We start from the raw sequence: 72,089 nt of genomic DNA, 5'->3' as shown, positions 1-72,089 counted from the left end.
GGCCCTTCACTGGCTGCCAATACGGGAGAGGATTAACTTCAAGTCCCTGTGTAACGCCCATAAATCTTTACAGGGTAAGGGGCCCCCTATTCTAGGGAGTCTTGTTCACCCTTACAAAGCTGCCAGGTCCCTGCGCTTGGACTACGGAAATCAGGCCATAGTCCAGAGAGTCAAGAAGGCCCGGACAAGGGGGCGCCGATTCTCAGTCAACACGGCAACCTTATGGAATGCCCTCCCTGTCAGGATTCGAACTGAACCAAGCTACCTGAGGTTTCAAAACCTCCTCAAAACGTTTCTGTTTCCCCAGCACTCCTAAAGACTAGGGCCCTTCTCAGATGTCTTTTGTTCTATAGCGCTGGGACGCTTCCGGGCAGCCATGCGCTTTATAAATCTAATTTCATTTAATTTCATTCCCCACCACCATGTCTGCTGCACCAACACCTGCACAGCAGACGCCTGCAGTCATGGCCAGCGCCTCCACCGCTGCCACCTCGGACACCACCACCACCACCACCACCACCCTCCGTGTCCAAGGAGATGACCAGGACACACCACCAACTGTGGAGGGCAGGGAGAGTGTGCAAGGAGACACCGTGGTGAGGCAACAGGTCCGTGGCAGCAGGGCAAGTGGGAGGGCCAGGGTCCCCCCCAGACATCAGGAGGTTGGCACACCATCCCTGGACCACTTCACCAGAGTCATCGGTGCATATGAACAGGTCTAGGGACAAAGTGGCCGGTCGGACGAACTTTTAAGTGAGCTCATCCTGCTGATGAGGTCCATCGACAGACGTGTAGGTCAAATGGTGGACCTCATGGCCCAGTAAGTGGCGTTGCAGACAATGTTCCCTCTAATTTTTTTCCTCTGTGTGCGGCAGTGGAGGGTCTCTGTGTGCTGCAACCATGGCTATGTGCACCAGGAACCAAACCGCGCGTGTATGCGGCACCAAATGGCACTCAAAACGTTTACTTTAAAAAGTGAAAAGATGGTGCATTTTCACACATATGGAGCCACAATAAGGGTCTAAAGGGCAGTTTGCAAAATTATTGTATTCCCTGTATTTTCATTGTTTTGTCTCTGACTGCTGTTGTCTGTCTTCCCCGCTGCCTGTACGTGGTCCATGCCCCGTTTTCTTCCCTCTGTTCCCCTCGCTGTCCCCGTGCTCTCTCTGCCCGGTCTTTCCTTCTTTACTCCTCGCTGCCCGTGTCTCTGCCCAGTTTTCCCTTTTGTTCCCCTCGCTGCCCCGGTGCCTCTCTGCCCGTTCTGCCTTCTGTTCTTAGCTGCTCCTTTATTTCTGTATTCTGTATTTTGCCTCTGTGCCATTAGTTTTTTGTGCCTTTCTGCCCTCTGTGCCACTCATTTTTGTGCCCTTCGGCCCTCTGTGCCATTCATCTTTTGTGCCTTTTAGCCCTCTGTTCCACTTTGTTTCCCCCTCGTTTTTTGTGCCCTTCTGCCCTCTGTTCCACTCGTTTTTTTGTGCCTTTCTGCCCTCTGTCCCACTCGTTTTTTGTGCCCTTCTGCCCTCTTTTCCACTTGTTTTTGTGCCTTTTTGCCCTCTGTTCCACTTTGTTTTCCCCTCCTTTTTTGTGCCCTTCTGCCCTCTTCCTCTTGTTTTTTTGTGCCTTTCTGCCCTCTGTCCCACTCGTTTTTGTGCCCTTCTGCCCTCTGTTCCATTTGTTTTTTTGTGCCTTTCTGCCTTCTGTCCCACTCATTTTTTTTGCCCTTCTGCCCTCTGTTCCACTCGTTTTTTGTGCCTTTTGGCCCTCTGTTCCACTTCGTGTACTGGGTATTCTTTTGGTAAGTCCAATTTTACTGTTACCGAGTTTACTATGGCAGTTATACTAAAGGGTCCAATGAAACGTGGTTGCAGCTTTCAGGATCCCTCTATATTTAGGTTCTTTGTGGAGAGCCATACTTTGTCACCGATTTTATACATTGGGGCCTCAGATCTGTGTTTGTCTGCTTGTCTTTTCATGCTTCCTTTGTACTTTAATAAATGTTTCCTGGCCTTGTCTTGTATGTCACCTAATCTCGTTAGTCTATCTGTTACTGTAGGCAACAGGGAATTTTCTAATAAAATGGGTATAGCTCTCGGATGATACCCCTGCATGAAAAAGAATGGTGAGCAAAGCAGAGCTGCATGCTCAGTATTATTATAAACAAACTCCGCTATAGGGAGAGCTTCCAACCATTCACTAGAATAATCAGCCAATAAACAACGTAGCGTTTGAAGTAAGGTTTGGTTCAGTTGTTCAGTTTGCCCATCTGTTTCTGGATGGAAAGCAGTGGATAATGCCACATCTATTTTCAGTTTTTCGCATAATTGTTTCCAAAATCTAGAGTTGAACTGGCTACCTCGGTCTGACACCACTTCACTTGGCAAACCATGTAAACGCACAATTTCTCTTATAAAAATATCAGCAAATTCTGCTGCAGTTGGCAATTTCCGTAATGGTACAAAATGTGCCATTTTAGACAGAAAATCCACTATCAATAATACTGTTGTGAAGGATTTTGCTGGTGGTAAACCTACTATAAAGTCTACACTCACAGCGTGCCAAGGTTGTTTGGGTGATGGCATTGGTATTAACAAACTGTCAGGGGCCTTATGGGAAGATTTATGTCTTGCACAAACTGGACAGGTAGTGACAAATTGCTTAATGTCCTTACTCATATTGTCCCACCAAAAGTGTTTTTGCAAATTTTCCAGGGTTTTTACCCAGGCAGGATGACCTGCCAACGGTGAGGCGTGATGCCAAATTATCACCTGTTTTTGTAATTCTGTGGTGGGCACTAACAGCATGTTATCGTGATACAATGAACCTCGTTGTATTGAGTTATAGGAATCCTTTAACTAATCTTGAGGTGCCATTTGCATGTGTGCATTATATACATCTGTGAATAAATCCTTCTGTTGTACTGGTGCCAAACGTTTTTGGGGAGGAATAATGAGTTCTCCTATTTTGCCTTATTTCATGTCTGAGGTATGTCCGTATCTAGATAACACATCAGATTGAATTTGTTGTGCACCTGGTCTATAGGTTATAACAAAGTCAAATGTACTAAAAGAATTTAACCAGCGCATCTGACGTGGAGTTAATGCTTTTAGTGATCCAAAGAACTGTAGGTTCTTATGGTCAGAAAAGATGGTAACAGGGTACTTGGCTCCCATTAAATGGTGCTTCCATTCATAAAAGGCTACTTTGATAGCTAATAGTTCTCTTTCAGCCACAGTGTAATTTTGTTCAGCTGGTAATAACTTTTTGGAATAGAAGGCTATAGGATGTAATTGGCCATCTACTGCATCTCGTTGAGAGAGAACTCCTCCTAAAGCTACTTGTGAAGCATCCGCTTCGACAGAAAATGGCAAGTCAGGATCACGATGTTTCAGAATTGGGGCTGAAGTGAACTTTTGTTTCAGGAGTTGAAAGGCGTGAGCCGCCTCATCAGACCAAAGGAATCGTTGCCCTTTCTGCAACAAGGTGGTTATTGGGGCCGCAATGTCTGCAAAATGGGAAATAAACCTCCTATAAAAATTGGCAAAACCCAGAAATTTCTGAACATCCTTCACAGATGATGGTTCTGGCCAATCAGTAATAGCACTAATTTTCTTTTCATCCATAATTATTCCTTGAGGCGACAGGCAGTATCCTAAAAAGTCCACTTTGCTGACATTAAAAGTAAATGTTTCTAATTTAGCAAAGAGATGATTTTCTTTTAACTTTGATAATACTGCACGAAAGTGTTGGGTATGTTCTTCCGGGTTCTTGAAGTAAATGAGGATGTCGTCTATGTATACTATGACACAAACGTCCAGGAATTTGTGTAGGACCTCATTTATAAAGATTTGAAAGGCCGCAGAGGCATTACACAACACAAAGGGCATTACTGTGTACTCAAATAGACAAAACTTTGACTTGAAAGCTGTCTTCCACTCATCCCCCTCTTTTATTCAGACCAGGTGGTAAGCTCCCCGCAGATCTAGTTTAGTGTATACAATAGAATGTCTTAATTGATCCAACAACACAGGGATTAGAGGAAGAGGATATTTATTTTTTATTGTAGCCTTATTTAGTCCTCTATAGTCGATACACGCGAGCAGAGATTTGTCCGGCTTCGGGATAAAAAAAAGTGGAGATGACACCGGAGATGTGGAATGTCGGATGAACCCAGACTGTAGTAGGTCGTCTAGGTAGGTTCTTAAATATTTGGTCTCTTCGTCAGTCAAAGCATATACTCTGTTATTAGGTAAAAGGGCCCCTGGGATGAGATCTATATGGCAGTCATATGACCGATGTGGGTAACACACTAGCCTTCACTGGATCAAAAACGTCTTTAAAGTCAGAATATTCAGGAGGGAGACTTGGTTTGTCTTGTATAACACTAGCACAGTGTATTACTGAGCTCTGTTCTGTACCTGCTTCTTGATAGCAATTGGTTCTACAGAATGAGGAATCAAAAGTAACTGTTCTGTTCACCAAATCAATTTTTGGGTTATGAGTTAGGGGTATCTATCAGATCAAAGCTAATCATCTCTGTGTGCCCGTTTTGACAGACCATGACAAGGGGACTTGTTTGTTTTGTGATTAATCCAGAGGTCAATTCTGACCCATCCACTGCACATACTGCTTCTGGACAAGGCTTTAGGCAAATAGGAAGACCTAATGTGTTAGCTAACTTATTATCCACAAATTGTCCTGTTGCTCCTGAGTCCAGTAGGAAAGGGAGAGAATGTCTAACAATTAAAAAGGTCTGAATTATGAAATGTCTAGGTATGTGCGGTACCATGAAGGCTGCAGAATTAGAGGTATGATTAAGATTTTTTTTCGAACAAGTAACCTCCCCCCTTGTCAAGCTTAATCGTTTCCTGACTCAGTTGAGGAGATAGAGGAAACAGTGCCCTTTCGTGAAGTTTTAGGTTTTACTGGACATTCTCTGGCAAAATGTCCTGCCTTGCCACAATATAAACATAATTGAAGGTTTCTCCTTCTTTCTTTTTCCTCTGACGTGAGTGGACCTCAGAGTGTCCCTATTTGCATAGGCTCAGGCTCAGGGAGTTTATTATCTGTGTCTTTCTTCTCATGTCTAATAAAAGTTAAGCGCGATTCCAGTTCGATTTATCTCCCTTTCTTTCTCCTAGTCTGTGTTCCAATTTTACGACTAAATTTAAAAAAACAGAATAGTCTTCTGGCAAATCAACGATATGAGCCAGCGCGTCTTTTAACTCGTCTCCCAAACCTTTATAAAAAAAGGAGACACGCTTTTCTTCTGGCCAACGTGTCTCGGTGAGTAAACGATTAAAACTAGTGAGATAGGTCAATAAATTGCTTGCCTCCATAAAAGTGTGTTTTGCAAAAAGGCTGGTCATGGTACATTTAAATTGATTCCAATTATGGAGGATGGGATCATCTCTATTCACGAAAGGAATTGACCAATTGGCTGCTCTACCGCCCAAATAAGACAAGACAAATGCCACTTTCGTAGCATCAGTAGGGAACTGTTGTGGTTTACAAGCGAAGTGTAATTGACATTGATTGATAAAAACATGGAATTTGTTACTATCTCCATGAAAACGTTCAGGTGCTGCTAAAAAGGCACAGCATTAGGAACATTAACAGTAACCTCAACTGGGGGGGGGGGGGAGTTGCATATTTTGCTCGCGCCCCTGTCTCTGAGGAGGTTTTAAACAAAGGCGTAAAAGCTGTGTTCCACTGAGATTCCCTAGGTTTATACCTGCTTAAATCTTGTTTTAAAAAGTTGTTTTCCAACTTTAACTTTTCCTATTTCCTCTTGCATATGTTGCAAGATGCCAGACACTGATGCATTATGGGCCAAGTCCTCGTTTAGGGCCTGCGCCATATCTGTGGTGTCAATGCCCTCTGTTTCTTCCCCGGCATTCAACGTCCAACAGAACTGAATATTTTAAACGCTTGTGCTTCTGTCAAAGCCCAGCTCACCTGAGTTTCTGTTCAGTTCTGATGAAGGTTGAAGACACCATCCTGAAACTGCTTGTTCTAGCACGCTAGTTTTAAAATAATGCACTATGAAACAGAAGCTCAAGGGAAGGGGGGAAGTGGATAAAATAAAAAAAGAGAGACAACAACGTTCTTGCCTTTTCACTGTAGAAGAGCTGCTAAAATCTGCGGCCCTCTCTGACTTCTGTAGAAACTGGTGCCTAATGAAACATAAACAAAGAACAGATAAGTGCAACCTATCCCTAAATGTGTTCCTGACTAAACCTTAATCTTATTAGAAATTCTCTTCTAAAAGTACCTCTTGGATCCTGGTCTCAAGCTTCCAGGTTTGGAATGTGTTACTGTTCTGGGATGTGCGTTCTATTACTGTAAAACTTCTGTAAAATCAAACGAATATCATTATCAGAATTACCAACGGATCGGAGGCAAGGGCACTTAAAGATCTTGAGATTAAAATAGGACAGTTGGAGCAGGAAAGGTTGAATATACAAATCAATGAGCAGGGAAAACTCCTCCAGATCGAATCGGATCTAGAATTGGCTAAACAAACTTATAGAGGACATCTAGACATTAAGTGTAAAGCTCAGTGGGATTCCAATAGGATGGATAATTTTGAATATGGGGAAAGGGCAGGAGCATTACTAGCGTGGAAAGCTAGAACTGACCGTGCAAGGAGTTAATAATTAATAACAATAATGGAGAAACATCAAGAAATATCGAGGACATGCAGAACTGTCTTCTTTCCTTGTTTTCAAGCCTATATAGATAAGAGGTGAATCCGCCTACTGAAGCCATATATACATGGTTGAGCAACAAGAATTTGCCTAGGCTATCTGAGGAGGGGAGGAACACTCTGGATGCCCCTATCACAATAGAAGAAATTTCAGTACAGATTAAGAAATTAAAGAACAAAAAAGCTGCGGGCACAGACGCATTACCCTTTTAGCTATATAAACATCTAACCGAGGAGTTATGTCCGATTCTAGAAATCATATTTAATTCAATTTATTCTCCAAAGGGTAGGCTCCCAAACTCCTGGAGGGAAGCTTTATTAGTTTTAATTCTGAAGCCCGGAAAGGATCCTCAGAGAGCAGACTCATACAGACCAATCTCCCTGCTAAATGTAGATTATAAAATCTTTGTGGGCATTTTGGCAGGGAGATTGGCCAAATTGATACCCATGTTGATCCATGAGGACCAGAAGGGCTTTGTGGCGGGTAGGCACATTGAGGATCAAACGCACCTCCTACTGGGAAACATCGATCTAGCAGCACGGAAGTCAGAACCGTTGGCAGTGATAGCCCTCGACGCTGCCAAGGCATTCGATAAAGTCTGTTGGAAATACCTCTGGGTAGTCCTTGAAACAATGGGGTTTGGGCCACTTTTTATCAGTACACTACAGAATTGTTACAGGGGAGCCTCAGCTAGGATCATTTTAAATGGAACACTAACATCAGTCTTTAATATCAAGCAGGGAACCAGGCAGGGCTGCCCTATCTCGCCGTTATTGTTCAATTTATACATTGAACCTTTGGCGCAGGCAATAAGGCTTGACCCTATTATAGCACCCTTTCAATCTGGACAGTATATTTCCAAACTGGCTCTCTACGCGAACGACTTGATCCTATATACAAGAGACCCAGCTATAGCCATACCCCGGATAGAGGAATTGACAGCAGAGTTTGGAGCACTGTCCGGCTATAAGGTGAATAGATCTAAGACGGAGGTTATGTGTTGGAATCTAGATCATTGGGCAGGAGTGGAGAGCTCGGAGTTCAGATATTTGGGGATTTATATAGTGAAGGAATTAGATAGGATCCCTAAAATAAACTTAGACAGAACTACTAAGGAAATAGACCGTTTGTTCAGTAGGTGGAAAAATCTCCCATTGACAATATACGGGAAAGTGAACTTGGTTAAAATGGTGGTTCTCCCAAAGCTTACATATCTTTTCTCTACTATACCGCTACTATTCCCCAAAAAAGATGTAAAAAGGATACAGGGCAAGATTGGGAGTTTTGTGTGGGGGAATAAAGGGACACGCTTATCCTGGAAAAAACTCAGAAGAAGATTATTAAAAGGTGGTTTAGCCCTCCCCGATATCAGCCTTTATGTTGTTGCTTTTCAGTTTAAGAGTCTCCGCACGTTACTTACTAGGCCAGATGATTCACCCTGGGGCAAATTATTGCAGGAAATGATTAGAATCGAAGGGAGGAATGACGAATTTATGTATAAGTTCGGTTCCCCAAGATACTTCAAGAGGGTTCGTTTAAAGATTCTAAAAACAGCCCTGGAGACATGGTACAGGATAAGGGTAGGATGTGGAATTGGGTATTATTCAGCCTCATCTCCAATCTGGGACTCACCTGGTACCCCGGACTGCTTAAAAGATGCCCTGGCTGTACCCATCCAAAGAGCTGGGATAATGAAGTGGGAGGAGTTAATGGATGAGGATGGGATACACTCATGGGAGTATTTGAGGGCCAAGGTTGGGGTAGATATGTCAAGGTTTAAATATCTTCAACTAGTGTCCTGGCATACAGCAGAAGTGGAAGAGATGGGGAACAATGAGGTAGTAGAAAGGCTTATTCGATCATCTACACCAATCTCTAAAGAAATCTCAGTTTGGTATCAGCAATTAATAAAAGGAGATGATACAGGGATACCAGCGGCAGAAGGGGTTTGGAACAACTCCGAATTGGCTATGCAGGCAGAGGATATGTTAAAACCATCTTTGAAGATCTTGTACAAACATATAAAGCCTGCATGTTTAAAAAAAACCATTTCTTTGTAGTGAATAGACTTTACTACACCCCCCATAAAATCGGGAAATTTGCCCCTATACCCCCACCGAAATGTCCAAGATGTCAGGAATTGTTGGCCAACGATATACATATGTTTTTTGATTGCAAAGAGCTAGATCAATTCTGGACTGAGATAGGACAGGCTCTTTCAGGACTTTTTAGCTCTGTGATTAAAGTCAATCCCTCCCTAGTGTTTTTTGGGGATGATGGCCTGTCTTTTCAGTCAGCCACAAGTTTGGAAAAAGGGCTCCTCCTATATTTGATACTGCTGGCTAGGAGAGAGATCTGTAGGAGGTGGAAGGACCACATACCCCCGAGTAGTGAGGAGTGGTTAAGATCAGCATTTAGTATGGCCCGGTTGGAATACGAAAGGGTGGAGGAGAAGCTGCTTAACATCTGGCATCCTCTTATAAGATGGGGAAGGGACTTAAGACTGATTCGGACACTCCTATGATTACACCATGTCCCCGATACTAAAGGGGAGGAGGTCTGGTGACCCAAGTAAAGGTGGTCAGCCTGGTGGCCCCTAGAGATGGATTATGGCTGTAAAGGTTCCACAGAAACTTGACACGGTGAGATGAGGAGTAAAAAAAAAAAAAAAAAAAAGAATTACCAACGTCTAACATTCACCTTAATATAACTAAAGCCTAAATTCTTAATAGCAAACTCACTTTTCACACATTTCCAGACTTTTTTTTAAAACAAAAACTATACTTTTACATCAAAATACAGCAGGTAATTTGTGCAAGTCCTTGATTTACTGTTTGCCTTGCTGTCAATGGTTTCCTCTGTTCGATTCTTAAAAAAGTTCCATGTAAAACAATGTTTATTTCACAAAGTTCCACACCTGCCCCCCTGACTGTCCACTGTGGCCTTTTGTTTAAATATTGCTGTTAATCAGAGCCCCTTCACGGGCTCCGATTAACAGCAATACTTAAACAAAAGGGCACAGTCTGCCCCGTGCTTTACTAACAAAAGCATAGAGACAGTTTCCAAACACAGCGTGTGCTAAAGTACGCGCTGTATTTGGAAACTGACTATGCTTTTGTTAGTAAACGCAGGGCAGACTGTGGCCTTTTGTTTAAGTATTGCTGTTAATCGGAGCCCGTAAAGGGGCTCTGATTAACAGCAATACTTAAACAAAAGGCCACAGTCTGCCCACGCTCCCACATTATAGCCAACAGCCCCCCCCGCCTCCTTAGCTGCACTCGTCATGAATCAGTGCCTCATGTTCGCGCTGCTAGCTTCTTTAAAGCGGCCGGCGGCACGACTCTCTCACCCGGCGTCCTGTGTGCGTGCTCCACGAGAGGCTGTGTGCGCTATTGTAAGGGGAGGTGCACCCGCGCGCACCCTAGAGGGAACAGTGGTTGCAGAGGTACAGGCCTGTGTCCCAACCAACACCCTCCTGTTGTGCTGCAGGATGACAGTGCATCATCCTCCCCTGCGCCAACAGAGAGGGGCGAGTCCTCTGACCCCGCTGGCCATTCCGCAGGCCCCCCACGGCCAAAAAGATCAACGGTGCATCCAAAGAAGAACCTGGGAGTCTCCGGAGGTAAAGCACTTGCTACACACCAGTCACGGAGCCAGCCCCGATGGCAACCCTCTTCCCCACTGCATTGACTGTTTGGACTGTCCTTCCCCACATTTCCTTGGCAATGGCACTTGTCTGTTGGACTGGGTCACAACATCCATGTGGTGTCTACTCTTGCATCTCATCTACCATGACTGTCAAATCACTGCCCATTCACCACTTTCATGTAAATATTCCAGCACCCCTCACATGTCCACTTTGCAAATAAAAAACCAGACGCACCAGATCTTTTGCTGTATCGTTTTTAGTGCAATATTTACAGTGTTGACAATGTCCATGATGTGTCCAAAAGATGTACAGTATGTAGGGCAGGATCATTCTGAAGCACCTAGGGAGACACAACAGAACAACAGTCACTGGTGTCATTGTGGCATCACAGACAGAACACTACACAAAACATACACAAGAGACTACTGGCATACAAGACAATGGGCTGCAGGTGTGTCCAAATAGAGTCAAGCATATGTCCCCATATGGAACGTCAATGGCACATTTACCACACACAGGTGACTGAACGTGTGTCTGTGTCTACCATCCGCAGATAGCCCTGCACAATAACAACCACCACAACAGATAATGTACAAGTTCAATATCTGTAGACACCTTCAAGTGAAGTAGCGGTTGATAAGCTGTTGACGAATGTCAACTCCTTCCTCCTCTCCACTGTCCTCATCACTGAACTCAGGACCTTGGGCAAGTGTGGGCCTTGGTTCCTCTCCATCATCCAGGAGCAGGGGAATCCTCTTGTGAATGGCCAAATTGTGCAGCATACAGCATGCCACAACGATCTTGCAGACCTTCCAAAGCGAGTATGCCAGTGCTCCTACAATCCGGTCAAGGCAGGCTACTTGAGTAGCCCAAAAGTCCGCTCAATGACACGTTGGGTCCTGCCATGTGCCACATTGTACCTGACGTCAGCCAGGCTCCTGGGATTTTCACTGGACTCAGAAGCCAGGGTTGACTGAGATATGCTGAGTCACCTAGGAAATAAAAACACACATTGCAATGTCGCACATGCTGAGTGCATCATGTCACAAACACACCTCACGCCATATCACAGGTCATACTTACCTACAATGCAAGCATGATCGGGATGCAGGTTAGCCATCATACGGGGTACCATGCTATTCCTCATGACGTAGGAATCATGGGCAGAGCCGGGGAATTTTGCACACAGCTGCGAAATGGTCATGTCGGCAAGTCACACCACCTCCACATTTATAGAATGATAATGTTTCCGATTCCTACAAATATGCTCAATGGCCTGTGGCGCCACCAGACCTACATGGGTGCAATTGATGGCACCTACTACATGTGGTATGTGCCCAAGGGCATAGAAGTCACCCTTCACTCCTGGCAATTCAGCTCCCCTGGGGAAATGTATGTATTGATTTTAAAATAACATTGTGGCTGTAAGAACATCCCACAGCACCAGGCTGAACATGGGCTGCAACATCCCTGCAGCGGCAGCCACAGTCTCCTGAAATGAACCAGTAGCAAAAAAGTGGAGGGCTGCCATCACCTTGTATGTGGGTGTGAAGGCAGTTGGGTAGTGCCAACGAGGCTGCAGGTGGGGCTCCAAATGGTCACAAAGGGTCTTGAGGCTCGCCCTGTCGAGGCTAAATTTACGTATTATAGCAACATCCCCCATGTCCCCCAGCACTATCAGGTGGCGTATGAGATTTGGCCTCCTCCTAGGTGTGATGTACATGGACACATGTCAATGACAACCATCAAGAAGTTGACCCAGCAAATACCGAGGATCATGTTACGCAATACATTATAAATTCCTTGTGAGATGCCTGAAACACAAGGTTACATATTTTGGAATTGGGGACACACCAATCCATTTACCTGAAACATGTCCCACAGACATAACAGAATATCAATGTTAAAAGCATAGTTCCTGAACTGGACATTCCACATGTGCATGACTCATCCGGTAACATCCACAAATGTGTGTGAGATGACCCTGAATGCCTCACACACATCTGCTTTACGTGTCACACCTCAATGCATCATGTGAAACTGGCGCACATCAAGAGCACAATAATCACAGTAGATGTCAAACTTGTGTGCATGGGCTGATATGGTTGCACAAGTATGGAACAACACCATACAGTGAGACATGCCTTGCCAAGGCCAGCACAGACACACAGCACAGTGCTGGTTACACATAATTAAGACCTGCCCAACACTGTCAGCCATCATCAACCATCAAATGCAACAGTGGCAATGCAGGCACACAGAGCAATGTGCGTCACACATAGCATGCAACCACTTGTGCCTGATACCAAGAGATGCAATTGTGTGTACAATGATGTGCCACTAAACCTGTTGCTGCTGTGTACTGATGCAGAGTTCACGGTTCAAGTTCCCATTGCATGTGACTAAATTTGCGGAAACTCCCGCCTGTCCACGGCGGTGTGACGCCAGCACCACCCCCGTCCACAAGTGCGGTGGCTAATGGCATGGGTTGCTGGCGGTGGGCATGCTGAGCCACTCATATGGCGGTTCATACCTCCTGTCCGCGGCGGTGCATCACCGCCATGGGGCATTGCCTACAGCCAATGGGAGCGACGAATGCGGTGGCATGATGCAGGTTTGAAAATCCCGGTAAGGTTTGAATGAGGCAGACCTGGACAACCAATAATTGCAGCTTTGCACCTCACAAACGAGCCCATGGGCTATAAATCTGTGGGAGTGAGCCCAACATTTCCACTGCTCACAGTGCCTGTTGCCTGGGGCCCTCTCCTGCTGCTGCCTGAAGTGCCTGCTGCCTGGGACTTTCTCCTGCTCCTGCCTGAAGTGCCTGCTGCCTGGGACCCTCTCCTGCTGCTGCCTGGGACTCTCTCCTGCTTCTGCCTGGGACCCTCTCCTGCTGCGCCTGGGACCCTCTCCTGCTGCTGCCTGAGGTGCCTTCTGTCTGGGACTCTTTACTGCTGCTGCCTGAAGTGCCTGCTGCCTGGGACTCTCTCCTGCTGCTGCCTGGGACCCTCTCCTGCTGCTGCCTGAAGTGCCTGCCGCCTGGGACTCATCAACACTCACTTCAACCACAGGTGTCACATGTCCACAGGGATGGCAAGAACAGAGAAGATCCGTGCCAGCCCATTCACAAGTGAGGAGCTGGAGGTGCTAGTGGATGAGGTGCTGGCACAGTACACGAGGCTGTATGGTGGCCCCAATGTAGTGGTAAGTTATCATTGAATGTGCAGTTGGGCAGGGGGGGGTCATACATGCATGGGACTGGTGATGGGTGCGACACACAGAGGGCTTTCATGGCACTCATCCTGCATGTGTGTGTGTTTGGCTAGTAGCCTGTACGCCCTCATGTTTGCATGCTATGATGTCAATTTGGCCCATGCAGAGTGCCCTTGTGTGGTGTCCCCAAGTTTGGGTATTTGTTGGATTCCAATCGGTCATGACTCTGTATAATGCTACTGTAGCAATAGATGTGGGAGCATGACACTGTGCAAATGGTAACTTACCCTACTTTTCTCCCATACCTGCAGCTCAAAGTACACCAGCGTAAGGCCATGTGGAGGGCCATTGCTGCCAAGGTACGAGCCCTGGGGGTATCCAACAGACAACGCACACACTTCCACAAAAGGTGGGACGACATCAGCCAGCTGGCAAAAAACGTGGCTGAGATGACCTTGGGGCTGCTACCACGCACTGGGCATCTGGCACGGCAAAACTTAACTCCACTGATGTACCGCACATTGGCAGTGACTAATCCGGAGTTGGATGCACGTCTGAAGGAGCATAGGCAGCAAGGCAGGGGTGAGTATTTTGTGAGGGTGACTTTGCCTGTGTGCCAATGCATGTGTACAGAGCCAGTTGCAGCGGAGTGCCATTGAATGTTTGCGGTGTCGTGCAGTGATGTGTCATGTGAGTGACTGCAGGGATGTGTGATAGTGTCAGCCATTGTGCCTAACAGCTCATGTAAAGGTGGATCATCCATGCTGTGCTTTATCATATTTAAACAACAAAAGAGTGGTCAGGGGTGTGCATCCAAAACAAGTTAAAGGTTACACTCCCCAAAAGAGAGCGACAAAGGTGGGAGCGGGTTAGTGGGGGGACAATTTCTTGTTTAGTATGAAGAACCCTCCATGCTTCATCATAGGGTTCCCACCGGGTAGACCAAATGTCTGCCCGGTGTGCTTCAATGCCTCATGTTACAGCGGAGCTGGTTTTTGTGTTGTGAATAGTGCAAAAAAAAGTGATGTTAAAAGAAAGCAGTCTGTGTCTCAAAAAGACTTTTTATTAAGAGACCAGCTTGCGTTCGTTAAAAACAGGTGAAACAGACGCCAAAAGGTCACAAGTTTGAACCAATAGTGTCCTTAGTGTAAAAAATGTTTGGTCGACATGTTTCTGCTCAAATTGGCTTGCTCAGCCGAGCTTTCATCAGGATCAGAAAATACCCTGGGTGGTATACACACGCTAAGGTGTATCCTGGCCTCAGGGTTGAATTTGCTAATGAACCACACTTACGTTTTCGTGGACAGTCCTGGATTTTCCCAACATCCAATACCATGTAGACGTGTTATGTCTCGCTTCTGTGGGCTCACGGCGGGGGTAGTCTTCCGCCAGATAATATTTAAAATCCAACGGCTTCTCTCCTGCAAACTTATCTGCAGCACGTCCGTAGCCCGAATGAACATTGGACATGGAATTGGGAAAATCCAGGACTGTCCACGAAACCGTGAGTTCGGTTCATTAGCAAATTCAACCCTGAGGCCAGGATACACCTTAGCGAGTGAATACCGCCCGGGGTATTTTCTGGTCCTGATGAAAGCTCGGCTGAGCAAGCCAATTTGAGCAGAAACATGTTGATCAAAAATGTTTTACACTAAGGACACTATTGGTTCAAACTTGTGACCTTTTGGCGTTCGTTTCACCTGTTTTTAACGAAGGCAAGCTGGTCTCTTAATAAAAGGTCTTTTTGAGACACAGACTGCTTTCTTTATACATCACTATTTTTTGGACTATTCACAACACAAAAACCAGCTCCGCTGTAACATCAGGCATTGAAGCACACCAGGCAGACATTCGGTCTACCCGGTGGGAACCCTATGATGAAGCATGTCACCGACCAGGTCGGTGAGTGAGGGTTCTTCATACTAAACAAGAAATTGTCCCCTCACTAACCCGCTCCCACCTTTGTCGCTCTCTTTTGTGGAGTGTAACCTTTAACTTGTTTTGGATGCACACCCCTGATCACTCTCTTGTTGTTTAAATATAATTAGCAGATTTTGAAGAGTGGTTTTTTACCCTATCTCTCTCTTTGTTTATGTGTGTGCTTTATCATAGCCAGGTGTGTTGGGATACACATGGTCATTCTGCATTGTGATGGTGTGGGAAATGTATTAGGGGGTGGACAGAAAGGTCCACTATCTGAGTGTGAGTTCATGTATTCCTACTTTTCATGCACCATGAGTGTTGAGGTTCACACATCTGACTACAAGGTGCCCCTGAGTGGTACATGTTGCTTAGTATGGCCTACTTGGCATTGTGGACTATCATGTCCTAATAGGTTTGGTGTTCTCCCAACCGGTTCCCTGGGGGCATGTCAATGTGACTGAGTTTTGGTGCATGATAGTTGTGGGCATATGAAGTTGTGTGTGGTACACTTCATCCACCAGCAAGGTGTTGTGCTGTGTGGCCTCAACATGGCACAGTCATGGCAGGTAGTCAGTGTTGCAGGCACTGTTGTAGTGTATGTAGTGTGTTGCTGCAATGTTTATGCAGGGTTTGGTGGTCAGCATGCTGATTTTTGCACCCCCTGTATGCATACTTTATTTAGCTTGGTCATGATGATGTCATTTATACAACCCCGCATCTGCCTCACATGCAGATTTGCAAGTGTGCACGGAGGAACCGGAGCCGGAGACCAGTGGAGGGGAGAGTAGCACTACAGCTGCACCGGAGGCCAGTGACACAGAGCTCACCAGCGCATCTGAAGGGGACTGGAGTATGCAGGAGGAATCTGTGGCAGAGACACAGAGTACTTCATCATCTTATGCAAGTGGTGATGCATCCATGTTGTCAGGCACAGGGGATGGGGAGTCTGCTACATCATCTGATACTCAACGGTCAGTGCCCAGCCTCCCATCCATTTCCTCTGGTGCTGCCCGTGTCCATAAGAGGGGACTTGTTACATTCACATCTGGCACCGCTGAGCCTGCACCTGTCCCCCCTGCTGCCATCAATGCTGAGTGTGTAGAGCTCTTGCGCCAGCTTTTTATGGGCCAGACCGCCCTGCTCAATGCCTTCAGCAACCATGATAAAAAATTGGGGCAGGTGGTTGCCTGCATGGAGGGCATACACTCTGACGTCTGTGGCCTCCACCGTACAGTCCAGGGTTTGTCAGCCGCAGTGACGTCTGCCCTTCAACAGGCACATCCTCACATTCCTGTTCAGGTGCCTTTGTCCACCCCCCAGTCAGTGGCCCCATCAGAGGACAGTGACCATGGTTCACATGCATCACAGAGCCAATACAGCACAAGGAGCACAACGCAGACGCAAGCCAAGCGGTCCCGCCCACAGACACCATCCCCCCAGAAGAGCAGAGCCAGCCCAGACTGCATAGACAAGAGCCCATCAGGGAAGAGCAAGGCCGAAAAAGCAATGAGTCAGACATCAGCCTCACAAACCTCTGAAGCATCTCCAGCAAAGGACTCTCCTGTCCCTAAAACTTCACGTAGAGCTAGGCGTGCACTGTCTGTGTCCACTGAGGAGGTTTTGCATAGCAAGGGTACACCTAGGAAGGGCACAGGCCCACTTACCCCCACTACATCAACTCCAATTCCAAGCCCAGTGAAGCAGGTGGAGGAGGGCACTGTAGGTGCCACCCCAGGCAAAGAGGTAAAGGAGGGCACTGTAAGTGGGACACCTAGCAGACAAGCAAAGGGGGCACTGTAAGTGGGACACCTAGCAGACAAGCAAAGGAGGACACTGTAAGTGGAACACCTGGCAAGCAGGGTAAGGTGGTCTAGAGGCATAGCCAGACAAAACGTCCTGCAGGATCCAGCACATCACCAGAGGGAGTGCCGTGTCAGAACCAGATGCGGGCCATTCGGTGTGTGTACTTGTTGTGTCATCACCTGTTTGCATTAACCCCAAGACAGGGAAGCCATTTCGTATTCCCAAAAAGTGGAAGGTCACCCCTCCAAGCTCTCTCACCCACACTGTGTCCCAGGTCTGCATGACTTCACCTCCACCTGCCACCTGGTCCAAACAGCCCTCCAGCTTGCCAGACAACTGATTGCCCTGAATCACCTGTTTCCCTGTCTCCCCAGTCAGGTGTTCCTGCTGAGCCCTAACACAGCCAGCTCCAAGTCAACCTGACAGCCAGATGTGAGTGTTAGTCCCCCTTATACACTTGTCTCTCATTGAGGTGTGCTAGTCCTGACCATCGTTTGCCACCTGGTTGTGTTGCTTGCCATGAAAGGGTACAGTCATACACACTCACTGTGCAGCCTCCCATGCCCTGACTCTGCACTTGTCTATTCCCACTGGCCTTGTCATTCACTGCTTTTCTGGCCCTGCCTGTGCAGCCTCTCATGTACTTGCTGGCCCACCTGCCATGGACACTGACCTTGTTGCTCTACTGTGTTGTACTCTCACCTGTGCCATGGACACTGACCCTGTTGCTCTGCTGTGTTGGAGTCTCCCCTGTGCAGCCTCTCATGTACTTGCTGGCCCACCTGCCATGGACACTGACCCTGTTGCTCTGCTGTGTTGTACTCTCACCTGTGCCATGAACACTGATCCTGGTGCTCTGCTGTGTTGGAGTCTCCCCTGTGCAGCCTCTCATGTACTTGCTGGCCCACCTTCCATGGACACAGACCCTGTTGCTCTGCTGTGTTGTACTCTCACCTATGCCATGGATACTGACCCTGTTGCTCTGCTGTGTTATACTCTCACCTGTGCCATGGACATTGACCCTGTTACTCTGCTGTGTTGTACTCTCTCCTGTGCCATGGACACTGACCCTGTTGCTCAGCTGTGTTGTACTCTCACCTGTGCCATGGACACTGACCCTGTTGCTCTGCTGTGTTTAAGTCTCCCCTGTGCCATGGACACTTGCCTGGCCTTCCTGTTTGTACTTTGCCTGTGCAGGATATCTTGCTTTTGATCTGCTTTTTGTACCTTGATGTAGTGTACAGTTGTTATACTTTGGCAGCTGTGCAATATGTGAATAAATACAGTTACTCCTGTTGTGTCTTTTGTCGGTGTCCTTGCTGAATACATTTCTTTTTGTGTGTGCATTTAGTTGACTGGGCCCCATGCTCTATGTATCAATTCGACATTGCAAGGCTCTTTGTCCGCATCACATTTAAAGACAGGGGTGCAGGGGCTTCAGTCCATTCTAACAATGATACTTGTGTTACCTGTGTTGGCTCTTTTAGCTGTCATGTTGTTATGTTTTGAGTGGTTTTGTGTTGTTGGCTACGTGGTTGCCATGTCAGTTTGGGGTACACTGCCAGCACAGGGTGTGATGCTGTGCACAGGTTAGAATGCTGGCAGCGCACTGTCATGATGTGTATGTGTTGTTCCTGTATATATGCCCAGCTGTGTATGTGTATGGACATCCTGTGTTGGCCCATAGTCCTGGTCCCCTGGCATACATGTGATGTGTGCTCTTGGGTGGTAAAGAGGTGTGCAGTGTGAATGGTGTGATTTTGTAGTTGTTGTGTATGTGTGTGTGCCCCTGGATTGGGATGAACACACATGTGTCAGCCAGGAGTTGTGTGCCTGGGGGGTTGATTGTCCTGCCCTGTGTGAATGATTTGATGCTTTTGTGTGAGTTGTTGTGCACGGTGCAGTGTGTTGGTGTGTCCATGCAGTTCTTTGTGACTCCTCCTTGTTGTATTTGTCACTTATGTGTGTGCAAAGTGTGTGACTTGCACATCAGTGGCGTGTTTGTTTGATTATCAATGTGTGTTGTGTGTGTTTGTGTGGACTGTGTGGCCCTGCTGGTCATCACTGCCATTGTTTGTGACTTTCTCTAGCACTGCAGGCACATGGTGCCTTTTCTCCTTCTGTGAGGCATGGTGTGTGGTGTGATGCCATCCTCTATGTGTGCCTCTTGTGCGTAGACATTGTGGGTCTGCATTGACTCTATCTGTGTGTTGGACACACCTCACATGTCTGATACTGACATGCAAAACAGTTGATTTTGATGTCAGCTGTCCCCTTTGTTTCCATGTGTATGTGCCTCCCCATCTCTTCATTGGTGAGTCTGTGCCTTGTGGTTGAGGTTTTGTGCCAAGTGTACTGTTCCAATCTGGACATGGCTACATTGTTTTCTGTGTGATGTTCTTGTGGTATTCATCAGTTTTGCTTGCCCTTGTGCACTTGAGCTGTGTGAGCTGCCCAGTGCTCTGGTATTGCTGGGTGTGCTGTTGTATCCCAGAGTGGTGCATCCTGTTGTTGTTGTGTTGGGTGTCTGTGTGTTGGCTGTGGTGTAGCTTCACTTCATGGGTGTGCTGTTGTTTTTGTGCTGTGGTGCTTTGTGGTGTGTGTTGTGGTTGTGCCAGTCATGTCTGTGTGCATCTGCTATGCGTACAGTGTTGTGTGTCTGTGTGCTTGGCATTGCCTGATGTGCATCCCCTGATGTCCTGTGGTGTTTGTGTATAGTTTTGTGCAGGCATCTGTTCCGGCTACCCTGTGTGTGTGTTCTGTTTGTGGTTACACCAAGGTTGTGTGTATGTGCTGGGAAGTATTGTCAGCATTGAGTGTGTGTGGCACTGGTGTAGTGTGTTCCTTGTCAGCTACTCCTGCAGTGGTTGACTACCTGGTTGTCTGTTGTGTGTTGCATGGTGTGTATTGTTTTGCTTGTAACTGTGCTTGTTGATGTGCATGGGGATGTACAGGATGGGCACATGGCATGTGACTTGATGGTGTGTGTTGATGTGTAGTTGGGGTGGTGTGTCACTGTGGTGTCAGTGCCCTGCCTATGCCTTGTAGTGGCCCTGCCTTCTGCATTGTGTGCATGTGTTGACCGCGGTGGTGACGTAACCGGGAGCGGGACGTTGCTGCTAGTTGATGTGTGTCCTGGATGCAGAGGGGTGACTTGTTGGCAGGTGGGTAATATAGGGGTGCCTTTGTGGATGTGTTGTGACCCCCAGCAGGGTGTCTGTGGTGGAGTTGGACCCTGTGTTGCGCCGTGTGTTGTGTGTTGTATGTTGTATTGGTGTATTTACGTACCTGCGGCGGCGTCCACGGCGGCCCTGTTGATGGTAGTGCAGTAGCAAGTACATGACCGGATGCCTGTGGAGGGCTGGGTCCATGGCGTTCATGGCCGGGTCTCGGCTTTAGTGCTCCGCTATCGTCTTTCCGCCGGGTCTGGTTATGCGGTGTCTCCGCTGCGGTGCGTCTGCCTGTTTGGGCCATCCTAATTTGTGGAGCGGTGCAACGTCATTCGGCACGCGGTGAATCCCGATTGGCTCCCACGCCGATGTGGCGGGCGCACTTTGATGGCGGTGCGCGTCGCTCCGTGGCGGATGGGAAATGAGCTATGTTTTATTATACTAATATGGCGGACATGTGTTATGCTGTTCGTGGGCGGAAAAAGGCGTTTTTGTGCCTCGCCAGCACCGCGGTGGTGCCACCGCCCGACATCCTAATGGACTCCTTTGTGTTTAAATGTTTACTCTCTGAGTACTGTGGCATCTGCGCTAATATTTTTTGTACATTAAAATTATTTTACCATGTTTATAGAAAGGATGCCTGTGATTTGTGCGAAGAAGAGAGAATGTGTCCTGTACCCACTGTTTGTTAGTATCATATATTGAATTATTGAATTGCATTTAAAAACCCTGAAACGTCATAAGAAGTGTTGATATACGAGTCCCACAGGACAATTGTGAGACTATTATACACTGACCCTAGTTCTCGTGGGCAGATATGGTTGTTCTTGTCCGGTTTACAAGTATCCACCGTCTTACTGGCTGCTTGTATAGTTTGGCCACACTCTAACACCAAGTCTGTGGCACATTAAAAGCCTATGTTACTGACCTTGAGGGACTAACGTGTGATGTGGAGTAGCTGCTACTGTAAACTTTTAGATCAAGTGACTTTATAATGCTATGCTGCTGACTTGATGTATTGACAGGGACTGTTTCACTCTGCCCAGATGGTTCTAAGACTGGAGATTCATTATATTTTATTTTTTTAACTCTGGCCCTTTTGTTTCTTCAGTCATTAACACTACTTTATAGATGTATTCGTAAATGTATTTTTTCTACATAAAAAAGTTTAAAAAAAATATTGCATTTATGTGAAAACAGGTTTTAATTTTAACATTTATAAATATATTTTAACGGTATATTGGTCTTGTTTCGAAAAGCTGCAATAGCCAGAATACATTGTACTGGTAGAATGCAATTTGGAAATGCATTTTTCAAACATGAATTATAAACACAGCACGTTTTTGTAAAACAGTGAATTATTTGGGGTGGACTGTCACCCACCTCAAGGAATAACAACCTTAACTTTTCTGGTTGAACCCCAAAGTTACTAAATTAACCTGAGTTTAAACCCTCAGGTAGCTGCAGCACAGAGCATGCCAGCTAACCTTAGAGCAACGTGTAAATTATTTATAAAGTACCAAAGCATAAAGTCAAAAGCCTAAATAATAAAAAGAGCACTTAGAAAACATTGAGTAAAATGGATTAAATAAAATACCATTAAAAAAACGACAAAAATCCCATAAGATCCACAGATATGAGTATTTAATGATTTAAGTGAAAATAGCGCCACTCATGGTCTCTGGTTGCAGTACACTGGAGCTTAGGTGCAGTTTGGGGTCAAACACAATGGATCCTGAGATCAGATACACCAAGCAGGACGGTTCGGTCAAGGATTTAACTTTCGTCTTAGTCTACAAATAGGAGGAAAATTCTTTCTGTGGGGCAAGGCGGCAGGCTGTAACTGGCACAGTCGATGAAAAAGTCAGATAGCCATTGGGTGGGATCCTGCTGAAGACATGGGCTTAGGTGGGAAAAGCTCTGAGCGGTAGAAACTTTAATTACCTGTCTGCCGAGGCCCACCCAACACTCGAATACTTTTCACTCCTTCAGCGGGTCAAGATTTTCTCATTGGAACTTAGACTGTGATATGAAAGGTTCTTTTCTTACAGTGGGGCAAGGCAAGAGGGAATATTCAAAAAGGGCTCCAGGAGGATGGATACCACTTTGTCAAGAATCCACCAAGGCAAATTTGCTCCTGCAGAGAAGATTGAAGTCAGACAAATCTATGTCTTTAGTGAGGGTGTGCCTTTGATGGATCGGAACTGGTGGTTTCCTTAGCTCTTCACCCAAGACTCTCAGACTGGAATGGAGACTCGCGATTTTAGGTCTTGATCCATCGAAGCCTCACCATCATCCCATTCAAGTTAATACAGTTTCTGGGCCCATCCCAACTATCCTACCTGCAAAGAAAAGAAAAACACCACCCCACTCATAATCAATTGTCTCTTTAGTGGGAGCAATTTTCACACCTTATCGTCAGGGAGGCAATGGTAAGCAAGCTGGAGCGGACTAATGCTAATTAGCCTACTAGGGCCTCTTATACTAAACATATTTGAGGTCTCAGAAGTGAAAGCAGAAGTCACTTACATTCAGGGGCGGCTCCTCCATTAGGGCAGAAGAGCGTCGCCACACAGCTTTCTCGCAGTGTGAGAAGCAGAAACATAAAATGGTAAAACTACCATTTTATGTTTCTTCTTCTCGTACTGCCAGAAAGCACAAGGGGATGCCTGGTCTCAGAGTGGGAAGAAGTGACTTGCCCAATGTTGCGGGCCCTCCTACATGGAGAAAATGGTCTCCCCATAGGCGGCCGACCGGGCGCCGTCCCCACCAATCACAACGCTGCCATTGCAGGGGAGGGGAGGGATGCTGCCTACCCAGGAAAACAGGACTCGGCCAGGAACTGCAATGTCGCGGGACCCGGGAAAGTATGTTTCTTTTTAAAAAAACTAATATTTAACACCCCCATGCGAAACACCCACCCGCAAGTCATGCTGCACTTACTGCTTGTGAGGGCATAGTTAGTGGACAAAGCAAAGTTCACAAATTAGTGATTTGCAGATTGCAATTTGGTACATTATAAGAAAAAACATGAGGAATGAACGTGAATCCCAAATTCGACATTTGACTTTGTAGTACTTGTATATTAATGAATCAAAAATCGTGATTCCACATCATTTGCCAATTATGATTAATTATTTTCAATTTCAGTACATCCAGCTCTCGGTTTGCCATGCTTCTTTACACGAAGGGGCAGATTTACAAGCCGTATGTGCCACATTTACACCACTGTTTTGTCACTTCTATGATGCAGCAGCGGCGTAAACCATGCGCCACGTTGCACCTTATTTACAACGTGACGCATCTAGGGAGATGCCTCACGTTGTAATGCCCTGTGCCACATGAACCTTGCAGTAGATTTCAAGTGGGAGTTCCGGCCTAGGGTGGGCGTTCCGTGGCAGGAATGCCCCGTAAAAGTGATGCAGTGAAATCTACAAGATTTCACTGCATCACTTTTACGTCCATGCTGCGTCAATACCCTGCGCCTGCTTGAAACAGGCGTAAGAAGTGACACAGCATGTTAGGCATAGGGCACCCCTGAGCACTGCTGGAGCCGCGTCTCGCTTGCGACACGAGTCCAGCAATGCGCCACCCTTATGCCACAGGATCCAACATGCATCGCCCTATCCTTGCGCCACGGTGTGCTGCATGGTAAACGCCATGCATGTGTGGTGGGGCAGAGAGGGAATTGGTTGTCACATCTTTTCTGGCGCATCCCTGTTGATTTGTAGAGATGCACCAGAGCTCGTAAATCTGCCCCAAAATGTTTTTCACTCCATGTTGTGGAGTAGTGTGGCTCACTGGTTAGAAGCGGCATACCCAGAAGCAGAGGACGGCCCAGGACCAGGGTTCAATTCCCGACGCGGCAGGGTGTTTGGGCCAATGTCAGCGGGCTCGATAAATCTTGCCTTGGTGTCACTCTAACCATGGGTTCCACTCAGCAACTCTGGGGAATAGCTTGCTTAGTCTCCACAAACCAGCCCCATCAACACCTGGGATGCCTGGCTTCACCTTGGGGGTGCCCAATAGGGACCATCTCACAGGGAAAGCCAGGACGGGTTCCCCAGTGTTATAGAGCGCCAGGAAACCGCATTTACATGCCCCCAATTAAATCTGTTTCGAAATAATTGTCCTAAAACAACTGTGAGCTTCTCTCAGTCATAGCCTGAACCTGTGAGAGTTGGAACATGTGTCCCCTGAGATATACATTCTTGTCCAGTTTGAACCTTTGTAATCAAAGCTCACTGGGAGATGGATGTTGGTGAAGGGTATAGCCAAAGATAACTGCCAAATAAGGTTCAGTTGAGATTAATCAAACATTTTAGATTATGGAAATTAAAGGTATTTAATCTAAATTTCTCAAATTGCATTTTTTCAAAACAAGAAGAAACTCAGCAATTTCACTGCACTTTAACATATTTCATTGATCAGACACAATCATCATTACTAATAGTTGTTATGGTGTTAGGAATGGGGTTCATGGAGGAACTAGGAGGAATACAAGGATTGTGATACTGAGTAAAGAGGGCTTTCCATTGCGATGATCCCTAGTTTTGTATACTAGTGGGTAGAGTAGGGGTTAATGTTATGCCCACTTCTTTAAGGTGCACTCGCTGCCTAAACATGAGCTACAAAGCCGGATTGGACATTTACAACTTTAACTATTTCATAAACACTGCACACATAAATTCAATAAGACATTCTTTCAACCTACTTAAGCTAAACATTTTCTCTTCATCTTCTGATCACTTACAAGCAATTCTTGCATCCAGAGGGTACCTCTTGCCTCTGAGCCCCTATGCTGGCTGTGGTCCGACTCTTTTTTACAGTAATGGTGGCACAATCGCGAAAAGAAGAGGCACCTTTCAGATGATCGGGATTGGAAGATATAATAGTCTAGAGACTCCATCAGTGTTCTGTAATCTAGCCTTCACTATGCATGTGTGGGCATTTTAGTGTTTCCTCCTGTCCTTGCCTGGCATCATGACTCGCATAATTGATGATACACTGTGCATACACAGGCCTGCTGCCATGTAAGCTCTTAAATCTCATTAAGCCTTGAACAAAAGGGCACTGCCACTGGTAGCAAGGAGTTTTATAGCAATAGGAAGATCCTGGCCAAGGCTAGGAGTTACTATTACTGCTCAAAGATAAGTTACAACCATGAAAAGAATTTACGTCTTCTGTATGATACCACGCTCCTGCACGATGGGGGCCCAGATCTCTGCCATGATTAAGGATTTGAGACATCCTCTCAAAATACATGACCAGATTTCCTCCTACTTAGATGTCAAGACTACCTCCATGGTCGAGCCTAGATATTGGCACGTGTCTACAGAAATTCTTTGCATGAGGTACAAGACTTCATCCACTGTAGGATCCAACACTTCTGTCACATTAAAGCGCCTGATTTGGGATGATTGAGGGAGGATAGACAGGTTATGACTTTTCCATTTTATTTGGTTATGCTTTAATAGTTCAAGTGAACTTAAATAAATGTGGATACACCAGAAGGTACATTTAAACATGGCTCTGAACCTTAACTTGTGTATAATCGGTATAGAAAGGCAGACACCCACATCTCACCAAGTTCTACTAAGGCCAATTTTTAAAGGAACCTTTTCGTGCGAACTTGTCAGAACTGCATCTGAACCATCCCACCAGCACCCATTTCGATTCTTCCCAAGAAACCGCCTCTGTGACATCACCATAGTACCAAGGCCAATTATTAGAGTCAAGATCAGAAGAGATTCGATGAACCTGGCTGATGCTGATTAGCTAAAGAGCCACAACTCTGTAGATTCTTCGTTTCGCCTGAGCTGAACATAAAGAAATCTTCACGGTTCATTGCTATGACATCCAGAAATGAAGCTCAACCACATTTTTCACAAATTCAGAAAGTCAAGCAATTATTAGAAAAAGGCGGATTCATTAAAAAGTATCACGCAGTGAACAAAACTTATTTTAACCAATCTAGCAACACTGAAATATCACTCTTTCATGTTATGAGGGCAGTACATTCTGACAGCCTTTACTCTTGAGATGTGCCGCACATGCATTCGGACCCAGAATAAATCCCATTAACTGCTCAGAAACATGCTGTATGCATTTCTCTTCAAAACAATGACACGTTTCTAAAAACGAACCGACTTTCACATTTTAGGAGGCTCACCAGCTTCCTGGCTCTATGCATTGCAGGAGAAAAGCTTTCATATGAAATGGATGGAAAAGCACAATGATGGAAAAGTGTGCCAAATATAACATTAACCTTCTACTATTTAAAGCCTTTGCACGAACCATTTATAGTCCAAGGCGTGAGCCATAAGATCACATAGAATTCAATGTATTGTTTAGTTTTCCACCAAATGCTTTCCACCCACCGACAACAAAAAGGCACTGAGAGTGAAGTTCTAGTAGTCTGTTGTGTCACTTATAACCGCAGGTGGAAAATTCCACAAGTCCACGTTAATGCACGTCTCCATCAGTTCGTTTTCACCCTGCAGTTGATCCTATAAATGAGCTACACAGGGAAAATAAGTCTTGGAGAAGCACCACACAACATAATCTCGTCTCCTTCAACCGTATGCTTCCACTCTCTCATTTCTCTTGTTATTGTCCACCACCCAAAAGCACGAAATATATCTAGTATTCTGCAACCTTCCCCACAATGCTAAAAAAGACCCTTCCATTACATGAAAATATTTAAAAATAACCAATATATGGATCCAGCTACTCATCAACACCTCCATCATAAAAACACCCCCACGTAATCCAAAAATCCAATAAAAAAACACAAATACCAGCAACGCCACCTTTGTAAAGACACCCTTCCGTCCACATTTGCTTTCCAAATCTGGCATATAGTCTATGATAAGTATTGCAATGGTTGCTGTAGTTTCTGGGCAATGGAGAAAACAAGTTACGAAGGGGATCTCAAAAGTCAAAAAGTTGGGTCTTCCGTGATTTTCTAAATTGCGAAATATTTATTTCTGTAGAAGATTGGTGGGAAACATACTCCACTCTATAGTTGCTATAATGAAAGCGCTGTGGTCATGGAAGTGGACTATCCTGGAATTGGGACCGGAAGTGAGTGATTGAGAGCTTGTTTTTGTATAGTGCTTACTACCTTTGACGAGGCGTCAAAGTGCTTTTCAGCAAGTAGGAGACTACTCTGGAAATCAAAAAGGATAAGTGGTCAATTAGTATAGGGAAATATGAGTTCATTTTAGCGGTGGACATGGAAGTCTGTTGGTTGGATTGAGTTGTATAATGGAGGGATAGAAGAGGGAGGAGTCTCCAAAGTGTTATTTGGGAGATCATAGCAGTAAGATGAGGTATGGGATGAGTACAAGGAGAGATGGAGAAGGGAAGGGTCTCTCAAGATAGGGATTAGAGAGATCATAGTAGAAAAATGAGGTTTGGGATGAGTCAAAGAGGGGATGCATGAGGTAAGACTGTAGAAAGGGTTGTTTTGGAGCCCATAGTAGTAAAATGAGGTTTGGGGTGAGCCAAGGAGGGATAGAGGAGGGAAGAGTCTAGAAATGGTTATTTTGGGGATCATAGTAGCAGGATGAGGTTTGGGATGAGTCAAAGAGTGGAGGAAGAGGATATATTGAGAGAGGTATAGGGTGAGACAGAGTAGTTCATTGAAGAGATGCAAGGTTTTTGATTTTGTACTTCTACAGAAGGAGTAAAGTGATAAATGTATTGATACCTGTTAGAAATGGGGGTCTCTAGTTGGCAGAGGTAGGTACCTTTGTCCAAATAGGGACCCTTAGTTATAGTCAAGGTAAGGAGGATACACACTTTAGATAACCCCTGCTCACCCGCTTGGTAGCTTGGCATGAGCAGATAGGCCTATCCCAAAAGGCAATCTGTAAAGTACTTGTACTTAAAACACACAGTAATACAATGATAACACCACATAAGTACGCCACACCAGTTTAGAAAAATAATGTATTTTAAGAATTAAATAGGCTTCCTTTTGCAGAAGCGCTGCATCAATGTCAATCATTCGTTTTGTTGTATTCAAATTGAACAACCCTGTCCATTTAAAGTCTTTTTCATTGTGTGAACTCACACAATGAATATGATGCAGAGCTTCTGCAGAAGGAAGTCTATTTAATTTTAAAATGTAACAGTACCATAACAGGGTTAAATGAAATAACGGAATTGTCAAAAACATGAGTGTCATGAAAACTTTATTAAAACAGACTGCCATTAGTGAGGAACTTGAGTATCCACAATGCATAGCGAAGGTATTCCCTGTGAATCGGACATGAACCACCTCACCATTGGTGGTTAATATTGAACTACAATGTCCTTAATACATTGCACAGGTAGATGGCTGTGAAATATATTCCAACAGGAAATGCCCGTAGTTGTTGTTGATGCTATTATTCGTGCCGAGAAAGGAAGATGGAAGAGATTGATTGATACGAAATCCCTAGCTGCACTTTCACCCAGAGCGTGCCTTTATCTAAAACTTTATTGCGTTCCGTTACAGAGACGCGGAAGCCATCTACAAGTCCAGCATTGTGACAAGCAAAGTAAAACTTAAAGAATTACCATCAAGGTATGCTTTTGACTTGTTTGAGTGGCCCCAGCGCTTAGCAAATTCGAACTGTTTTCAGAAAACTCTTTAGCGTTAGTGCTTGATGAAGCAGGCTTTGTGAGAGAGTGTCGGTTTTCCAACTTACATCTTAATGCTTTTTGGTCGACTCATCAGAAATCGTCCGGCAGGCACATGGTATCTAAACAATCTTTGCGGAACAAGAGTAAGGCCAAGTTGCCTCGCCTGCTCAGGTATGCACTTTAAGTTTTATGCGCACATCTGTGTAGTGAAAGTATTCATATAAGATATTGACAGCAGCTTCCTTTTTAAACAGGGACCGCTAGGATCCTCAGTTACGCGTGAATAAGAGCCTACTTGATGGAGAAAGTCGCTTCCATCAGGTGCCTTTTTTGTTTAAAAATTAGAGTATGTACATTCAGGTTTGAGAATAGGAGAGCACAAAAGCACTTATACCAGTATACATAAATCAAAAGCCCTGATGAGAGTCCCTGGAGTTTCACCGGGTCTTGGAACGTGTCGGCAGTTTGATTAACACTGAGGAATTGTGATTTTTTTTCTTATGTGCAGTATGGAGGGAAATGCATTGAAATGTTAACCCCTAATGGTGTGCATAATTTGTTCCCAGTGTTAGACATTCCTCTTGTACAATGAAATAATATGAAAGGGGATGTCGTTTTTTTAATTGAAAACAGTATATGACTTTACATTTTTGCTGTTGTATGTAATTCTGTGTTAAGCACATGTATGTTGTTTTGACTTTTTCTACTGTATGTGTTTCTGGAATGAATAAGTGCTGATCTCTTTTCACACATGTATGAATTTTTAAAAAGATATAAACTCATATATGAAAAGGGTTCAATAAATAACCAGATCAAATTGAAATGTCTACATTTGATCATTCCTGCAAATCGGTAGCTTGAAAGGTAAAAGGCAGCCGGGTTCTCACTCTTTATATAATACTTTCTAAAAGTGGCATTTTCAAAAACATAATTTAAAAAACATCTTTACTAAAAGATGTGTTATTAATCTTGGAGTTCAGAGAACCTGCATTTTATTTCTCAATCTTGTTGTTCCAATGGGAAATTATGTTCATAAGATGTTATAAATAAACTTCCATTCTATCCAATGGGGCAAGATAGCCCTTCGACAGTGTAAAACGAAATTGGAAGTATTTCACTATCAGGACATGTCACACACACCAGGTCATGTTCTACCTTTCACCTATTCTGCACCCTGCCCAAGGGGTACCTTTGGCCTACTATAGGGGTGCCTTACATGTTGAAAAAGGGAAGGTTAGGGCCTGGCAATTGGGTGCACTTCCCAAGTCGATATGGCAGGTAAAAACTGCTCATAGACACTGCAGTGGCAGGCCTGAGTTACCTTTTTAGAGCTACTCATGTGGGTGGCACAATCAGGTCTGCAGGCCCATAGTAGCATTTGATTTGCATGCCCTGGCACACTTCAGTACACTTTACCAGGGGCTTACTAGTAAATCAAATATGTCAATCAGGGAGAACCAATTGCAACAACAATTTACACAGGGATCACTTGCACGTTGACACTGATCAGGGGTGGCAAAGTGCCCAAAGCATATAAGCCAGCAAAAATGAAATCCAACACAGCATCTAAAACACAGGTGGTAGAGGCAAATAAACAGGGGAAACCACACCAAAGATGCCAAGTCTAACAATACCTAACCAAATAGATTGGGTATACATATAGAAGGAAGAAAATATATTGTTGTATTGAATTAACGCAGACTTTCAAGTGTTGCTGTACTTGAATCTAATTTATTTTTTTATATAAAAACAATTTAGCTTAATTTGGGTGTAATATCTATCAGCTAAAAATTGAGATTATGACACTATGAAGCTCTATGAAGACTTACAACCAATTTTAAAACTAGTCCCAGTTTTATAGGAAGTCAATATAATTGGCATAGGATTGGAGTGATGTGGCTAGATTTAGAAGCCTTTGCTATCAATCTGGCAACTGCGTTTTGCACTCAATGCAACTGACAAATAGTTTGTTTGGAGGATGCTAGTTAACGTGAATTACCATAGTCTAACCTAGACTCTAGCCTAGACTGTATTGGAGCATTTGCAACTGGGATGTGGAGCTGGTCATCAATAAAAGAAAGCAAAGACTCTTGAGTTACCAGAAGCATGATTTAGCACCCTGGCCGCCTGTGATGCTAACAAGAGCTTATCTATTTCATTACCAAGGTTACAGACTGTGTCAGCAGGTGTGGGTTAAGAGCCCATTTCTATCAGAGAGGCTAAATGTTTCCAAGCTTATATAATGCTGCTGCCACGGGCCTTATGTAGATATTGAACAAAGAGGAGATAGATACAAAAGAGCCCTTGGGTCCTTTGCCAGTCGAGCACAAGCCCATTAATCCCTATATCTTAGGTTCTCTCCACCAAAATGCTGTAACCAATGGCATTGAATGTAAAAGATAAGTCATAATTAAAATGGTACATTGCAATGCCTCTCATGGTGATAACACAATTATTAATTCACATTAAGCAAGCACTTTTTCAGTTATGAATACGTCCCTGTTATCATACAATTCTTATTTCATACATAGATCACCTTTTACTGTGAAGTTTAATTCTATTGTCAAGTAGAAATAAGTGTGCATCAAGAGGTCTGCGAAGTAATGCCACATTTTTGTTAGCCTTCTGATCTAAACCTAGATTACATATTGATGTGATCTTATGAATAAGTTCATAGAGCCCAACCATAAAACTGATTCAGTCTGCTACCCTCTTATATTGATGAATCCAAAGGCAGATTACAAAGTTGAGCAAATCACAGTAAAAAATGAACCAACATAAATTAAAATATCTTCACTGCGGGGGCGTGGCCAACTGCCGAGGGAAATGGCAGCACACTAGCAGAGCTCCCTCTTGTCACTCCTAAATAGTCCGTAAATTCCAGTGTTGCCCCAATCCAAACAACCCACAACTGCCGACGATTGTTTCCGGAGGGGAGGAGAATTGCCCTGCCGATTTTGGACCAAGTCTTCTTGGCACAACTACTATTCCTGAGCCCAGGGTCGGATTGGGATCACAATTCGGCCCCGGGCACTGACGAAAAAAGTGGCCCACATTCAAGGGGCGTGCCCTTTCATGAAACACCATTTGCACAGACAAGGAATGAAAGTGGGAGGATACTGTTCATGCACACGACACAGGGCCAAGGTGCCAATGGCCTACATGCTGAGCCACTAAAAAAAATAGCAAGGCCCCTTTTTGTCACAAAATTATTCCAGCCCTCCAGCACAGGAGCCCCTGAAAAGCAGCAAAGCCCCTGCTATTACTAACCTACTCAGCCCTCCCCAGATCTTCAGCTCAGGAGCACATGAACAGAGGTAAGGCCCCTGCAATTAGTAAATTAATCAACCCTCCAGGCCTTGGGAAAATGTCCTGGCAGGGGAGCACAAAACACAGCTTTCTGGGTCATCCAAGGTAGCCAGGTAGCCAGGGGGTAGGCTGAGGTGAAGCTGGTGCATGGGAAGTGCCTTCCCAGTGTGTTCTGGCAGTTTGAGTATTTACCATTTACTGTAGTATTACCCTTGTACCTGTGTATGGTACCCTTTTGTAACTTGCACACGTCACTTTTCTCTTGTAACACACTGTTTGCTACCTCTCACTTTTGTTTGCTTTAGATACTTGCACAAGTGCCACCATTGCCTACGTAACGTGTGTTCTTGTGCTGGAGTGTCTGCCATTAATTGCAGTATTATACCTCTACTTGTATTTTGTGCGCTTTTGTAACCTGCACACATATCTCTTTTTCCTCCTGTAATGTATCGGTTGCTCCTCTTGTATTTTGGTTGCTCACTATTGTCACTTTTGATTCATGTAACTTAAAGTTTGCTTTTGTAATTTGTCCACTTATAATTTTCTCCTCATGTATTATTGTTGTTCCTAGTGTGAAGCACTCTGACACCTTCGGGTAAAGTCCGCGCTATATAAAATCGCATACATAAATAAATAAAACAAAAAAATTCCAAAAATCACCAGGCCCCCACAGCAAGACCCATTCTTCCTCGCCCACTATGCCCTGAATGTGAAGGGCTGTGTGCGAGGTGTTAAGACTAACACCGTTTCTGGCCTGCATGGGCGCCAGGGGGCCGAGGTGCAAATGGCTCAAAGGCCTGAGAAACACCTGGCCCCCAGGGAGGCCGATTATTGTCAACAATCACCCCTCCCCAGCCCAGCCTCAGCTTGATTGCTTGGCAGGGTAGGGATGAAGGAGAGACCACAGGCTGCTTTCATTTTCTCAGTTTCTGTCTCCGTGCACTCTGTGGGCCGTTTTTTTTTCTCCCCTTTCCTAGTCCACTCTCTGTGGACTGGGACAGGGGAGAAAAAAAACGGCCCACAGAGGGCACTGAGGCACCGGCCCTTCGGCCCATTCCCGAATGCCCGCCTTGCCAATCCGACCCTGCCTGAGCCAGACCCGGAATGTGCGTGCGGATGACTGAGGTGCGGCCTGGAGGGGGCGCGCCGCCCAACTTTGCTGATCTGCGGCTGAGGTGTGGCCCCCGTTTGCTGCTTCCTGGGGAGCTGCTTCTGTACATCTGGAGCTGGTCCCAATCCTGCTGGATCAGCGGCGGAGGAGTCCCCAGCGATTTGGGTGTCGGGCGCGCCTCGGGGTCTATCTGCAACTGGCCTGTACTGTACACAGACGGCCTGAAGGTGCCTAGTGGGGCGTGCGAGGGAGCCTACACGCTGCCTTTAACAACTCCACACCGGCACTGGCCCCCAAAATGACTGCCGCGCCGCTGAGTGCGGTTTGCTGCACCGCCTTCCCTGCAGAGACGGCAGTGGGGGCTGCGGTGGTCTCAACTATTACGTGGCACCTGTGGGGCTGATCTGATTCCAGCTCCCTACCGCTCCTAAACTTGATTGGCGTGGCTGGACGCCAGCGGAGTCATCGACTCCAACCTGCTGCCCCCTCACTATCCGCCAGGTATGAAATACTAAGCGGAGGAGTAATGACCTCTACAATTAAGACACCTCGTGTACACGGTGCCCATCACTGTCCCCCGTCTTTACTGGAAGACAGACTGCGAATCTAGCTCGCCTAACGGCCTATGGGATCAGCAACTGGAGCACACTCTTAAGACTCACCCCCCCGCAGGCAGTCACAGTGAAACAGCACTGGTGCCACTACCAAGGGTCATCATAGCTACCAGAAGCCCACCAGAGCCTACCTTGCAAGATATACCAGCAGCCATCACCACGGTGCGCACATCCCTAGAGGGCCGCATTGACACCGTCGCGGCTGAGGTCTCCTTGAGCAGGGCGAATATGCGCAAGACGAATGAGCGTCTCTCAAGGACCTAGTGACTGATTCTGATCTTCTCAAGCATCAAGTTGCGGATCTGCAGGTCAACCAGGAACTGTTAGCACATCAGCTTGATGACTATGAGGGCTGTATGCACTGCAACAACATGCTAATTTTAGGAGTGCCTGATCGGGTGGAGGGACAGGCGGACAATCTCTTTTTTGAGAATCTTGTGCTACAGCACCTCCAACCTAAGGGTCTATCGAAACTACTTCTCAATTGAAAGGACGCACACGGTGCCAGGTGGAAGACCAAAACCAGGAGCACCGCCCCGTCCTCTCCTGGCAAGGATGTTTAACTGTAGAGACCAAGATGTCATATTACACTCGGCAAGAGTAAGCCTGCCAGTCACAATTGATTACACCACAATCACTTTCTTTCCTCACTTTACACTACGGTTACAGAAACAACGCTGCAGCTTTCTAGAGGTAAAAGAGCTCAGCGTGGGCAAGAGATTAATTACGTGATGCTGTACCCACAAAGCTGCGTGTTGAATCGGAAGGAAAAACCTGGTTCTTCTCCAGCCCTGAGGATGCTTGGGACTGGCTTGAGGGATGGCGCACGGTCGAGAAGCTGAATAACAAGGATCGCCAAGGGACGGGTCGTCAGCCATGGATGGACAGTCGTCAAAGACTCACAAAGACCGATGTTGTTGTTGCAGATGCCTCACCAGACCGGATCAGAGTCAAACGGAGGAGCAATGAGACCGTGGAACTTTTTCAACTGCGATCCACACTAAAGAACTCATTGTGGACACTGTACTCTGTGTGCTATGCCTACTATGTGTCTGTTGCTTGGGTTCGCCTGCTGCAGATGATGAAGACAACAGAGCAGCGACGGCTCGTGGAGGGAGTTACGGTGGGGCAGGAGGGCGGGGAGGGGGAGGGGCAGGGCGGAGGTTGCTAAAAACCGGCATATGGATAATTGCAGGTAAGTAAACAATTTAATTAATAAAACGAATTTCGTAGCTCGCACTGCATTGCATTTTGCGATGCAAGGCGCACTACGAAATTCGTTTTATTAATTAAATTGTTTACTTACCTGCAATTATCCATATGCCGGTTTTTAGCAACCTCCACCCTGCCCCTCCCCCTCCCCACCCTCCTGCCCCACCGTAACTCCCTCCACGAGCCGTCGCTGCAACAGAGACGTAAATATGTATATGAAGTGGGGTGTTGGAGGTATACATTGAATACTACTGTTTTGCGGCTTTGCATCTTCTCTGGGGACAAGTGCTGGGGGCGTAAGTTTGTCACAAAACGCTGTTATGGGGAGTATGATTGGTTCATGCACCTACAAGTTTCCTAGGGTGAGCGAAAGGCACTCTGCAACTTTGAGGAGGCGGGTGGTTTCTTGCCCGCCATGCAGGGAGGCAGGGAGGGGGGGTGGAAGGTGTTTTTGGGGGGGTTTGTCCATTTTTATCTTTTTGTTGGGTCATCTTTGAGTTTGCAGGGTGGACATCCTGTTCGCAGCACCTCTCCGTCAAGCACCTTATCCAGTGTATTGTTCAGAGTTCTTTTTATTGCGAGGTATGGGGGGATGTTCTCTGTTTCTCAGGTATGACAAATATGACTGTATTTCAAGTTTATTGGTTGATTACTTAAAATCATTACAACGTGTTAAAACCGTATGACTCACGTATACATATATGAATTTAAAAAGGAGCGGAAAGGGAACTTTGAGTAATACAACAGCAGTGCAATAATCTAGCAGTAAAATTGAATGAAATTTAAAAATTGTCAGAATGGGCATTTATCTTTTACAGAGTAGCTCGGTAAATAACATGGCAGTCACAGAGAGGTTTTAAAAAAAGTTTAAGTAGGGGAAATAAGTCAATTTGACAGCTGGTTTTGGAGAGCTGAAAGCGGTGTCCATGTAGGTCTTGTGGAGGGGGGCCGGTGGCCGCTTGAGTTTTTATTACAAGGTGATGTCTGGGCCGACCGGCAAAAGAAAAGCTGCCCTTTCTTTTCCCAACGTTTTTACAGCTCTGGCAACAAATTTGGTAAACCAGATGTTCAGGATTATATTTTCTTGATCGTTGTATAAGCTTTATTCGAGATAATTCTCATAAAAGCACAGTATAAAATTTAAAACATTACAGGATAAAACATAACATTTACAAATGTAAATTCATATAAACATTCTGTGCAGCTAATACAATATTAACGTGATAAAATGTATATATGGCAAGTAATTTTGCACTTTAAACCATAATTTAAAAGGAAAACCTGATTAACTAATCCCCCCCAGGGATCGTCGCCTGATTGCCCAAGCCCATCCCAGGTATTTGGCTACCCCAATAACTATTGATTCCTGGGTAGTTGTACACAAGATTCTTAAAGCCACTGCACTGTCGCGTGTCCCCAGGTTTTTGCATACAGGCGTAAGCCATATTCTCCTCGGAGATGAGTATGCTTGACATACAAATAGGAAGTGGCCTACACCCTCCACAGCATTTTCACAGGCTGGGCATAACCTATTGGTCGATCTATGCCAACCTGCCGTCAGTTTCTTTAAGGGGATAGATCCGGATCTTAACTGAAAGACGAGCTTCCTATCCATTGGTACCGTAATAGTATCCCAATAATTTTCTAGGATAGGAAAGATTTTTGTCTCCAGATAGCGACCAGCCATAGAGTCTGACCTAGCGTCTTTCAACAGATTACCACCCACCCAGTCCCAATATTGTGATTTGAGGGCTTCTTTGCTCGGGAAGTCTTCTCCCACAGGGTTTTTCCATAGATTGGAGAACCCTAAGTTAATTAGCATGGCCTTCAGATTTTTGAGCCATTTTATCTTGTGGAAGATATCTTCCTTGATTATCCAACGAAAACCCTCCGCGTATTGTCTAATTTCTGGAGTCATCCAAAGACGTCTCCAGTAGAGGACAGGGCGCAGTCGTGCTCTGTCAGCAATTGGGCGCCTACCCAACTCCAGAAACAAAGGGGTTAAGGGGGTACTCTGTGGAAGTCCTGTGATCCCTCTCAGGAACTTGTTCTCAGATGTCTGTAGAGCCACAAGATTCTCCCAAGCCCATAACTCCGCACCATATAAAGTGGCACCTAAGACCTTTGCGTCGTACACTATGAGTGCGGGTTTAATCGGTTTTGTCTTGGATTTGCGGTGTTCCCCCCTCAAAGCACCTGAGAGCTGTTGGTGTTTTATGACCACTTTTTCCAAATGGTGCGACCAGCCAACACCCTCTGCTATCTGTACCCCCAAATATGTGAACTCCTTAACAGTATCTAACCTGCTATTATTTAGGGTTACCTTAGGATATATTCGGCGACGTGGGGTAAAGGCCATCAGTTTCATTTTCCCCACGTTCACTTCAAGCCCGTGCTCTGTGCAAAAAACATCAAAAATGTTTAGTGCACGTTGCAACCCCGCAGGGGTCTTAGACAAGACTAGGGTGTCGTCAGCGAACATCAGGATCGGGACCCTGGTGTCCGCTAACGACGGGGCGTCTACGCTAGCCTCCAACATTCTCTTGACAATCCCGTTAATAAATAGCGAGAAGAGTAAGGGAGCCATGGACCAGCCTTGTCGGACGCCCCTTTCGACGGGGAAGTCCGAGGTTGTCTCCCCATTTCCACCCCACTGTACTCTTGCGAAATTGGATTTGTGCAGTCGCATGATTAGTGTCAGCAGATCGACAGGAATCCCCAGCTTTTGCTTAACCTGGGGGACTATGTCGAATGCCGCCCGCAGGTCGACAAACGCGACATACAAACAGCCCCTTCCTAATAGAACCGTCTTCCACCGCAATATGGTGAAGCGGAAGACCTGGTCAATGGTGCTGGTTGCTCGCCTAAATCCAGCTTGGTATGGAGAAAGGGCGTTGTTGTCGTCAACCCAGTCCATAAGCTGGTTTGCAACCATTCTCCCCACTACTTTTTGCATGGTTGCTATTAGGCTTATGGGCCTATAGTTGGCAGGCAGTGAGCGATCACCCTTCTTGTGTATGGGAATAATAATTGCACCTTTCCAAAGGTCGGGAACCACCTCCCCCTTGGCTAGGGCATTTGCTACTAAAAAGATATACCTCGCCCATCTTGTCATGTCGTATTTAAAAATATCCGGGGGTATCCCGTCTAGCCCTGGCGCTCTCCCACATTTCGCGGAACTAATCGCAATTTCTTCTTCTCTAAGGGAAAACAAATTGTCGATAGCATAGACTGGCATTATGCCCTCGCCCGCCCCAGGGTGGATGACTTCAGCATATTGTGGTCTAAAGTAGTCAACCCAGGCATCTGCTGCTACGTTATTATCTGGCTTAGCGGGGCCACCTCCTCTGCCCCACTTAATAATTTTCCAAAAGGTCCTGGAGTCCTTATTACTAGAGGCCTCTTTTAACTCAGCCCAGTGATCTTCATCCCATTTCTTTTTAGCTTGGAAAATGGCCTTCTTATACAGTTTCCTTTTCTCTTTTATTGCAGCACGGTCCCTATTCCTAATAGCTTGTCCCAGTTCTAGTCGTGCCGATCTACATTGGCAATCAAACCACCTTCCGACATCATTAGTTTTCCTCCCTTTCTTGCTTTTAATGAAAAAACATGGTTTAAGGAGGGAAAATAACTTATTGTGGATATCGGTGATGCCCCAAGCCCCAGGAACTATTGGATCTGCCGCTTCCATTGCGGAAATTGCAATATCAACCTCTTGGTTGATATAGGTCATGGTAGCCTCATTTGTCAATACCCTTGGCCATTTTAGCCTACGTTCATCGTTACTCATAACTGGGACTTGGTCATTCGTTTGATGCAAATTTCCCACTCCAACATTCCACCACCTATGGGTCGCACAAAGGGGGTTATGATCACTTTCAACTCTGGGCCTAATGGCCATGTCAATAACCCCCTCCCACAGTTGAAGACTACATAATATATAATCAATTCTGCTCCTGCTGTTACCGTTGTCGAAAGTACAACTACCCTCCTTATCCCCTGGTGTTCTCCCGTTCAGTGCTCTTAAACCATGTTCCATACAAATAGCATTTAACAGTAGAATGTCTTTTGTCCACCGATGTACGGGTTTTAAACATAGAGAAGGTACTCCCCAAAGATTGTCCTCATCCTTCCCTAAGGAATCATTTGTACAGTCCAAAGGTTCAAAAGTCCTGTTGAGATCCCCAGCTATTATCACCATGCGATCTTGGGATCTGGTTTCTAAGGCAGCAGACAGCAGCTCTAAAGTGGAAGAATTGGTTACATTATTGCCTCTTACATAAACGTTATACAAATCCATTGATGAACCCTTGCTTGTGGAAATTCTTAACAGTTGTAGATCACTGGTTCCCAGGTCCAACATTTTGGTGGTGATGTCCAAATCCTGTTTTATCCAAACAGTAAGGCCTCCCTTAGGCCGACCCCTTCCACCTTTTAATGCTGGTATATAATAGTTTAAATAACCAAAACAGAAAAGGGGGTCACAAGCCCAGGTTTCTTGGAAGCAACAGACATCGAACCCACTAATATAATCCACCCAAGATTGGGAATCTAACTTACCACCCAACCCAGCAACATTCCAAGATAAAAGCGTACCTAAGCTAGACTCAATCCCATCGTGATTGTTCGTGTTGGAGGACACTTGAGCAATCATCGGGCTTTCGATGTTATTAATCTGCTTCCCATGGTCATCAGTGGGATCGACAATCATGTTAACTGTTATTAAAGGTAATGTCACAGCACTAGCATTTATATTTTCCAATCTAGTACCACCTTCCTCAACAAAACTCCCCGTCTCTATGTAACCACCCGTTAAGCATGTAACAATGGTATCAACGTGATTGCCACAAACCCCTTTGGACTCATGATTATTCCCTCCTGTCCTACTGTTCCTTTCCTTATTGTTTTGTCAACATCCCCATCCCGGGTCCTGCCATCCTACATGAGAGTTATAGTTTATACATGTGGTATAATTATGGCCAAATGATGGGGCTGATATGGAATTGGCTGGCCATGTTACAGTAGGGGGATTTAGGGGTTCATTAAGCAGGCTAGTCGTTACACTAGTTTGGCGGGGGTAAAAAAAAGTAAGATCTACAATTCCAATACCTCCCTTATTTGTTCCCCATCCCTGCCTAGTTATCCATCCCGCCACCCTTGGATCTTGGAAATTAACCACGATACAGTCCCCACCCAGGGTTTTTGGTGTATACCCCATCCAGTCTATTCTCCTTACCCCTATGATTAACCCATCGATGTCACCCGGGAGAGGACGATTTTCCCTTAACCAGTGCATGATCTTATTTTTGAGCATCTGGAAAGTTTCTCTCTGCCCAATGGGTAATGGTGGTACATTTATAAGAACTGCTACATAGGGGAAGGAATCCAGAGTAAGATTCACCGGGGGTTTTCTGTGGGGTGGCTTTGTCAAGGGAGGTGGGATTACTTTAGAAACTGTGGGAACGGGTTGGGGTGCTGGTTTCAACATCTGCTTGTTATTATTTGGTTGGGTTGGTACTGGAGCTTTACCTACTAAAGGGCATGCATTAGCCCCATTCCCAACCACGGGATTGTTAGAAGCTATCTGCTTATTATTGGTTGCTTTTGCAGGTACAGGAGCTTTGCCCACTTGGGGACATACCATAACCCCTGCACTAGCAGCAGATAATGGATTTTGTGATTGGGGTACCATAGACTGCGGAGGATTTGTAGTATTAGGCTGAGATTGGACAGAGCCTACGTGTGCTGTATCAGCAGATTTTGTGGTTGTATTAACAGTAGGGTTGCTTAACTTAGAAGGTAAGGGGGAGTTATTTTTAGACCTTTTTCCCTTGTCCTGAGTAACAGGGTTGATATGACCCTGGGATTTTATACTTACATCCGCCCTAGCGTTAGCTTTAATCAAGGATTTTGTAGAATAGAAATTGTCAAGTGTTGCCTGTTCGAAATGATTTAGCCTATCTGTAAGCTTGACAATTCTATCCTCGATAGGGGTAAGTATTAGTCTAAGTAGTTTTTCCAGCTCAGGAAGCACATTTGCAAGTGATAACAGTTTATCATTAATTGGTAAAGCAGAGTCAATACAAGTATTCTCTTCTTTATCTGGACTATTCAAAGGAGCAAGATTAGCGTGCGGAACACTTTCTATACTATGACTTTCTTCAGTGACAATCTCTCCAATGTTCACAGTTTTGTGTAGCTTCCTGTGCTTTTGAGGGGGTTTGGCCACCATTTTACATTTTCTCAGTGGTCCTGATCTTTTCCTTTTGAACCCGGGTTTAGGTTGAGCCGGGGTAACTTGGGCACCAGAGTCAGGGAGCAATATAGGGTGAATATGACTCCCACAGGAATTGTTCAATTCTGTTGCAATTTCCTTGCTTGTTATTTGTGCCTGTCCCTCATATTGTTCGTTAGCAGCTGGAAGATTTACTGATGATAGCGGAGTTACCAGGGTGGGATACGTTAGAGGTAAGTGTTTATCCGTAGAATTCTTGAGTAGTTCTATTGATAATCTGCGCTCTGCGCGCCTCTCAGCCAAGGATAACTCTTTGTCAATTGACAACGAACGATAAAAAAAGAATTTATCTAAAGGGCCAATTGCCAGAGGACCAGACTCAACTGGAGGAGTAGTCAAGTGGCTGTTAGCAGTACTTGTTGAGGCAGACATTGCCATACTTCACACCAATCAGAAACGATATGTCAATATCACTTACTGGAGAAGGAGCTGTGGATCACTTGTCAGGGGGATGGCCCAGCCCGGCCTCCTGCGGACCCGGACGGCCACAGACGGTCCCGCCCTTGTCCCGGGCTTCTCCCGGCGCGCTCCCGCGCCGCGGGATCTATGGTCTGTGTTATACGCTGGAAGTACCTATCATTGGTCGGTGGACAGGGGGGTGTGGCCAGCGGGGAGAGCAGCCCAGGTGTATGGAATGGGCGCGCAGGGGCTCCTGGAGACTGGAGTCCCTGCCTGTGCTCGCAGCCCCGCCGGCTCTCTTCCTGCCCGCTCCTCCGCTGATAGCCTCACACAGCAGACAGCAGCCTTAGGACTCAAGGCGCTGCGGGACCCGCGAAGCGGGTCCGGCGAGATCGGGGATGCCTTCAAAGGTTGTAAATGGAAGCAGAATCCCTCTGAAAGGTCGCACGCCCTGCCAGCAACACGCAAACCAAACGAGCAGTTCAGGTGATCCACGGGTCTGATGGTGCAACCCGGTTTTCAAAGCACAGAAGCGGGGGCATGGCCAGCGGGGAGAGCAGCCCAGGTGTATGGAATGGGCGCGCAGGGGCTCCTGGAGACTGGAGTCCCTGCCTGTGCTCGCAGCCCCGCCGGCTCTCTTCCTGCCCGCTCCTCCGCTGATAGCCTCACACAGCAGACAGCAGCCTTAGGACTCAAGGCGCTGCGGGACCCGCGAAGCGGGTCCGGCGAGGTCGGGGATGCCTTCAAAGGTTGTAAATGGAAGCAGAATCCCTCTGAAAGGTCGCACGCCCAGCCAGCAACACGCAAACCAAATGAGCAGTTCAGGTGATCTTGATTCATAGCTGCCATTATTGCCTGGAGACATGTACGAACGCCTACTTTAATCCACTTTGCTCTCAGTGAGGTCCTTCTGTCTTGTAGCAGAGCTGGGCATGCGCATGATATGTGCTCCATGCTTTCGGAGTGGTAGCCGCATTCTCTGCATTCGATTTTCTGATTAGGGCGCCGCTGTTCCAGTAAATGCTTTAAAAAAGGCCATTCGCCTAGCCTTAGAGCCATAAATTTGACTTTCCAAAAGATTGAATAGGTACTTGATAGGTAGGCTGACTCATCTCCCGGTTTGTAGTCTGAGACAACGGCCCAAGCGTGCTTCCTTCTGGATAATTTTGCTATGTCGGAATGGAAGGACCAGAGCCGAACGCTTCGCTTCATTACGCTCTTCAGTGCCTGTTGTGAGGGGTTTGTCCCCCAGTATTCTGAAATTCCAAGGAGCTGTAGGGATTGGTCCAAGTGGAGCCGATGTTTTTGGCTTGATGAACTGGTCGATATTTCGTTCCAGAGTTTGATCTCAAGACTGGAATTACGCAGTCTATTGCAAAACTTAATGAAAGCACCAGCCTCAAGACCGCTGTGGTCTAACAGACCAAGCTCTAATCTGACTTGTGCCGGAGATGACGACCTCGGCAGATGCCATGCTCGCTTGAAGATTCTGATGATTGATTTATTAAGTACGATGTTTGTCGAGCCCATCATAATATCATGGCCATATGATCGAGAATTTGTGATCTTGGCCTTCATCACCTTGAGCAAGGGGTATAGGCTTGGTCCTAGTAGAAGTTTCGAAAGTTTTGCCGCCGCGACCTCCAGGGACAGTGCCTTAGCCTTGATGGCATCTTTTTGTTTAATAAAGGAAGCTCTTGAATCGAGAAAAAATCCTAAATATTTGTGGTGTGGCACTGTATTGATGATTTTGTTGTTAAAAAACCACCTTCTTTTCGGCTGTTTCTCTTTGCTAAAATGAATTATTTTTGTTTTTGACAGGTTCAATTCCTGGACGTTTTCAGATGTATACGATAGAAGTTCGTCGAGGAGCCTCTGTAAACCAACCTTCGTGTGGCTCAATAACACGAGGTTGTCAGCGTATAACAAGGTACTGATGCAGGTCCCATCCAGTTGAGGCGGATGCAAGTTGACCTTGTCAAGTATGGATAGATCGGATGTGGAAAAAGGGTAAGGCTATGACCTTTTTCAAGATTTGCCCGGTGCTAACCGCCTTTGTACCATTCAAATTACCAAGCAATGAGGCAGGCGCCGGAGACCAGAAGGCAGGAAGCAGAAGTTTATTCCGACGGAGCAGAACACATCAGATCAGACAACAAGGTATCGTCTCGAGGTGCTCTAACAGCCTCTCTGAGGCCTGGCCTCTTATACACTGGTTTATGGCATGTGACCTTTCTTTATTACAATCAAGATATTGTGAAGTAAGGAAAAGACATCCCCGTAATCCTCGTGTCAATCCCACCCCACATACATCCACAATAGAGGTCCTCACCCTGCTGATAACAGGAGGGGGCTATCACGCGGCTGAGTGTTCCGCCGATTCTTAGGATGTGTGCGCCTGATCGTATCCCATGGGGTGGGGAGGCCATGATCAATAGTGGGTCCTTTGAAGAGGAGCGACTTCATACAATAAGGGGCAGTAAATGATATCTCCCGGCTTAGGCGATGGCCTCGGACCTGTGTGGACAGTCGGACTCGGGGGAAGGGGTCATCAAAGGAGTGGTATTCATGCCGCGTGGACAATTGCACGTGGAGGGATGGCTTATCAACAGAGGGGTATTCATGGAAGGAGAGGAGGTGCTGGTCAGGCGCGGGCGTGATTTCCAAGGACAGGGTCATGCAGGAGGAGAAGGGTTATGCTCATGTGAGGGAGGGAGGGGGGAGCCAGGGTGCGCGGAGGATGCCTGCAGGGTCAGAGGAGCGCGCTGGCGATCGATCGTGGACAGGGACACCATGATACCTAAAATGGCTGTCGTGTACGTTGTACGTGGGTGACAAGCTGGCGCAGATGATGTTCAGCTCGTAAACTAAAATTCCACAGTCCTCCCTTTTAACATGTCTCGCCAACTTGTCAGTTCGGATTTATCCCCATAAGGCCACGTATTTCTACTTCATAGAGGGGGCTCATGTGCTCATTTCGGAGGTCCAAAGTCTTTAGGCACATACAGTTAGAAACGAAGCTGCACAAAGATGGCAGACATTGAATACCTAAACAACACCCACATAATATCACAACAGGTATCAGTACGAAGGAAAACAACTTCCAACCCCAGTCCTTCAAAGTGTCCCAAAACCAGCTCCCAAGCGACCATCCTTCTTGTTCTTGGTGAATCTCCGAGGAAAGTCTGTGGAGGTGCTCAATTGCTCTGTAGACTGAAGGCGAGTTATCTGGCACGTAGGTGCAGCAGCTAGATCCGATGATGCGGCATGCTTCTCCTCGATCGGCTAGAACAACATCTAGAACAAGGCGGTTTTGAAGGGCCACAAGGCGGACCGCCTGGAGCTCAGCCGTGTTGTTAGCGAGGATGCCAGCCGTGATGTTGATCGTTGTTTCTACTGCCTGGGTCAGGTGTCGGATAGCGCGGCTGTTTGCCATTGGGCCCCACAGAGGAACAAGTCCCTTTGCGGCATCCAGGAACTGTGCTCCAGTGGAGTCGGCTTGTTCAATGTCATTTGCACGCCTCTGCCAGTGATGGGCAGCAGGGGCTACATACGTTGGGGGAAGAACGAAGGCAATGTAGCAGATACCCTTCCAACCTTTCGGGAGCCAGGTGTAAGCTTTGGTGCCACACACAAAGTACATGTTTGGAGAAGCAACAAAGGAAGGGGGATCAACTGAGTCCAATGTTCTGATGATTTGGCAGGAACTGCGACCCACCAGCTGTGTTCCCTGGCCTTCGAGACACACAAGACCTGTGACATTGATAACAGACAGAGCCACAGTCAGAGTGGCGGTAGTTTGTTTTCGCAGATGAGAGAAGGTGGATCTAGCTGGATTGTGGAGCACTTGTACTTCGACACGTTCTTTGGCTGGAATGTCTTCAAGGAAGGTGGCACCGGTGAGCGCAGGACACAGAGGAGCAGAGCTCTTTCCGGTTTTGTTCAGCCAGAACCCAGAGTAGAAGTGCGACACTGTCTGGCTGGAAGTGGCGTTGTCCTTGTGGCTCTCTTGCATGAGGATCAACCAGGCGAGGCAGGAGCCGTGAACTGAGAAAGGAGAAGGGATGAAGGGGATGGAGTGTCCAGTGGCATGCGGGAGCAACCCGCAGATCCAGCAGTTCGTAGCATTTGCAGCAAGGTTGTGTTGGTGCAACAGTTGCATGAAGGAATTGTTCCAAAATTCCCTGCGCCTTTCTCGGAGCTGAGGCGACAGAGAGATTAGGTGATGCTCTTTCATGGGGGTCGGTTGTGCAGTGGGCAGCAATGCTTGATGAGCCGGTGCGCTTTCCTCCAGGATCCAGAAGGAGGTCATGAGGAGGAGGCAGAAGAGGAAGACAATAAAGATGGCGATTGTCTTTGATTTGTGCAAATTGTCAGTCTTTGGATTTCTATAGTGGGTATTTCCTGTTGCTTCCATCACCTTCTTATCTGGCGCTTCCATCATCTTCTTATCTGGCGCTTCCATCATCTTCAAGGGGCTCGGTAGCGGGCAGAACCACAGACTTCGTTTAGCTTCTCTCCCGGTAACCGTTGGTTGCGTTTAGGTCACCGTTCTGAGATTCAACTTAGTCCGTGGCCTACTTAGCCGAAGCTCCCTCCTTTCGACGCAGGAAATACCCTTCTCTGGTTGGCACAGTGGGGTCAGAGAATTTCGCAAGTTCGAGTGCCTCAGTATCGGGATAACAGTTCAATGTGGGTCGATCTTTGTTCAGGAGCTCTTCCTGGGTGTTGACGTTGTCTGTCGTGGCCAGGGTCGAGGAGATCTTCCTGCAGTGGTGTGCGTGCAGCCAGTGCCGCTTCCCCTCCACTCGAAGCACTGTCCGGGTGGTGATAAGCACTTGCCAGGGGCCCGTCCACCGGGGTTCCAGACTCTTGGTCCGTTGGAAGTTTCGTATTAGAACGAAATCTCCCGGTTGGATGTCGTGGCCGGGGCCCCTGGAAGCATCGGGGATGGCCTGCTGCACCTGTTGATGAATGACAGACAATGTTTTAGTTAACTTGCACAAATAATCAGATAGTAGGACGTCCGGGACGTCATGAATGGAGGTTGGTTTGGGAGCAGTCCAGAGGTTCATCGGTCGCCCGAATACAACCTCGTAGGGGGTCAAATGGTGTTTGGTGGGAGTGGAGCGCATAGATAGCAAGGCCAGTGGGAGGGCATCTGGCCATTTAAGTCCGGTGGTGGCCACTATTTTTGACAATTTCAACTTCAGTGTGGCATTATGGCGTTCCACCAGGCCAGCGGATTGGGGGTGGAAGACTGCGTGAAATCTCTGTTTCACCCCCAATCCCTTTAGGATTAGTTGGATAACCTCAGCTATGAAGTGGGGGCCATTGTCGCTCCATAAAATTCGACAAAGGCCATAGCGAGGAAAGAATTCTTTCAGTAGTACTTTGGCAGTAGTCATGGCAGTGTTGTCACGGGTTGGATAGGCCTCTACCCATTTGCTGAAGGCACATACGATGACTAGTACATACTTAAAGCCTTGGCACCTCTCTAGCTGGATGTAGTCCATCTGAAGGACCTCAAAGGGGTGATTGGGGGTCCCAAACCCTCCCCGGGGTACCACAGTTCCTTTCCCGGGGTTGTGCTGCAGACAGATAAGGCACTGCTGGACTAGGCGTCAGGCTGAGTCGGGGATTTTGTCGTTGTGCCAGACTTTGGAAATGAGTTCGATCATGGGTGCAGATCCTATGTGTGCGGGGGAATGAGCCATCGTCAGTATGGGGATCAGGTATGAGTCACGCAGCAACCATTTGTTTGCATCTTTTGTTCGCCAGCAGCCCTCATCATCCTTCAAACCCACCCCTGCCCACTTAGTCAGTTCGTGAGGGGTGCAGGCCGACTGGATGTCTTTGATCATTTCCCTTGCGTCAGTCCATTTCTCTGCTTGTGACCTGGTCACATACATGCGTGTCATCGTCCCATTCTCAGCTGTGGTTCGTGCGGTGATGTCGGCCAGTGCATTCCCTTGTCCGACTAAGTCTGTCACCTTCTTGTGTGCCTGGCATTTGATCACTGCTAGTCGTTTGGGGAGGAGAACCGCTTCAATCAGGGCAGAAACCAGATCTCCGTGAAGGATGGGGGAGCCGTGGGATGTCAGGAATCCCCTCTCCCTCCACAGGAGCCCAAAATGGTGAACCACCCCGAAGGCATACTGGCTGTCTGTATATACGTTCGCGGTGGTCCCCGTGGCTATGATGCATGCTCGTGTGAGGGCTATCAGCTCTGCTGCCTGGGCAGATCGTTGTGTGATGCAGGCTGTCTCAACTACTGTTCGGGCTGTCGTTACTGCATAGGCAGCTGAAGTGGTGCCATCTGGGAGTTTGATGCATGAGCCGTCTACCCATAGCTCTCCATCGGGGTCAGTGAAAGCAGTATCTCGGAGGTCAACTCTACTCCTAGTTTGTTCGTCCGTGAGGGTCACACAGTCGTGTATGGGAGGAACGTCGGGGTCATTTTCAGGCAGGGGCAACAATGTGGCTGGATTCAAAGTCGTGCTTCTCTTTAGTGTGATGTGGGGTGCAAGTAGCGTCAATTCGTACCCTGTCAGTCGTGCGCTAGTCAGATGTTGAGTCTTGGTTTGGTTCAGAAGGGTGTCGACTGCATGGGGTACTAACACGGTGAGAGAGTTTGAAAGTACGATTCCCTCGCTCTGACGGATAGAGACAGCAGCGGCAGCTACTGCTCGAAGGCAGGCGGGCAAAGCTCTGGCTACAGGATCAAGAGTGGCGGAGAAGTAGGCACAAGAGCGCTGCTTTGGACCTATAGACTGAGTCAGGACAGACAATGCACACCCCTCCCTTTCGTGGGTGAAGAGGGAGAAGGGTTTGGAGTAATCCGGGGTTCCCAGGACGGGTGCTGAACAGAGGGCATCTCGTAATTCCTTAAAGGATGCTTGACACTCAGGGGTCCAAGGGAGCGGGAAGGGGGCATCTTTGGCCAACAGGGCAAGTAGGGGTTTCACAATGAGGCTGAAATTGGGTAACCATTGTCTGCAAAAAGAGGTTAGGCCAACCAAAGAGCGGACTTGCTTTTGTGTCTTTGGGACGGGGGTGTCTAGGATGGTTTGGATTCGGTCGGGTGTGAGTTTCCTCCCTTCTTTGGACAGGATATGGCCTAGGTATGTCACTTGTGGCTGGCAGAACTGCAATTTCTTTTTGGAAACTTTGTGGCCATTTTCTGCAAGAAAGTGTAGGAGTTGAACAGTGGCTGTGATTGCAAGTGGGGTGGTGTCGGCCGCCAAAAGGATATCATCGACATATTGGATCAACACCACTCCATCCGGTAGCTGGACGGCGTCCAGCTGTCTCTTGAGGGCCTGGCTGTAAATACTGGGACTTTCAGTGTACCCCTGGGGAGCTCTACAAAATCGGTACGAGCGGGATTTCAGGGTGAAGCCGAAGAGATAACGGCTGTCCGGATGGATGGGAATAGAGAAAAACGTATTCTTGAGGTCGATAACAGTGAAGGTGGTGGCAGTGGACGGGATGAGGGTCAGAATGGTGGTGATATCTGAAACTACGGGGTATTGGGGTACAACCACTTTGTTAATCTCTCGCAGGTCGATGATGAAGCGGTACGCTTTCTCATCTCCTTCGCCTTGCTTCTTAACAATAGGTAGGATTGGGCTGTTGCAGATGTTGCTAACCACTTCTTCGACCACTCCTGCATCCACCAGAGACTGAATGATCGCTACCAGTGCCTTCTCGCCCTCGGGCGATATCCGATATTGTGGGAGTTTCGGGAGCATAGCGTCCTGTTTTACAGTTATATGAATAGGGTCAATCATCATTCGTCCCACATCAGAGTCATTTTTGGCCCACAGGTACGGAGGCAGGGTGTCAAGCAAGGACAGGTCAGCGTCAGTTATGGAGCACATGTGTCGTGAGGGGCAGGATTTGGGTATGTCTGGGTTGTCGTACAGGATGACTCGGATTCCATCTGGGGAACACCTAATGGTAGCTCGAAAATGTTTCAGTAAGTCAATGCCCATAATGGCGTCAGGGGAGTTGGAGGAGAGCAGAAATGTGGTGTCAGTGGTGTTGCTTTCTAGGTCAAAGGTGATAGGCACGGACAGGGGGTTAGTGGAGGGCGTCCCATCGAAACCTATCGATGTAATGTGTGAGCCAGACAAGGGTGCCCTTGGAATCAGTCGTTTCGATAACACACTACGTGTCGCCCCAGTGTCTACCAAAAATGGAGACTCTGTACCCAGGACCTTAGCAGTGACATAAGGACCTTGCTGGTCAACACAGAGCTCGACTGGATCCCTCCCTTGCCCCGGGCAGTCCTATGCAAAGTCGGGGACATTCTCACCGTCGGATAGCTGATACTGGTTCTGTCGGGGGCAGTCAAATGTGTTCAATCTCCCTGATCTGTCATTGTTGGTGTCGTTTGTGTGCCCTCGTCCTTGTCCTCTATTTCTCGGACCACCCGCCACATCCCTGGGGTCCCTATTTCTGTTCATCTCTAGCAGAACCTGACACAGGGATTTCCAATGGCCGAATCCTTTGCAGAAGGCGCATTGGTCATCGCTAATGTCTCTACGTCCAGTGTGGGATGTTGGGGTGTTATCTTTAGGAGGTGGATTTCTGGGGGCGGTCGATTGGTAGTTCCCCCTTTGGGGTTCCCGTCCTACCGCTATACCTTGTATCTGGGCTATCATCACCCTTTCTTTCAGATCTTTCTTCTTTTTCTCGGACGCCCTATCATTCTCATTCTTCTGGTGCTCGTAATACTGAGCCATCTGAAGGATAGCTGCGGGTTTGGAGGCCCCCCAACTACTCTCGCTCGTCTGCAGTTTTTGGGAGACCTCCTGTGACAGGCCCTTCACATAGTTTTGTACAAACAGGTGTTGTCCGGTTGCGGTGGTCATGTCTTGGCCACTGTAGTCGGAGAACACTGTCTCGAATCAGGAGAAGTACTCTGATACATCTTCCTGTGGTTTCTGACGACAGGCTGTGACTATCGACCAATCTACCTTTTTCTCTGGGATCAGTGTCTTTAACTTCTGAACTAATTTGTCTGGGAGTTCTAGTATGTCTTTTACTGGTTTCCTTCCAGGCTCTCGCTGTCTATCTAGTTCACTGAGTTGTTCCCAGGTGTGCCCGAATAGATCCGTGTGGTCAGCCTTCCGGATTTGCTTCCACACGTCAGCAGGCAGGCATAACCCGAAAAACAAGTCAATGTCCGCTAAAGTCATTATCGTTAAACCCAGAGCTGTGTTCATCTCGGTATAGAACGCTGTCGGGTTCTTTCTTAAATCGGGCAGAGTTTGTCTAAAGGTTAGGATATCTTGTCGGTCCCATGGTTGGTAAACCCAATTGTACACAACCCTCCCTTTTGCATCTGCGTGATTAATATCATCGTTTGTCCCCAGACCGCGTGGCGGAATCCAATATGGAGCCGCTTCTCTGATGGGCATCATAGTGTTGGCTACTTCTACTGAGGCCGTTTCAGGGACCGTAACCTTGGTTTCTGGTTTTTGTTCCGTGAGGTGGCGGAAGACCTCAAGCGTCTGCATGAAGAGCTCCGTCGCCTCACATTCAGTCCCATCTCCGACATCAATCTTCCTATACAGTGCGGTCAGTTTAGCGGGGCCCTTACTCTGATACCTATCTTCATATGCGTTCAGGGTGTGGTAGCTGAATCGCAAAATGAAATGCCGTCTGTGACTGTCGGCATGCGAGTTATACATGTTCATTGTGTACTCTTCGCCCTCCCTTCGTTCCACTAGTGTCTTTGCTATTTTGTCAATCCCATCCCGTTCATCTTTGCTCAATCTGTTTGATCTGGCTGGTGGGTGCTCACTAGCCTCGGGGGCATCTGGTGGTACTGTTAATGTGGCTGGTGCGGAGGCCGTGAGGGCTGGTGCACTAGCGCTAAGGCCGTTCTCGCTCGTACTCAGGGCCTGCAGGTGTTGTTGGCAGGGAGCATATGGAGGGGGCATGTAGATGATTGGGGGACCTAGCAGTAACTCATCGTTCGCCCGCTGTTTGGAGGGCAGTTCAGGGTAGAGCGCAGAGGGGGTCCTAACAGGACATTGACCTGTCGACCCTGATTCTTGGTTTTGTGCAGCTTCTTTTCTTTCTTTTATTTCTTCTTCTAGTTGCTTAGCGGCTAGGTGGGCTGCCTTTCGTAATTCTTTCCCTATTTTTGCTTCTTCTCTTTTCTGTCGTTGTTCCGTTTCTTTGCGCCACATGCCAATACTATCGAGCATAGTGGGCGTGGTCTTATTTTTCTGGAGCGCTATTTCTAATGTTTTTATTTTATTTTCATCAAAGGAACCTATCAGTGGCCACTGACTTTCGGGGTTCTTCTTTGTATATTTATGCCATAGCTTAGTATAAGCTATAGCGACTAGTCCATGCTTAGTGAACATGTCCTTATTAGGGGTGCCCTCCAGTGGAGCTGGATGGTTCATCTCTAATAAGCGGTCCGGGCTGTACAGGCTACCAATCAGTGGGGAGAAGATAGGCATGACGGGTTACAACGGGGACAAAGGTCTGCACTACCTATCTTATCACGGCGGACAAAGACTAGACAGAATATTTCTATTCTACGTTGTTTGTAGGCCGTGAATACCTCAAAAGAACCAATACCGAACACTTAATGTACGGTCAATCAAACAATCAATGGGGAGAATAAGTGGGTACGACGTGTTAAAGTTTTGCGTTACCCACTCTTTCTCTACCTGCAAAGAGAGACCTTGTTCTTCCCTGTTTGCAGACAGAGAATCTCCAGACAACAATCCACGAACGACAGTTCGGGAAAACAGTGGGGGAGGAAGATAGGCACGACGGATTACAATGGGGACAAAAGTCTGCGTTACCTATCCTTCACTGTTTGCAAAGAGAGAGCCTGTTGTTTCTCCGTTTGCAGACGGTGAATCTCCAGAGGGATCAACAAAGCGTAATACTAGTATTATCCAAAACAAACAATCATTTCTCAGTTTGTCGTGTTTACACGACCTTACCCGGACCGCATGGACGGTTTCCTGTCTTCCGAATCCAGCGCCCGATCGTCCTCTCTTCTTCGCGATGTTCGTGGCACTCCTGATGGTTCCCAGTCAGTACCGTAGATCACTCGAGAGAGGTCTGTTCGGAACTAGTGAAGGTCGGATGATCGGCTGTCAGACGAGGGTCTATCGGACACAAGCTCTCCCGATCGTTGCAGTCGTTCACTCTGTCGTCGGGACCTCTCCCACTGGATCCACGAGTCGCTGATGGGCCCCACGCTTTGGGACGCCAATTGTGGGAAAAGGGTAAGGCTATGACCTTTTTCAAGATTTGCCCGGCGCTAACCGCCTTTGTACCATTCAAATTACCAAGCAATGAGGCAGGCGCCGGAGACCAGAAGGCAGGAAACAGAAGTTTATTCCGACGGAGCAGAACACATCAGATCAGACAACAAGGTATCGTCTTGAGGTGCTCTAACAGCCTCTCTGAGGCCTGGCCTCTTATACACTGGTTTATGGCATGTGACCTTTCTTTATTACAATCAAGATATTGTGAAGTAAGGAAAAGACATCCCCGTAATCCTCGTGTCAATCCCACCCCACATACATCCACAATAGAGGTCCTCACCCTGCTGATAACAGGAGGGGGCTATCACGCGGCTGAGTGTTCCGCCGATTCTTAGGATGTGTGCGCCTGATCGTATCCCATGGGGTGGGGAGGCCATGATCAATAGTGGGTCCTTTGAAGAGGAGCGACTCCATACAATAAGGGGCAGTAAATGATATCTCCCGGCTTAGGCGATGGCCTCGGACCTGTGTGGACAGTCGGACTCGGGGGAAGGGGTCATCAAAGGAGTGGTATTCATGCCGCGTGGACAATTGCACGTGGAGGGATGGCTTATCAACAGAGGGGTATTCATGGAAGGAGAGGAGGTGCTGGTCAGGCGCGGGCGTGATTTCCAAGGACAGGGTCATGCAGGAGGAGAAGGGTTATGCTCATGTGAGGGAGGGAGGGGGGAGCCAGGGTGCGCGGAGGATGCCTGCAGGATCAGAGGAGCGCGCTGGCGATCGATCGTGGACAGGGACACCATGATACCTAAAATGGCTGTCGTGTACGTTGTACGTGGGTGACAAGCTGGCGCAGATGATGTTCAGCTCGTAAACTAAAATTCCACACGGAAATAAACAGGTTAAAGAAAAGGGGGGCCAAGACGCACCCGTGTTTGACGCCGCTTCCTATTTGAATCTTTTTTGAAACGTGGGACCCGTCGCCTAACTTTATCCTTATCCAGATCTGTGTGTGGAGTTGCATGATGGCTGGCTCCAAGGAAAGGTAATTACTGGTAACATGCTTTTGGTATTTCTGTCTACGAAGGGAAAGTGGTCTACTGCTGTGTCCCCCCCTTGAGGCGTTCACGGGAGGCTCCCCCTACAAGTGAATGAACACATATTAGGGCGCGATGGGCACAAAAAATAGACTGGGGCTCAAGCTGTTGTCGTGGAACATCAACGGGCTGGGAGAAAAAATCAAGCGGGTCTAGTGCTCCAATTTTTGAAGACACTCCCCTGATGTAGTCCTCTTACAAAAGACGCACTTACTTGGAAATGCTTGTAAGGCCATGTCTCTATGGGGTTTCCAACTGGTGGCACACTCGGCTTTTGGTTCTGGCTCTCGGGGAGTGGGCATAATGTTCTGGAAATCATCACCCATGACAATTGACCTTGTTCGTACCGACATCCTAGGTAGGTTTGTTGCCGCCTCTGGGACTTGGGAAGGGTGCATAATCAATCTCCTTTCTGTCCATGTACCACCGGGATTGCACACCCAAGCCTCTGCATATCTTGGGGATCTTCTCCTTGCCTTGCCGGAAAGCAGAGTGTTGATCGGGGGCGATTTCAATTCCATTGTCTCTGATTCCCTTGACCGATGGCCCCATAAGGCCTTGCCGCTTTCCAGCACGTGGATCCACAGCTTTCTTCAGGCAATGGGCCTGGTGGATGTCTGGAGGAGACTGCACCTGACCGAGCAGCAATACACTTTCTACTCAGGTGCATACCGTAGCATGTCCAACATAGACTATGTTCTGACGCTCGCACACCAACTAGACAGAGTGAAGGAAATACAGCACTTGGCCAGAGGAAACTCCGACCACTCATCTATCCTATGTCACCTAGAGGTGGGGGAGCCCACAGTTGGCCGTACTGCCCCGATCAACCCCTGGTATCTTATGACTCCCCAAATCAGAGATAAGATCTTAAGTGAATCAGATGTTTAATTTCAGGAGAACCATGGGTTGGTAGACTCGACAACAAGGCTTTGGGAAACCTACAAGGCTGTTATATGGGGTGGATTTGGCCCAGATCTCGGGACAGCGGAAAGAGAAGTGTGCAGCTATGACTCGCTTGGAGGGAGAAATCCTACACTTAGAGGAAATCCTTCAGCTAACTGACTCGGTGGAGGTACAGCAGAGCTCGCGTATTAAAATCAATGAATATACCGACTTGGGAACTGAGGCTGCCAAGAAGCACCATAGGGCCATGTGCAGCAGAATTTATGACGTTGGCGCTAAGGCTGGTAAATTGTTAGCCTGGCTAGATCGTAGAGATCAGGTCCATCACCTTATGGTCGAAATAGAGACAGACTCTTACTCCCACCTCACTGCCCCCAGGATATAGCGGATGCATTCTGCCAATATTATCAGTCACTCTATACGTCCCAAGCACCGCACACGGAGGAGGAAGCTTCCTCACTTTTGTGGGATATCTTATTGCCCTCGCTCACTGATGAAGAGCGTTCCGATCTTGACCTAGACATCACAGTTACAGAGGTCGAAAAAGCCATTCACGACTTATGTGGTGGCAAGGCATCGGGCCCTAGCAGCTTGCTCATTGAATTGTTTAAGCTTACTGCAGGCAAGACAGCACCTTATCTCACTGAAATGTTTTGTGAAAGTAAGAAGGGGGAACCCTGCCCGAGGATCAGAGGCTTGCTAATATCGTTGTCATTCATAAACTGAGTAACAAGTGTTCCTCGTACAGATGCATCTTGTTGCTCAATTGCGAAGCAAAAATCCAGGTGAAGGTCTTTGCCTCTCGTCTGCTCTGGGGCATTACCCGTATGGTCCAGGCAGACCAGTCGGGGGTTTATGCCCACTAGGAACACCTCCCTCAACTTGCGTAGGCTCCATGGAGTGTTGTGCTGTGCCGACACAATTAGAGAGGACGCTGTTGTTATCTACCTTGATTCTGCTTCAGCATTTGACACCATCGATTGGCCCTATATGTTTGCAGTCCTTCACAAATTGGGTTTTTTCCCCGAGTTTACGAGTTGGGTTCGGCTTCTCCACCAACAGCCACTCGCCCAAGTAGTGGGTAACAACAGAAAATCAGTTTGTGTTCTTAGCAGGGGCACCAGGCAGGGATGCCCCTTTTCCCCACTTCTCTTTACCCTGGCCCTTGAGCCTCTGGCACTGTGGAGCCGTAAGGACCCCGCCACAAGGGGCCTCAAATGGATGTCTGGCTGGGAAGACCGTATAGCGCTGTATGCGGACGACATTTTGCTCTATCTGGCATCCCCGACTGCATCCATCAATGTGGTCTTGGACATATTTCATGTGTTTGGTAGATATGCTGGCTAGTCTATAAACTGGACCAAATCAGTGCTATATGTTCTCTATGGAAGAGACCTTCATTCCCTCTGGGATATCAACTGGTGGAAGCTACTGACGGCTTCAAATACCTGGGGATCTGGGTCTCCAAAGATCCGTCCAGATTTTATGATTGCAATCTCCTGCCGCCTCTTGTGCGTCTTAAAGCTGACATTCTACATTGGAAATCACTTCCATTGTCTCTCTTGGGGCGTGCGGCCCTGTTCAAAATGATGTCGCTTCCAGGTTCTTATATGCTCTGTATATTACTCCGCACCCTATTGAACCCTCATACTTTAAAGAAATTGATTGTATCATACGGGACCTGCTTTGGGAGGGAACTCCACCTCGTATCGCGACGCACAAGCTCACGTTAGGGTGGTGCGATGGGGGCATTGGACTTCCAGACACATCGAAGTACTATTGGGAGTCACACCTAACGGCGATTAACCATGTATCTATAGGCCGCAGGGCGATCCAGCCTTTCAGATTGACAGATGGCTCCTCCCGGGAGGCAACTTTGATGGGGCCCTTTACGTGCGATTGTTGAAACCTGCCCTGACTGGGCCAACTCGACATGCGGTGCAGGTGTGGATGGCGGCTACCAAAAGTTTGGTATGGGAGGGGAAACTTACACAGGCCACACTACTCTGGCATAGAAAGCTATTGGGCAGGCTGATTGGCTTGAGGGACTTTGATCACTGGACCCGATAGGTATTTCCAAGGTGAGTGATTTGTGAAAATCAGGTGAGGTGGTCCCTTTTCCTTGGCTGCAGCAGGAATACGAATTAGAGCAATCTGAACATTTCAGGTATCTCAAAATTAGACATGCCTTACTTGCGGTTTTCCCTAAAGGTAGTGTACTCTCCGAGACCACTCAACTCGAGGATAGAGTTCTAGATGTCAACATACCGGAGAAGACCATATCACTAACTTACATAAAGCTAATTTTCAAAATGGTAGATCCCCTGGCTCACCTGAGGGTTAAATGGGACCATGGCGTAGCGGGATTGGATCATGACGAGTGGCTGGCAGCGGTGACCTCCCCCTGAGGTGTGAAAGGGTAATTGTGCCATCAAGGGTTTTTGTTAAACTGTTGAATATTCAGAATTATATATTATTTTGTGGTCCTAAACATTTGACACCACTGATGCACAATTTGTGTCAGACAAAGTTTTTAGACAAATAGAGCTAATACCAGACTGTAATAAAAAGAGAGAGCAATAGCAGGGTGTATGGAAAAGTTCTGTTTGTTTTAATTATTCACAAAACAAGAATAAAATATACATGGGTATACAACTTGTTGCAAAAGCTACAATGGGAAAAAAACAATAAAACAGCCTATTTGCAGCAATTTTTGTAGCTCGTCCACCTATTTACAGATTCTACCATTACAAGCGGTGGAACAAGCGCAGTCGACGTTTCACTCTCTAGACTTGTGTTATGGAGACCATCCTCAGGACAAACAAATCAAATCATGAATACCCTAAAAAACAGTAAAAACGATAATTTAAAAACTGTTTTATTCCCATTCAAGGGATATACATATATTATCCAAATAAAACCCTAAGCCCTTTACATGATTTTAATAACAAACTATATTACTTTTTGATTTTTTATCATTCATGATATTTCATTCAAATGACACCTTGACAATCAAAAGAGATTGTCAACATAATTTAAGGCATATTGCTACATCATTATCTTTTGTACATATTTCATTACCATTTTAACATTCTTGATGGTATTGTCTGTTAACCAACAACATTGTTCGATTATACTTTGTAACACTCAATTTTTCATATAGGGGATATGGTCTGTTGAAAACAAATCAATCCAATTGCAATTCAGAGATAAAATTCTGATCCATTTATCCTGGTCACAGTTCACAGATTCGGCAGAAACTTTTACCTTTCTTATAGATTAATGAAGATCATGGAGTTTAAATGGGCCTCAAATTCAAGTAGATGGTAGCGCTGAGTGCAATCATCTGTTTTCAGAAAAGCAGAGATAAACCATACATGAGTTGTTTATAAAGCATGTATTATATGTAACCCTCGTTCATGGCAAAACAAATATCAGGGCAAACTTGTTAATGCATTCATATCGATCTTTTAATTAGAATTCAACTTGAATGCATTATTTGAAGGTAAATAGATATTTTTATTTGAGTTAAATGACTCTTATTCTTGGCCTTATTTTCTATAAACTGCAATAAGGCCAAGAATAAAAGTCATTTAACTCAAATAAAAATATCTATTTACCTTCAAATAATGCATTCAAGTTGAATTCTAATTAAAAGATCGATATGAATGCATTAACAAGTTTGCCCTGATATTTGTTTTGCCATGAACAAGAGTTACATATAATACATGCTTTATAAACAACTCATGTATGGTTTATCTCTGCTTTTCTGAAAACAGATGATTGCACTCAGCGCTACCATCTACTTGAATTTGAGGCCCATTTAACCTCCATGATCTTCATTAATCTATAAGAAAGGTAAAAGTTTCGGCCGAATCTGCTAACTGTGACCAGGATAAATGGATCAGAATTTTATCTCTGAATTGCAATTGGATTGATTTGTTTTCAACAGACCATGTCCCCTATATGAAAAATTGAGTGTTTCAAAGTATAATCGAACAATGTTGTTGGTTAACAGACAATACCATCAAGAATGTTAAAATGGTAATGAAATATGTACAAAAGATAATGATGTTGCAATATGCCTTAAATTATGTTGACAATCTCTTTTGATTGTCAAGGTGTCATTTGAATGAAATATCATGAATGATAAAAAATCAAAAAGTAATATAGTTTGTTATTAAAATCATGTAGAGAGCTTAGGGTTTTATTTGGATAATATATGTAAATCCCTTGAATGGGAATAAAACAGTTTTTTAATTATCGTTTTTACTGTTTTTTAGGGTATTCATGATTTGATTTGTTTGTCCTGAGGATGGTCTCCATAACGCAAGTCTAGAGAGCGAAACGTCGACTGCGCTTGTTCCACCGCTTGTAATGATAGAATCTGTAAATAGGTGGATAAGCTACAACAATTGCTGCAAATAGGCTGTTTTATTGATATATTTCCTATTGTAGCTTTTGCAACAAATGGTATACCCATGTATTTTTTATTCTTGTTTTGTGAATAATTAAAACAAACAGAACTTTTCCATACACCCTGCTATTGCTCTCTCTTTTTATTACCGTCTGGTATTAGCTCTATTTGTCTAAAACCTTTGTCTGACACAAATTGTGCATCAGTGGTGTCAAATGTTTAGGACCACAAAATAATATATAATTCTGAATATTCAACAGTTTACCAAAAACCCTTGACGGCACAATTACCCTTTCATACCTATCGCCCAAGCCCTCAAGGGTATATTGGGTTGCTCATTCTTAGTTGACATCCCCCTGAGGTGGCCATCTCTTCCAGGCTTCGCCTGGTGCAGCTGAAGCTTCTCCAGAGGTCCTATCTGTCTGGATCATTATTGGTTAGCATGGGATATAGCTCAGATGGTGGCTTTGTGAGGCAGTGTGGGCAGGATGGAACCTTTCTCCAAACACTTTGGGAATGCAGGACTATCCAGAGATATTGGGATGCGGTGGCAAACCTTATGGAAGAAGTGTTGGGAAAGCAGATAGATTGTAACAATAAATTGGCCCCCCTAAACGTCTGGGGCCCTACCGACCTAAATTCCAAGGAGCGAATATGGGTTACCTTGGGGCTGATGGTGGCAAAACGAAACATTGCGAGACTGTGGAGGGCTCAGAGCACACCGAGTATCGAAGAATGGAGTAGAGATACGGACTGGTGTATGGTCACAAACAAAGTCCTTATATGAAGTCAGGGGTTGCCCGAATAAATGGATTCAAGTGTGGGGGCAATGGAAAATTCACTGGGGAGAATTATGTGAACCTCCAAGATTAAGAGAAGATATTGTAAATGGGATCTTAATATGTTTCATTGGGGACTGTAATTATTGTTTCGTGTTCACTATGTCTCAGATATCATTTGTAGCATAACAATATTGCCAATGTACTTGTAACGTGGATTTCCCATCTGTCTTGCCTTGATTTCAATTTTAAAAAATGTATTTAAAAAAAATATTGTCATTGTTTTACACAGTTTCCTCTATGACCCTCAAACATTTAACCTTGCATACTTTTGCTACACTGATCTAGCATTTGCCCTATATTTTCTCTCCACTATAGTCAGGGCGTATTACTACTCCAGAAATGCATGCTTCCCGCAGTCTAGATGCTGCCCAGCCAAGTGACATGGCTTCTAGATCCAAAGAATATTTCCGTTTCTCTCCAAGCAATTTAGGTAATGTAAGTGTTGTTTTCGTTAAGTTTAATAAAACATCCTTGCGGCACCTCTTCGTAGTTCTAAGGGGAGGTAATGATCGGAGAAAATCATTGGCTAGCAAAGACTACCCTACCCTACCTTGTGACAGCAAAACTCTCAATGAAGTGAGGTGACTAATAGTAACACTGCACCAAGGAGAGGCAAATGAGGGATTAGAAGCGTCGGAACATACTCTATGTAGTTTAATGGTGAGGTTGCAATGCATTCTAGATGGTTTGCAAGGTCCTATCCCGTTATTCTACCATGTATGGTAAGTGCATCACTGATAAGTCGAGAATCTATTGATGAAGCATGTGCCAAACTAATTTCAGATTTTTCAGATCCTTCCAGACCGCCAAGAGATGTGAGAAATTTGTCTTTCTACTCTAGCAGGTTATCGATGAGTGAAGTAATCAGTACACCTGGCGCAGGAAGGCACTTGTCCTCCTTGAACACCTGATGAATTTCAGATGGGTCCTGGTTTTCCAGACTCCGTGATACCTTTTCCATGTCACATCTACTGTGACTGATTCATGCATGACTTGGCCTGTAAATTAGCAATCCTTGCTCCTTGAGCCTGCTCTCTTTGTGTGTACGTCTGTTTCCTAAGCTTGTACTGTTTAGCATTTCGATCCGGTTTCCTGACACAGAGCTGTTTACCAGTATGCTTGTCACCCACCTCCACTTCCGGAAGCTCTCTTCTCCAATCTACTCCTGTAGCCCTTATCTTACACGCCCTGTCAGGCCCGTGCTTTTTAGCAGTACACCCATTTAGCTGTGTCCTTGTTTGTTGAGCCTCTTCTACATTCAGATGACTCTCTGTTCACATACATTGCTAAGCTTTTCCTACTTCCTTCTTTCCAATCTAGTTTGTGTGCCTTGTTCCTTGTTTGCAACTGATAGTCTTAACACTGTATTGAACTGATCCAATGTTATTGGCCGTTTCCAGCAGGAAGCTTGGATTTAACTCATCTAGTTGGTTCATTCTGGTCATACATTTGGGGGCCGCCAATGTATGTGGAGGAATTTCAAGGTACCAGTTTGCATCCTTCTGAAGCCAGACGCCGGTCTGAAATGACGAGCATCCTTCCTGTAGCTGGTTCTTTCCTCTTTGCTGCATCACTGAGAGCGTACATAATGCCATACCAAATGAGGCAGAATTTCAGGCTGTCACAGAAAATGGATACAGTTGTTCCGCCAAAAAATGCAATCGAAATAATCTCATCTGACAGTCATGAAGTTGTATGACTGCCTCAATTTTGCATCAGTGAGAGCGAGTGCTGTCTACGAAGGAGAGCTTGTCTCGACTCATTCCTGCAGATAAGTCATTTCGCTTGAAACCCACTTTAAGGCATGTCAAGGACTTTTTTTGTTAGCAAAATCATGAATTTGCATTTAAAAGATGGCAATAAAGTCTTCAGCTAATTACAATCAGAAGCTGCGTCTCTGCGCAGAAGGCTTTGTGTATCCACAAAGGACAGAACAGCCGTCACAGTCTTTTTTTCATTTTTGACTGCGCTCCCACCGAAATTGATTTTTGTTAGTTTTCTTCACATAGACAGCTGCTTTTCATTTGCTTCAGAGCGCCACACTATTTTTTTTTCATAATTTGATGCAAATGTAGAACATTCAGAATTTTAATGTCCAGTGTCTTCGGCCTTTATTCACATTAGTATTCCTATTTGTTCTCTATTTTACTTATGTAGTTAAAATAACAAGGTAAGAGAAAAGTGAAAAAAATCGCTCTCGGACTAGGTGCAACATAATTTGCTCGTGGACAGGCCACTTTTTTGGTCTGTCTTATTTGAGACTTTAAAGTTTTGCCAGACTCTTGTAATTAAGACGTCTAAATAAAAATAAAAAAACACGTGTCTACCTAAATAGATAGGCTTAGAGTTAGCCTTCTTTCTCTATTAGTTTGTTCAAATGTCAAACACATTCTGCTTCCGCCTGGCACCGCATGGGGCAATGTCTCATCCCACTTCAGCCAATAGCTCTCTTGCATTATGAATGTTGCCCTTTTCCCTATCACATGTCTACTTTTTCCTAAAAAGAAATATAATTCTATGTCTTGGCTGACGGGACAATACTTTGCCATTGTTTTTTGTTCCACTCTTTATTCCTTAAGCAATACTTTTGTGTTTTAACTAATCTTCAGGGTACAGTAATTGAAAACGATATTACATTTTATTTTTACTAATAAGAATCACATTTTAAAGTGATGTACATAAAAACTAGAACAATGTTTTCTTTGTCTATTCAAAGTATTCCTGCCCTGCTGCTTGGAAGCACATTTGCTGTTGTACTAAAATTGTATTCTATAGCTATTTTTTTTTAAAGTAACATTTTTGTTGTCGTCATATCAACACCATATTTAATTTTGTGGCATGTGCTTGTTAAAAATATCGTCTTAATTAAAATATTGCACCTCCGTACGAAGTCCAGACCAACTGACTTGGTCAATGCTTGTTGATAAGATGGTGATACCGTTTTTAAAGGCTCCCTGAGGCCTCTCGAGAAATTTAAGTGGGAGAAACCGCCAACAATCTAAAACAAATCTTTCGTGGTACGTGCATAGATATGTTTTTCAGGTGCTTGCATGAGTGGATGTAGCCACAATAATGAGTGTAGGAAAAAAGTGGCTGATATTTGTTTTTTTTTGCCCTTTTCCCCCTTCTCAACATTAAAACATTTTTAGAAATAACCAGCAAGTGTGCTGGTGCCACCAGGCACCTTTTATTTTCGGAAAAAGTCTGGGGCCTCTTGCATCAATTTGTTGTCAGTAGTATTTGCTCTAATTGACAACATAAAGAGTGAAGCGCCCTAACTTTATGATATGCTGGAAATGGCTATCAGTAATGTTATTAACAAACCTGTAGCGTCGGACCTGTTATACCTACAATTCTGCATTGGGGTACCTACTTTCGCACTCTGTAAACGAAAGTGTCTGTGTGTGCACTGTGCACAGACCAACAACACATACATATCAGTTGATAAAGGAGATACTTGAGCAAAAGCAAGATATCTATTTTTTGTTTCAACCATTTTCACTCGTATTTTGGAATGGCAACATAAAACATGCGTTGTCAGTGACTAGAGCGTGTTGAGTGGTAAACCTAATCAGATGAGCCAATGCAGGTTGTATGATGTGAATGCACGAGTAGTGATTGGGACATACGAGCTACACTGTTAGCTCATTCCCCTTGCTGTACTTATTTACAATGTAAAAACATTTAGCAGACTTTGAATCGCATAGAGGGAATGCTTCTTTCATAGAGAGGACATTAACTAGGCCTGGACAAATTAGACTGTTTTCTAGAATACTGTTGGCGGAACCTCGATCTGTGAGATGCTCTGCATTGCATGACCCTTGGAATGCAACATGAGCTTCAAGAAAAATGAATTTATTCATCATCTAGAAGCTCAACATTTCCCGGATGAAATTGCTCTCTCGTTTCTACTCACTGCTTCTACAGCTTTTGCTGCTGTTAAACTTTGAGTTACCAATTTGCTGCATTTTGAACCTAGATTAAAAGAACGATGGGGCATATTATCAAGCCTGTGCGCTAAAATTATCGCCACTTTATCGGCCGAAAACGGCCGATAAAGCGGCGATAATGGGCTTGATAATATGCTCTATGGAATTCCAATCGAAGCACATGTTAGATGTGAAGACATCTAACATGGGCTTCGATTGGAATTCCACAGAGCATATTATCAAGCCCATTATCGCCGCTTTATCGGCCGTTTTCGGCCGATAAAGTGGCGATAATTTTAGCGCACAGGCTTGATAATATGCCCCGATGTGTCTTGGTTCCTACAGTGGCTAGTCGTTATAGTGGTTAGCGTTGCCCCTTCTTTGCATAGTGGCAAGGATTTACCTGCAGAAACCATACATTTCTAATGGCAATCTCTCTGCATTAGTATGAACCTTCGCAAGCATTCTCTTCAGGACGATAAAAATTCAACCTTCCACGTATCTTACACCTACAGGGACCAACATCCTGCTTCATGCAGAGAGCAAGGAGCAGTCCAGATCTTGCTCAGCAGAATGGAAGACACAAATATACTGTAGACACTAGAAGTGATAAGCTTATCAACATCTTTTACCCAGAATACAGCTCTACGGGGAAGGCTGACATCTTGAACTGAGGAATCATTACAAGGCTCCTAGCTGTGCTAAAGGACATAAAAAGACTTGATTTATTCCAATATACCAGCTTTCCAGTTTCACTCATCTATGAGTCTGGAAAAGAATTAAGCTACCATAGTTACCTGATCCTCAAAAATCATCGCTAGTTTAATCCTCTCGAAAAATTTGATTTTTGAGAACTGGGGATCAGAGAAACTCACCTAAAAAAAAAATCCTATGCTTTTACTTGATGACTATCTAAGTCATTCTAAAACTTTTGATCCACACAGTGATTTAAAAAGAAACAATTCATTCTGTAAGGGCCTCCATCCTTAATAATCCTGATGACCCAGAATTAAACTCTAATAACACCAATAACAATCTCAAAGGAATACAACCAAGGTAGAAACTGCAAGCTAAGCAAAAGTGACGGGAGGGACATTGAACAGGACAATTGGGGACCCTGGCACTTTACATAATAACAGAGAAAAACTGACCTGCAATTCTTTGCTTAAAGCATCTCCTCAACTTGTCTGTCAAGTCATATTCAACTGTATTTATCGTCTCCTGGAACGTGGGAAAGTAGGTTGACAAAAATTCTGTCAACCGTTGAGTTGATTTCCTTCTGAAGTTCAAAAGATTTTATCTTCATTCAAGAATCTTGGAGTAATAGAATCCCTGGAAAATCGGTATATTGAATACTTCTCTATGGCTTTGAAAACAAAGATAAAAAGACATGCAAGTGGAAGCCTGACCATTACGTCACAGCCCTAAAGGATTAAAAATAGTCAGAATCAATCTTGACAATCCCACAATGCTAGAAATAATAGTTGAAAATTGGGATTTTGCCTCAAACGATTATCCTCTGCTGCTGAAAAACATATGCGTTAACCCAACATCAAAGGAAAAAAAGAGAACTGAAGACATTCTTACTGTTTGAAATGGGGGTCTCCAATTGTAGAAGTATGCACCTTTGTCCAAGTAGGGACCCTAGCTTCTAATCAGGGTAAGGGGGATACACACTTTAGATAACCCTTGCTCACCTCCTTGGTAGCTTGGCACAAGCAAACAGGCTTATCCCAATCGCAATTTGTAAAGTATTTGTTCACAAAACAAACAGTAATACAGTGATAGCACCACAAATGGATACCACAACTGTTTAGAAAAAATCAAGTATCTTTAACTACACTCAACATGACCCAAAACGACAAACATCCATCATACATGTAGTAAAATAGCACTTAAAACAGATATTTCCAAAATAAAGCTTGTAGAAAACAAATAGCTCCACCTGGAGGTATTACGATGTTCTGACAGCAATGAATCAAGAGTTGTGCGGCATCGGGCACAGAGTCACAAGGACCCCCAAACAAACTGTATCTTGGAAAATGAAGTCTATGATGATGCACGGCGTCGTAGAGGTAAGGGTTCGTGCCGAGGTTGAGGCTTGCTCCCTGGCTGCGTTGGGGGTGGCGAGGCGTCTTGTCCGCGAGGAGTCGAAGTGTCAGATCCAGCACAGGGGAAGTCTATTGCATTGGTAGTGAGGCTTTGGTTCCGTTGAGGCGGTGTGAAATCCGCACGTTCATGGAGTCACCCTCAGTGTTTATCTGCGCTGCGATAACGGGTTGCAGGTGATAGCGGTGACAGAGTTGGTGCGAGCACAGGTGTCAGGAAGGCCAATAACTGCAGGTGTAGAAGGGCATCGAAGTTGCAGTCCCCGCTGGGTGGTGCGTTGTGCACTTCAGGAGCAGTGCCCCTGACCTCAGTGCAGGTCGTGGCTTCACGGCGGCAGCGTTGATGGCATCAGGGATTGTTTTTCTCTCTTCTCTTAGGTTTCCTCCAGCTACCAACAGCAGTAACAAACTCCAGAGGCCCAGCACTGGAACAGGCACCTCCTGGTAGGTCAGAACGCCCAGCAATGGAGTTCAGGGGAGCTAGTGGTGAGGTCTGTGTGTCGCTGAGACTTCAAAACAGGAGGCCAGCACACTCAAGCTGTTGGAGATTTTTCTTCAAGCGAGTTCTTTGCAAAGTCCAGTCTTTGTCCTTTCTTTGGCTGAAGCAGCAATTACAGGCCAACGCCACACAGCACACAGCAAAGGGCAAGTACTCCTCCATACATCTCTTCAGCTCTTCTCATTGGCAAAGGTTCCTCCTGAGTCCAGAAGTGATCTAAAGTTCTGAGGTTTAAAGTCCACTACTTATACCTATTTTTTTCTTTGTTTTTCTTTCAGCAAGTGTCTCTGAGCCCAGTCCAGACAATTTTGTCGTCACTGGTGCAGTATTACCACAGGAGGTGGAGACAGCATTGTGCAAGGGAGACCAGCCCTATTCAGGTGCAAGGAAAACTCCTCCTACTACTCTAAATGCAGCCAAGATCTATTCAGATCAGCTCTGAGTCATCCAGGAAGGGACAGGCAGACCTCAACCTCCCAAGTGGCAGTCAGTGAATGCACATCCCCAGTCCCTATCACTCTAAAACCAGACAGTCAATCCACAGACATGCAGAGGCACACAGAATGGTTAAACAAGAAAATGCCTACTTTCTAAAAGTGCAAAAACAACAGTTGATGGACAGAATGCAGAACAATGTCATACATTCACCACAGTACCGAGATCTGGGCCTAAATCCATCGTTTTTTTACACTCCACACCACCCCAGTTCAGACATGGCCATATGCAAATCAGCCTTGACCCTGTGCCTCATGGGAACAGTCCAGCCCGAACTGCCAAGCCATGTATTTCCTGGACTGGAATCAAGCATCCTAGGACCGGTTTCTGGTTTTCAGCCATCTTCAGCCAGTATAGCTTGACTATAGTGGTGTGGAGAGCATGGGACTCACGTCTGAGCATACCCATCCCACTCGGGGTGACAAATGCAAAAACAACAGTTGATGGACAGAATGCAGAACAATGTCATAACGATGGATTAACCCTAGATCTGTGACTGGGGGTGAATGTTTTGCCATTGTGCAACCTTCCGTCCATCATATTGTGTATTTTGCTGTTCACCCTATGTGTGAAGGGTATGCCCAGACGTGGGTCCCGTGCTCACTAAGCCACTGGAGTCAAGCTATCCTGGCTGAAGACGGCTGATAGCCAGAAACCGGTCCTAGGATGCTTGATTCCGGTCCAGGGAAGACATGGCTTGGCAGTTTGGTCTGGACTGTTCCCATGAGGAACAGGGTTAAGACTGATTTGCATATGGCCATGTCTGAACTGGGGTGGCTTGGTGAGAAAAGTAACGATGGATTAAACCCAGATCTGTGACTGGGAGTGAATGTTTTGCCATTGTGCAACATTCCGTCCATCATCTTGTGTGTTTTACTTTGTAAAAGTTGCATTTTCAAACACACAATTTAAAAACCATCTTTACTAAAAGATGTGTAATTAAATTGTGAGTTCAGACAGCCTAAACTTTATTCCTCTATCATATCTCAGTGCGAAGTTGTATTTGTAAGATGTAACAAAGTATCTCCCATGTTATCCTAAAGGACAGATAGCCTTTAAATAGTGAAATAATAAATTGGCAGTATTTCACTATCATGACATGTCACACACACACAGCAGTACATGGCCTACCTTTCACATACAATGTACCCTGCACAGGTGGTTACATTCGGCCTACCAGAGGGGTGCCTTACATGTAAGAAAAGGAAAGGTTAGGGCTTGGCAAAGGGGTGCACTTGCCCGGTGGACATGGCAGTTTTAAAACTGTGTGCAGACACTGCAGTGGCAGGTCTGAGATACCTTTACAGGGCTACTCATGTGGGTGGCACAATCAGTCCTGCAGGCCCACTGGTAGCATTTGATTTACAGGCCATGCCACACTCACTGCACTGTACTAGGGACTTACACTAGTAAATCAAATATGCCAATCATGGATAGCCAATTATAATCATAATTTACACAGAAAACTTGTGCACTTTAGCACTGATTAGCATGGGTAAAATGCCCAGAGTCCAAAAGCCAACAAAATCAGGTCCCGAAAAATAGGAGGAAGAAGCAATACGTTTGGTGATAACCCTGTGAAGAAAAGGGCCATTTCCAAAATGTACTAATCCCAAACACATCTACTGTGACACCCTGTGGATTATCCAAGGTGAGTTTTAATATCAATCTCGTTTTTAAATCAATGAGAAATAACCAGCATCACACAGACAATGCCAAATTGAGAGTTATGACACAAGTACCCAGGCTGCTGAGAATATACCAAATAGTTGCCTTGTTTCTATAGTTCCTCGAAAGTCTAGGCCTTCACATTCTTAACTGGTGGTTGAAGAAGGATCAACCATGTTGTAAACTCACAATTCAACAAAAAGATTGCAAGTTCTGGATTATACCTTTATATCTCTTTGATTATTTCAAAATACCCCAAATTTTATTATTTCAAGGAGATGTGAATACAATCATCTCCCCCAGATGCCCACTGTGATGCTTGACCTCTTGGCGGCGTTTGACACAGTACCTCATTCGCTGCTTTTTAATCGCCTCTCGGAAATTGGCGTAGCTGGTGCCATCTGGGAGTGGATCAGGTCCTTCCTCGAAGCTCAAACGCAACAGGTTTGGCTCCCCCCTTGAATTTCGGAGCCTCAGCAGCTGGTTACTGGTATTTCGCAAGGGTCATCACTTAGTCCCCTTTTATTCAACATCTGTGTCACTCCGCTGGTGTTTCTGGCAGAATCATTGGGGGCTAAGGAGATGGCCTACACTGACGACACTCAGCTGCTGTTCTTTCGGGGAAGGGATGACGATTCGGTCCAGTCGGCACAACACTGTCTCGCTTCTTTTTTCCAGTGGCTGGCCCAAGCCCAGTTGAAGTGCAATGAAGTGCAATGAAGTCTGAGGTTCTCGTGTATGGGACCTTTCAACCGACTTCAGAGCGAAGCTTTGGCCCCCCATATATCCCCATGCATAGTGCAGGGAATACTACTGCAAAAAATCTTGGCATATGGTTTTCTGAGAATCAGAATTTTTTTACACATGTTAAGAAACTTGTTGGGTGGTGCTTTGGCACTTTGAAAGCCCTGAGAAAATTACTTCCCTTCCTTCCCGGACCAGCTAAAGAAACAATGGTCTGCGCATTGATTCTATCTCGCTTGGACTACACGAATGCCCTGTATGTGGGCATTCCTGGCTATCTTTTGGGCAAACTGCATGTTGTTCAAAATTCTGCCGTTAGACTCCTGCTAGGCCTGTCCAAACGGTGCACTGTGCGTGCGCACTTACACTCCCTGCACTGGCTCCCTGTGGTGTCTCGGATTCAATACAAGATGCTTTCTATTGCTCATAGGGCCCTTTACGACACAGGCTCCAGCTATCTTCAGAAAAGAATTGTCTTCTACACTCCGGCTAGACAGCTGCGTTCCTCTTTGCAACTTTTTGTTGCAGACCCCCAGATTCAATCATCACAGGCTGGGTGGTTGTTTACTCGTTAATAAAGCTAGTCTGGCTTGGAATGCCTTACCCTTTGCGCTCCGGAGTATTCAAGATCACGCAATAAAAAAAACAACTTAAAACATTTCTCTTTTAGATGTGTCTTTTGGTACCTTCTGTCTTTACCTTTGCACGCGCCGGGACACTCTTTTGAGTAACTGAGCACGATACAAATTTATTTAACATAACATAACACAACTGTCATCAGCTCAAACTATACAGTGGAAAAGATGCATGCTGCAGGCTCCTGCACCAACCAGGACTCTTGGCAAAGAATTAGATCAAGCTATCAGTCAATATGACACATAGAAGAAGGAATTTGCTGTATATATAGTAATCATAAACCTGACACAATAAGCACTTGAGAGCAAATCCAGAACCAGCTGCTAACCACCCTGACACAAGAAGATGACCTTAAACGTCTGCACTGGACTTACATAAATTGTCCAAATCACTAGTACTGGAGACATTGAGAGATAAGGAGTTATCTTGAAGAGGAAATTAGACAATTACAAAGTAATGTAGCTGATGTTACTCAGTTGCAGAAGTTCTACTCACTAGGGAAACATTTAAAAAAAAAAAGTAATTTGGGAAATAAAAACAATGGGTTCCATTAGGATGGCGGACGGATCGCCACCGCCATGCAGGCGGTGGTGATCCGTCCGCCATCCTTGCCCGTCCGCTCTCAATTTCCCCCCGCCATATTACAATGGTTGGGGGGACCGCGGCAGTCGGAAAGTCCGTCGTCTGCCGCTCTAATATGGTGTCTGTGTCTGTCAGACACCGCCAGCCATATTAGGATGGGCTGTGGTGTATGCCTTTTAGTGGCGGCAATGCCGCCACGAAAAGGCATACGTTTCCTGCTTTGGGGGCCCATTGCGGGCCCCCAGGGTGAATGGGGGGTGGAGGGTGCACATGGGGGAATCTATGGTACCCCCCTGTGTTTCACAGCGGATTATGGCAGGCACCGCGCGGTGCCTGTCATGTTGTGCTGTGAAACGCACAACATGCATTTTTCACATTGCGGCGGCCGGTGCTTTAAGCACCGTCCGCCGCAATGTTAAAGATGTGGGATGCACCCGCCACTATGGCGGTTGCATCCTAATTAGGGGCATGGTTCCTCCGCCCTTGTGGCAGACGGTACCTGCCCCAGATAGGATGGCGGATGGACTTTTCCGCCACGAAAAGGCATACGGTTCCTGCTTTGGGGGCCCGTTGCGGGCCCCCAGGGTGAAGGGGTGTAGGGGGTGCACATGGGGGTACCTGCCCCCGACAGGATGGCGGACGGATTTTGTCCGTCCGCCATCCTAATTGACCCCAATGATGAACTGAACTTTTTGACGCTTGCACAGAAAAGAACAATATATTTTATTTGTTAATAAACATAATGGAAAAAGGTCAAACTCAAGTGCATGGTAACAATGATCTAAATAGTGCATGGGTAGCCTACATGAAGGTTCTGATTCTCCACCTGTGGGGGCTTACAAAGCTCACATACCACCACCTCATTCTACAGAGTATTA

The sequence above is a fragment of the Lissotriton vulgaris genome, chromosome 7 (genome assembly GCF_964263255.1).
Source record: "Lissotriton vulgaris chromosome 7, aLisVul1.2, whole genome shotgun sequence".
Taxonomy (NCBI): Eukaryota; Metazoa; Chordata; class Amphibia; order Caudata; family Salamandridae; genus Lissotriton; species Lissotriton vulgaris.
The sequence above is the reverse complement of the archived record's forward strand: the minus strand, read 5'-3'. Positions refer to the sequence as shown.